Genomic DNA, 71,394 nt, shown 5'->3' with positions numbered 1-71,394 from the left:
TGAACCGTGAAGACTTCACCATGGCTTTTGGGACCCTTGGAGAACGCCTCCACCAAAACCTAGAGATGCTCAAAGCCAAACACGGTCACCATCAGGGTATGTATGTTCAGTTGACTTGGCCTACATTTGCAAATATCAGTAAATCATGTCCTTAACAAAGGATCCACAGATCCTTTTCGAGGCACAAAATAGCAGAGCAATAGAAATATGCATATCCGAATGTGAGGGCCGTCTCTCATTATTGGACTCTATCTACAGTAGATGATCTCACGGACCCACGTGACCTCACTGAGACTTATGACCTACTGAATGACTTCTTGCTTGGGCTGCCTCAGTCGCCTCTCCTGCATGACGGACAGTTTGGTGGACTTCTGGACACAGTTGTTGTGCAGCCCTCCCCTCCTCAAGGTATTCAGCCTTTCACTCTCAATCCAAAATTTCCATAAAACCTCCATGTAACCTGATGGTCAAAGCAGACACATGATGACTGCTATCATGGCCATATGATAAGTATGGAAACACTCACTGATGCTGAGCTAAATATTTACAATTTTGAAACTTACAGAGAGGAGAGACAGTGATTCCTACAACTTCTTAACTGCATATAAGACAGAAATTGACAACGGCTACGAATCCCTTCCCGAAAGCCTTCAGAGCTCCACAGGTAAAAGATTATGGGATTTCTTCAACACCCCTAAAACAGAGCTCTGTTGTAGTCTCCTGAGTCTATTAGATCTTCATTTATAAAAATCTTGAGATAACTCTGTTACTTAGTTATCCTGTCTTTTGTTTACAGGTAGTTTCCTGAATCCAAGCTCACCAGAATCCAATGGAAGTGACTCAGACCCAGAATTTCTTGACATGCGCTATCCTGTCAAAACAAGTAAGCGTTCCCACTCACACCCTCATTCTGAAATCCTGTAGAAATGTGTAATGGTTTGCAACCCTTTTTCAGATATCTTGGAACAGTTTTCTCACACTGATTGTTTTCACAGAGAGCTTTGAGAAGCAAGAGAGAGGAGAACAGAAGAAGAGGGGCAGAGGAAGGCCACCCAAACTCAGCCGCGGTTCAGACCAGTTCACCGACAGCAAAAAGAGCAAACATAGTAAGTAGACATGACCCAGTTATGGCCTACTTCTGTTTTCCTGTTCCTGACCGTGTAATGGCCATCAAAAGCAAGTAGAAACAAATGCAAATTGAGGATCATCTTGTTTAATTCCACAGCTGCTAATGAGTCAAAAACCTAAGGCTAAAACTTGCGGTTCTTGTTCTTTGCAGCACCCAGAGGAACACACCTTTGGGAGTTCATCCGTGACATCCTGATCCACCCTGAGCAGAACCAGGGCCTGATGAAATGGGAGGACCGCAGAGACGGAGTCTTCAAGTTCCTCAAGTCTGAGGCAGTCGCTCAACTCTGGGGCCAGAAGAAAAAGAACAGCAGCATGACCTATGAGAAGCTCAGTCGTGCTATGAGGTGAGTGTATACGGTTTACCTCATAAACACCCATTAACTTAAAACCACCCTTCTTTCACAACATTCCTCTGATAATAAAATACCACAATACACTCTCTTTAGTAATGTATCATGTTTAAGGAGACTGCATTGCTAAATTTTTTCTTTTTCAAATGAAAACTGGCTGTTATACTGACCCTCAGTGATTCTCTGACCCACAGGTACTATTACAAAAGGGACATTTTGGAGAGGGTTGATGGCCGACGGCTAGTGTACAAATTTGGGAAGAACTCAAGTGGATGGAAGCTGGAGGAACTGGGGATGTGAGGTGTGACATTTGAAAAGGGGATTGGGTGGAGAGTGTTTCTCACACTTGAAGGATAGGGGACTCTGACCCCATCAATGAAGGACAAAAGGCTGAGATCTGTCCACCTGAAGATCCTTGCACTAAGAAACAAACTTCCCACACGTGGGGAATATATTACAGAAACTGTAAGCCAATGTTCTTGGCTAAAGTAGGTTTTATGAACCAGTAATAATGTTGTTTTGCAATTCAAGTCACACCATTCTGTTCCTATCGGCATGCAGGCATGCCTACTTAAGACTTTGTTAAACTTTTTTTTTTTTTTAAACTGAGCAATCCTTCAGACTTCTGGCGTTTACACTAACAACAACCTTGGTGCCTTCATTATGAATGCAAATGGCTACAGCTACCTTTGTACATAAGAAATTTCAAAAACAGATGTCCTTATGGTGATTTTGTAATACTTTGCAATTTTCCGCAGAGTACATCAGACATGTAGGGAAACATTTTTCGTACACATTTGTTTCAAAATCATTTTGATATGCATAGAAAAACAGAAGGATATTTTTATGTAAGCAGGCTATATGGGCTCACAGGGGAGTATACAACATTCATGAAGAGGTGCATTTCGAAAACAATGCCTTACTGTCTATGGAGTAAACTATAGCTTAGCACCTGGAACTCTCTTTCCTGAAAAATAGTAACCTTCGTTTTCATATTATCTAATATACTTGTAGTAATCAGTTGCCAATCAAGTATGTATGTAAAAGATGATTCTTGTTATACTCAGCTGGTCTGATTAATTGAAATCAATATCTTGTATGAGAGTTACATCTCAGAATTTATCATTTAAGACACACTGACTGTTATGTATGGCATATTGTTTTTGGTACAGTTATTTTCTAAAATAAAGTTCATGGGGAAAAAAAGTCCTATTTATGCTCATTTATTCACAATTTACTCACTTTAATACCAATGATCAGTGAGCACATCTGTTGTATTGTAAGTCTGTTTAAGAAAGATGAACCTTAGTTTGAAAGCCTTTTGTGTTTTCTTCCCTCTTTCTTTTACATCCCTTTCCTCTCTTTTCCTTCTCTTTCCTTACCTATCCTGCCTTTTTTTTTGTCCTTTCCTCTCCTGCCCTACCTTGGGCGAGAACATTTTCACCATCCTTGGTCAAAATCTTACTTAAGTGAACGCAGTGACCGTTTCCTGTGACCCACTTTATCTGCAGTGATGATGTGAGCTGTCTCATGTGGACGTTATCACAGTATTTTATTGGGCATTGCAAACATACGCTGGTGTTTTTATTGTCTTTTATGGGTTGGTTTCCCGGACGTTACTCTCTTGGCACCCACGGAGAGTTCAGCAAGACCCACCCATTTGAAGTGTAAAAGATGAAAAAATCTTGAAGTGTCGTACTATTTTACGCCATTTTATATATTTAACTTCAAAAAAACTTGGTTCCACAAAATTAACTGAATGACTTGTGGTATACGGGGAACTTCTGCAAAAACGCACATTTCACATCCAAGGGGGCTTCACTCTAAAAACCTTTTGAATGGCAAATCTAAATAAAAATAGAGTCATAAGCTTTCACTGCATCTCCATTACTATATTATTATGAGATGCTACTTAAAAAAAAAAAACCCTGACATTCTGTGTCCTCAGCTGACAAGATCAGCTATTTACAACATACATACATACATACAGAAGTCACAGAGGTTCTATCGAAGACCTGCAAATCAGCACGTCTTTGTCCTCCGGGCTTCTTTGCCTAGCTCTTTTATGATTTAACCCTACACTAGCAGACGTCATTCAAATCAGCCATTGTCTGATAATTAGATGATCAACTGATTCAGTTGTGCCTGTGCAAAGCTGAAACTAAAAGACAGAGGGCAGGGAAACAGGGATTGGGGAGGGGGTGGGGCGAGGGTGGGGGGGGGGGGGCGTCGGTGGGCTTTAGGACTGGATTTAGAAACTCTGCTGTAAATTATACAACACACTGAAACTTGAGTGCGGTGAGAGGGTTGCTGGTCTTTGGCCTGTGGGATAGATAGAGTTTGCTGCTACGTCACTGTGGCTTTTTCTGTCTACTCGCTCAAAAGTGAGATACAGTTAAAGCTTTGACACTGGCCCTTCAAATGGTCTTCCTGAATCTTTGCTAATGAGTAATGACTTTAACCTGCTATCAGGTTCTAGGAATAAATAATACCCCTTGAAATACCCTGCTTTTCATAAATCTTTCTTCATCATCTTGTGTCTGTATGTTTTTGTCATCTGCCCTGCTGCATGCGTCGTTTTGGGACTTTTGCGTCAGTTAAAGAGTACCATTTGCAAACATTGATGACTATGGATATTTCAAAAGCACTCAAGAGATGTACTCACAAGTCAAGGTATTTCCATCTATTTTATGGACACCAACTGTCCACCAAAACAACCATATTTGCATTCCCTGAATCCACTGAATTACCACTAAATTAACTAGTGCACTTGGTTTCACACTCAGTGAAACCACACCTGATGGCACATTTCTAATCCTAAGCTTTTTGGCTACTAGCAAAGCAGAGGAAAGATTTACTCTTTGCAGCTTGAATGACTGAATGGCATTTGTCTTTGGAAAGTCAAATGAAAAAACAAACAAACAAACAAACAAACAGACAAACAAACAAACAAATAAATAAATAATAGAGGCATGAGCTTTCACTACATCAGAATGTAGCTATTAGTGATGTGAATGAGGAAACAATGCCTCCTTCTGCTTCAAGAGAAAGTCACTTATCTTTGTACTAACACGAGAACACAACATTCAAAAATCCCTAACAGTCTCTGTTTACGTGACTGAAGAGCACAGAGAGTGGCCAGAGAGGGGCCAAGCAGACAGAAATTTCAAGTGTTCTACCCGAAACATGTAAATCGAGGCGAAACAAGCATTGAAATTTGAGTTGTGTGTCTGGGCTGTCAGTCAATGGATGGTGAGACAGACTGCATCAGCTCCATTATTGTCACTTTTGTGGCCCTCTTGCCCAGAGCACAACACTTAGAACAATAGAGATGTAGTGAAAGCTAATGCTTTTAGCCTCTTTGTCTGTCACCGTTTCAGGATGAGAAGACATATCCCCCAGCTGGATGCACAATTAAAGTTTAGAAATGCATGACACACTCTTCTACATATTTGACTGACTCCTATTCAAGAAATGTTTTGATCTTACAACGCCCCCCCCCCCCCCCCCCCCCAAACCCCTGACACATCCCCACCCCAGGCAAACCGTAAAGGGAGAAAAAAAAATCCAGCTACTCCAGTCCTGCAATTATACGGTAACTGCTTTAAACACTGCATTCCTTTTAGAAGAGGTAACACAAGGCCTTTAATACACTATTAGTGGTTGCTCTTGGAGACAAAATGGTAATTACTGTGTATAGCATATCATCACCATAGAATTGTATGTAAATGTGTTTTATTCATGAACATCATTCAACATTTATTAAGTTTACAAACTGAAACATATCATTCTCGTGGAGAGCATTTTCAGTCTTCATTATGTATACATATAGCGGGAGTGAGAAAGCGAAGCTCAGAGCCACACAAAGAAGACAAAGAGAATTTACACCTCGACACAAGTTCAACATACCTGTTTAACAGGTGTATTTGGCAGACATCCAGAATGTTAGACAGGCACGTAGCTTACTGGAAACCATGTTACCTGCTGCCGGTAAAAGGAGGAGGAGCAAAGCTTCTCATTGGCCAAAGGTGATATCAGCGAGCTATTCTCGACACAGTCAGTAATACAAGCACGAGAAAGAGAACCAACTGGAGCACAGGACCAAGGTCTAAATTAGTCTCACCTTTTCCAAGTCATTTATTAAACATCATAATGAAAGTTTCGCTTTCTACATGGGTCATCAAAACCAAGTCATCCATTCAGTGTTTGACCCACAGCCTCCCAGCAGAAAAAAAAAACAAAATAAGGTGCTAGTCAAAGCCATAAGTTCATCTACACAACATATCTTTTAGATCTTCATGATTGTATAAAAGCATTTTCTTTAAAAAAAAAACCCAACTATAAAACATACTGTTAAACAACAACGCTTATGAATGCAATGCTTTAACACTGTTAAACAACAATGCTTGTTGAAAAAAGTAAAGTCCAAATGACTATTAGCTGAAGACATTGATAACAGTATCCTGTGTGAAATACTTGAGGCTCCTACGCATGCAATGCTTTAATACTGTTGCATTTTTCTTAATGAGTTTTACTTTCAGTTCGCCTCAGAGGTCTGCCAATTACTCTATTGCCAACCCTGAGACAAACAATCCTTTCAGTTATCCGTGGATGTCCTTTGTTGAGATCACATAGAGTGTGCACTAACATTTATGATCGTGAAAATCATCCATAATTTTCTAGCTGTGCTGATGATGACAAAACCATAATGTCAACATTCTAGTTTACTTTCGGGTGCACTGTATTTGTCTTTTTGCGCTTCATCAAGTCATGGAGACAGCATGCTTAGGGTGGTTTAATTTTTAAACAAAACATCATGAACCCAAATCAATATTTGAAATGCAATCACATAAAGGCTAACATAATATCTGCATTTCACTGCGTTCCTTTTACAAGAGGAAACACAAGGCATTTTGGCATTTCACTAGGCAGAGTGATTTAGCCTCTGGAGAGAGTTTCTACCTAAGAATGAACTTTCCTTGAGTTGACGATTTCACTTTTGAAAATGAGTTGTGAGCAAAGTGTTGTGTTATTTTGAGATATGATTCAGAGATAATCTTAGGAGCTCTTTGGTAATGTCATACATTTTGTATTGACATAAAGTGCGCCCAGGGTGAAAGACTCCACTGAGGGTTCAAATTTCATGTGGACAACTCATAAATGCTATTGATGGCTGTTTTTTTTTTACATTTAATGTAAATACGAGAACTCTCCCTTTTTTTGGCTACTGTGCTTAGCATGATGTGTCTCGAGTGTAGAATCAAAATACCATTATCTATGTTACATTTCATTCAATTCAAAATCATTTGGGCTCATTCTCATGTCTGTGTTTTGTCAACATGATGTTCACCATCTTGTTTTGAAATGATGATGTTTTTATTTGTGTAGTATAGCAAATAAATCCTGTCTTTGATCTTTATGACTGAATTTACCTATTAAAATGTATTTACTCTGACCACTGTCACCTGCACAGCATTATTGTGTCCATCTATGGTATTTCCTGTGTTGTGGGTGTGAATGGCTACATCACGTGTAGCCTTTTTATCTGAATCATAAAACAGACTTCCAGTAAGTTGCTGTTGACGAAACATAAATCATTAAACGTGATGGTCATTCTGGCACACTAGGATCATCACTCCCCCAGTGGCTTCAACTGCTTTGTCCAGCATTCATGACAACATCTCACTTCTTATCCAATGTCTGTGAGGTATTGCTTAAATGCTATGATGTGTATAGATAGTGGGTCATCCACTGAGAACCATTTTCTCTTGGTCTGGTCAAACTATTTTCTGCTACATTCGAAAAAGTAGTCAGTTATTATTCATATGAATATATATGTGTGTGTGTGTGTGTGTGTGTGTGTGTGTGTGTGTGTGTGTGTATGTATGTTTGCATGCTCTCCCTGTGTCTACGTGGGTTTCCTCCGTGAGCTCCGGTTCCCTGCCACAGTCCAAAGACCTTTAAGCCAGGTGAACTGGAGAATAAATAATGATTTTAGTTTTGCACAGTATACCGAAGGGCAGATCTATCTAACTGCCTGTTGCCTGTTGAGACACAGAGATGAGTTCAGAAAGCCTGGCCCTAATTGCTTAACAACCTTTTCTTCCCAAGCAAGGGCTCATCAGAATGAGGGCAGTGGTGCAAACATTGTTTCATGACCACACTTGGTTTGCACATGTCTGCTGATAAGCGGATCCTGCCTTCTCTCATTGCTGTAAAAACATTGCCCTGCATTAGACCTCACGTTTTGTTTGTCTTCTTTCCCAGCATCGTTTGAAATTCGGAACACACCCTTATTACTTTGCTTTTCGCGTTAGCCAGGATCCATAGAAGTACCATATTCTTTTCATTCCTGTTGTGTTGACTTTTTTTTTTTTTTTTTTTTTACGATGAGCCGTAAGCCTTATGACGATTCTGTTTCAGAGTATTGTTCTAACAATACCACACCCCAGTACCAATAACAGTGCATGCTTTACTTTGATGACATAGCGCTCAACATTAAGGTGATCCTGTGTATTCAAAACATATTCAAATAGTGAGCCGTGACAATGGTTACTGGTGTAGAATAAAAAGCAATACACTGTAACAGAGCTACACTTGAACAACATCTCAGGCAAGATTTACATTTATCGGTTTGTATTTATAGTTTGTTACCTGTGTAACTTATACTTGTATAATATCTATGTTTTGTTATTTTGTTCAGAGAAGGTCAATATATTATGCCAAGCAGACACCGGTGGCTTTCATTCTTTCTGTCTTTCCTTGCCTTTTATAAATGGATAAAGAGAACAGAGTGGAATAAGGAATGCATGAGAAGTGTTATCGGTTTGTCACAATTACTGTTAACTAGCTGTCTCAAAAAACAGAAAGGTCACATGTAAACAAGCAAGGAATAGGGCACTCATTCTACTATAACTACTAAATATGACTTTGTGAAACTTTGACTTATAGAACATTATATACTATTCCCTGATCCCTCAGTTAAGCTTTCCAGGTCATACCTTACTCTTATCTAGGTATATCATCACACTAAATGAACAGAATGATATACAACACAAACCGACTTCCAAAATTCTGGTCTATTGTAATTGTCATACCTTTTAATCAGGTTAAGTGACCAGATATTATAGATCATAGATTTTGACTTGATTTATTGAAAGATGTTGTGCTGTAATGTCTCATGTCTTGTTTCTTGCATATTTTGAACCCATGGTTATAATACAAGACATGGTGAGACAACATATGAGACAACAGCAAATATTATGCCCACATGAGTAACAACAGGTTCATATAAATACTGGGTCAATGAGCACAGTATCTGTATGATGCCTGGATTATAAAGTCTTTCATAAAAAACAATGGCAGACCTGCTAGTGTGTCAGAGTCATAAAACCAAGAGGCAGAAGCCCATGATTAATGTTTACTGTGGGTTATGAAAAGAGTTATCAACCAAGTGTACACGTGAGGGCGAGATCAAGTGCCATACAGCTCACAATGCTCTGATATTAAGAGTTTGTTTTTGCCTGATTGTTTTTCTTCACCATAACATTACGCATCAAGGCCAAACAAACACAGCAAGAAAAAATCAAGGTCAAAACTACTGATGACTAATGTTAATGCTATTTAAGTCTAAACAGCATAAGTAACATTCGCTGGAACAATAATTGAGAAAATCATCCTCAAGCAGCTTACTGGCTTTCTGTCCTCAAACAGAGCTCTAGAAAAAATTCAGTCAGGAAACTGGCCTAATCATAGAACTTAAACTGCTCTAATTAAGGTTATTAATGATATTCGCTTAAATACAAACTCTGGAAAATTATTTGCTCTACTACTGCTCAATCTCAGTGCTGCTTTTGACACCATTGACCATAAAATTGTCGGAGACAGACTTGAGAACTGGATTAGACTCTCAGGTACTGTCCTGAAATGGTTCAGTTCATACCTGCAAGGAAAGAACTACTTTGTTGAAATAGAGAATAATGTTTCTGAGAGAGTGCCAGTAACCTGTGGTGCCCCAGGGTTTGATTCTTAGGCCACACTTATGTAATTCATACATGCTTCCTCTTACTCAAATCCTGCAAGACTATGAGATATCTTACCACAGCTATGCAGATGATACTCAGATTTACTTGGCCCACTCTCCAAACAGCTATGATCCCCTTGACTCACTTTGTAAGTGCCTTGAGCACATCGCTAACTGGATGGGACAGAACTTTCTGCAGCTGAATAGAGATAAAACAGAGATTATTCTATTTGGGAATAGCAATGAGAGGCACAGACTAGCTGCTTATCTGGAGTCGGGGCCCTAAAATCTAAAGAATTAGCAAGTAACCTCTCTGGCAGTCATGTCAAAGCAGTCACTAAATCAGAATTTTATCACCTTAAGAACATCAACAAGATTTTGCCTTGCCCCTTGCCATGCCTCTTTCGTCGACTAAGAAGGACGTGAGAGCATCATGCTTTGGAGGGTGTATTAACATTCCTTTTCATCACAATACTAATGTGTATATTTTGTAATAATATACAGATGTGCATGATTCGTAATGGCTTCAGAATTTGTAATGGTTTCAGTTTTTGTTCCAACAACTGTAAGTTGATATCATATATCAGCAGAGATGAAAGACCTTTTCTTTGACACTGTTTTAAGACTGATTTAAAAAATGAGTGCTTTTGTCCAATCACAAACTTTCAATTCACTCACTCTCTCACTCATTTTCAAAGCCGCTTATCTTAATTAGAGTCGCAGTGCTCATAGGGCGAAAGGCAGGGAAACATCCTGGTTGCCAGTCCGTCACAGGGCAGACACACAGACACACATTGCACACAGGGATATACATGGCATAAATGCAAATAAAAAGGTAACACAAGAGTATCAATAAGAACACAAGAGTATCACGTATGTGCACATAAAGTGGCATTGTAAACATTTATGGCAGTAGTGCAAAAAGGAGGTCATTAAGGTGCAGTATAGAGTTGGGCAAGTAACATTGTAATCTTATGGGATTATAAACATATGGCAGTAGTTCATATGACAATAGTGCAAAAGCAGAGTCATTAAGGTGCAGAAACGGGGGAAGGAGGGGGCAGAGGGAGGGGATCGGAGTGGGAAGTGAGTGGTGAGTGGGTAGTGTTCAGTGGTTGCCAGGTTAAGATGAGTAACAGTTTAGGGGAAGAAGCTGTTTCTGAGCCTGGTAGTGCGGGCTCCAAGACACCGGTATCACCTCCCAGAGGGCAAGGGGTAGAACAGGCCATGGTTGGGATGGGTGGGATCTTTGCTGGTGCTGAGACCACTGCGCAAGCAGTGTTTATGGTAAATATATTCTTTGGCTGGGAGCTGGGCACCGGTGATATGCTGGGGCGTCTTGACAAACCGCTGCAGGGCTTTCTGATCTGCTGATGTGCAGTTACTGTGCCACACTGAGATGAAGCTGGTAAGGATGCTCTCAATGGTGCAGCGGTAGAAGTTGGTGAGTATTTTGGGAGATAAGCGGGCGCTCCTCAGCCTCCGCAGGAAATGCAGGCATTGTTGGCAGGCAGTAGTGGGTAAAGAAGGAGTCTAGGAAGGGGCTCAGGACATAGCCCTGAGGGGCATCTCGGCTGAGGGTCAGGGTGGAGGAGGTGTGGTTGCCTAACCTAACAGACTGAAGTCTGTTGGTCAGGAAGTCCAGGGTCAAGGTGCAAAGGGGCGGGTTAAGGCCAAGGGAGAAGAGTTTAATGGTTAGCTTGGAGGGGATGATGGTGTTGAAGGCGGAGCTGTAATCAATGAACAGCATCCGGATGCATGTGAGTTTATGTTCCAGATGGGTCAAGGCAGAGTGCAGGGCAGTGGCAATGGCGTCCTCTGTAGACTTTTGGGATGGAAAGCAAACTGATGTGGGTCAAGTGTGGGGGGGATAGTGTCTTTGATGTGGGCCAAGACCAGTCTCTCAAATCACTTCACGGCAACAGGGGTGAGTGCTATGGGTCAGTAGTCATTCAGACATGTGGGTGGTGATTTCTTGGGGACAGGGATAAAAGAGGTGGTCTTGAGGCATGTGGGGACTATGGACTGGGACAGTGAGAGGTTAAATATTGTGGTGAAGACCTCAGCCATCTGGTCGGAGCATTCCTAGAGGATTCGCCCTGGTATGCTATCCAGGCCAGCAACCTTCCGTGTGCTCACTCTGTGTAGTGATCCTCTGACCTCTGCGGTGGTCAGAGTGAGCACCTGAGGAATGTACTACGAAGCAAGGTAGCTGGTTTATCTAGGTAACTTCTGATTAATCTAACTCAGATTAAGTAGTAAACCTCCTATTGGAAGAGCCATATGGTTTCATTCTCCTGGCAAAACAAAGCTATATGACTCTTCTATTAGGAGGTTTACTACTTACTCTGAGTTAATTTAACCAGAAGTTACCTGGATAAGCCAGTTACCTTGCTTTGTAGTACAGCCCTCTGGTCTCCTGGATTGATGGGGGTTTTGGTGGTTGGGTCAGTATTGTCTTTGTCAAAGCAGACATAGAGGAGATTTAGTTCATCTGGGAGGGAAGCACTGTGGACAGATGAGCATTGTTGGAGCTTTTGTAGTCTGTGATGGACTGAATGCCTTGACACATACGCCAGGGATCGAAGTTGTTGTGAAAGGGCTCCAAAGTTCAGAGACAGCTCCCTCTGGCCAGATCACCACTGTTACTGGTAGAAAATTGTCATTTGTAAAGTCAAGATCACATTAAAATAAGATAATACCTATGGGTTAATGACATAATGGGTAAACAACTTACTTTACATGGCCTCTGATTGGGCTTTGTGGTTGTATGGCCCTTTAATGAAAAAAAATCAACATAACGTATGTCAAGTAAACATGTCAAGTATTTTAATCATGAAAACTAACTCTTCAAATACAGAGTTTCACCTCCCTGTGATCTGAGTCATCTTATGGTTGCGATGCTTTATCATCACCCCAGCCCAGAAGCCATTGCTGAGCTGAGGAAAGTTCATTCATATGGCTCATAGCTTGAGTCATAAAATCAAGGACTGCACAAACATGAGATTCACATGGTACTTTTTAATACATATTATTAAATCAATCCACCAGTGTAAAACTTAAGCAAAATCTTAAAAAGGGAAAAACTATGACATTAGATTTTGGGTTGTTGAACTGCAATCTTTTTTTTTTTCTTTTTTTTTTAAATTGAGACATTTGTAGTGGTAAATATGCTGTGTAATTATACTACTAAAACTGAAAATTTCATCAAGTATCAGTAACTACATTTGTGGAATGTAGGTAGTATGAGAGACACAAGGGCAAGTATAAACATTTGACTAAGGATGCCTGGAGAGGCCCACTGAAGTTTCGCAATAACAACAGTTAAACTGACACTGAGGTGTAGCGTCAGGTGTGTTTGGCAGGTATTCCTTTTTTGGAGATGTCTTCCTTTGCAGACGGAAGTGGAACCATGTATCACTCTCGGAGGTTGCTCAATTTTGGAAGAGCTGAAAGGCAAGAAACCAGTTGGGACAAAGGACACAGCTGTAAAACTGAGAGCCCAACAATGGCTGACGCACTGCGACGAGGCAAAGGGAAAGAAACGCAGTGACACACAGTCTCAGTGACAGGCACAGCCTTTTAAAATTGTCCCTTTTGATGCTGCCTGAACCTTGAAAACAAAAGCCAAGGCTGACAGCTGAGATCAGGGTGGTTTGATGATCAGGGTGGTTGGGACATAGGTGTTGTTCTTTGTGTGTGCTGAAGATGATGAGATGCTGATGTTGTCACTGACTACAGAGGTACTGTTTTCAGCAGTTTTGCTGAAGAAAATTTAATTAAGACGAAATACTGAAATGCTCCCATTTTTTTGCTTAATACTCTGAAAATCACATCAGTATGTTCTCATAAGATGTAACAGACTAAAAAGTGAGCTCAATGTGTGGCAGGCTTACATGCACACAACAAGACTTACCTTACTGATTGCATTGGTTTTTCTTCATATGCTCCAGTATGTATGTGCTGGTCCACTGTTGATTTCAGTTGACAAACTATTGATAAACTATTCCTTATCATTTAACACTGTAAACCACTTCATAATACTGATATAAGACTGGGCCCACAGGATTAAGCATAAGACCTACATAGCAATCATGGGCCTCTCTATTTATATGACCTGAACATGTTAACCTGTCCATACAGTTGTAACGTATAGTGAGTTGGAGAACAATATGGTTCCATATCAAAATACTGAAGGAAGTTCAGCTGGTCTCTGCATATCCCCTAGTTTTGTAATTACAGCAAATGCCCTCTCTCACTTTTCCTCTTAGCCAGGTCACGGTCAGCACTGGCAGTTATCAAGTAGTGTGGCTTAAAAATGAAATAGGTTGTTTATGCTCTTGTTTTCTACGGGTTTCTTGTAAATTTAATCTGTTGCAACAAACAAACAAACTGGGTTAGTTGCCAGAGAAGATCATTCTTGCTTTTAAAACATGCACAGTGCACTAAGCAAGTACATTGTTTGCTTAGCGTGTGTAGCAGTTGCCAGATTTTTCTTCTTTAAATATTGCAGGGGCAAAGTTATACCTATGTGAACTTTATACTTCATTTTAGCTTTAACTGGAATATACAAACAAACAATCCAGGCGCTCTGGAGACCCAGTCTATAAAAGCACTGCGCAGTTCTGATTAGGCAAAACATGTTTTTTTTTTAGGTATCTCATGATTCAACTCAGTTACTGTATATACTGACAATGATTACAATTGTCGTCAGGCGTCTAACCTACCTGAAAAAGCATGTTTTTTGCATGCTTCTTTATTTGACTTCGTCTGGCTGACAGTAATTCACAATGAATGCCATTATCATTGTGGTGACACAGACATTTGGATAGTATCAGTTGACTTCTCTTTAATAAAACTTAGAAAACCACAGACCAGGCCAGACCTGATCAACAAGTATGTGTGAGCAAACCATGGGACCTCAGTTATGCCACCCAGGTCATACCTTACTCTTATCCAGGCACATCATCACGCTAGATGAACAGAATAAGATATAACACAAACCGAATGCCAAAACTGTGGTCTATTGCAATTCTCATACCTTTTAATTAGCTTAAGCGACCAGATTTTAGAGGTCAGAATGCCAACAATTTTCATACCTTTTAATTAGGTCAAGCGACCAGATTTTATAGGTCAGAATGCCAAAACTGTGGTCTATTGCGGTTCTCATACCTTTTAATTAGGTTAAGCGACCAGATTCTATAGGTCAGAATGCCAAAACTGTGGTCTATTGCGGTTCTCATACCTTTTAATTAGGTTAAGCGACCAGATTTTACAGGTCATTGGTTTTGACTTGATTTACTGAAAGATGCTGTAATGTCTTATGTCTTGTTTCTCGCAGATTTCGAACCCATGGTTATAAAACAGAACATAGTGAGGTAGCATATGAGTCAACAGCAAGTATTATGCCCACACGAGTAGCTTTTTTTTTTTTTTAATGTATGAAAACAGTTCCATACAAATACTGGATGAATGAGTATAGTATCTGTATGATGCCTGGATTATAAAGTCTTTCATACAAAAACAATGGCAGAGCTGGTAGTGTGTCAGAATCATAAAACAGAGAGGTCATGGTTACAATGGCAGTTATTGAGTAGTGTGGCTCAAAAATGAAACAGGTTGTTTATACTCTTTTTTTCTACAGGTTTCTTGTAAATTTAATCTGCTGCAACAAACAAACAGGGATCATTTTTTGCATTCCTCTTTATTTGATTTCGTCTGGCTGTTAGACAATAATTCACAATGAATGCCATTATCATTGTGGCAACGCATGTGTTTGGATAGTATCAGTTGACTTCTCTTTATTAAAACTTAGAAAACCACAAACCAGGCCAGACCAGATCAACAAGTATGTGTGAGCAAACCATGGGACCTCAAAAAACCACAGTCTTTACTTCATCAAACATACCCACGGATCAGCACCTTCATATGAGAACACCAGTGGGGTAATTTTAACTCTGTTAATACCTGGGTGACTGGTATGTGAAAATAATAGGTTGATGCCTCGCAAATGGCACCGAAATGGAACCTTTCCAAGTGTGATAGTCTGTAAAACAGGTGAAACTTGGGCTCCAGGCTCAAACGATCCCTGGGGAAACTGTTCACAACAGTTGAATAAGCCCTTTCATATTAAAAGTGAAACTCCTAAACACTGCATATCCACCATTTCTAATAATCACAGAGATATTGTGATACCTCAAAATTTTTCTCTTTAAGTAAGAGTTGAAACTGGCTATGCAACTGATTCGTAAAGGCCTACAAAAATAAGCTCTCTTTTCAGCAATTTGTTCTAATAGGCCTTTTAACAGAAACCTTTGCGTTATGTGTATTTTTCACCCTCTGTCTTCCACTCTAACTCATTCAAAAAGAACTTGGAACATGTTCCTGACATACACTAACTAAAACATGGAAATGTTTGGTTATAAAGATGCTGAGTTCTAAAGGACCAATGTTACAAACACTGTTATTACCCACCTGCCAATTTATGATCATGGCAAACCACCAGTTTATTAACACTGATTCATTATTTCCAAATCAGTTGTTGTAGTACTAACCCATTATATATGAAATAACAGTGTTAAAATACCCACAATTCAGAAATGCACTGGATCTTTTTAAATTCCAAAAATAATTACAACAGCGACAAGGTCACAGATTTGCAGGTTTGAAATATTTTTTGTCAAAAGTACAAAAAGTTTGGGATTTGTCAAAAGGCATGTAAACAGCTGTTATACAACCATCATTTGTGTTAGATCATTTCCAGAACAGGCAAAACTTCCCGTTTCTGCGATGACCATCTTCTCCAAAAATAAAGCGATGAAAAACAACCCAGGTTGCCCTCTCTTTGGGAATCAGTGTATCAAAGGTATGATGCTATTGTCAACCCACTGTTCTCACCCTCTGCATGGGTTTGCTAAGGGTTTCGGGAACTGATCTCCTCTTTCAGTCCCCATTGCTCTTACTAGGAATAAGGTTACTGCAACTAAAGCACAGGGGGGAGCAGCCAATAATGATGATACAGCAACTGACTACAGGTAGTTACCGCCACATTGAAGAGTTGTTTCATAGCATTTTGACTTTAAAATATTTGCCAGACCTGTCCAGTGAATGTAGTAACTGTTGAGTTATCATAGTTTAAGCATGATTTCCACATCTCAACACTAGATTTCAATGTATTGAAAGTTATAGACAATGAAAGTCACAAACACACAGACACACACACACACACACACACACGCACGCACACACGCACACACACACTCACACACATGCACACATGCACACAAATTTGCACATGCGACCCAAAGAAATTCGACTATGCATAAATACATCTAGAACAATGAATACCTCAACTGTGTTTATAAAGCATGACAGTCCTGGCAGAAAGGATCAAAGGTAATCACCCCTATTTAGCTTAACACGTTTTTGTCAGGTATGTGTCATTATTATTACAGCTCTTCACAGCTTGACACACATGGTGAAAAATCTCCTATCTAGTATTGTTCATTGTTACAACATCTCCCATTGTGTTCAAACGTGTGCTTTCTTCATGGAACATCTTCAGAAGAGTTAATCAGTAAAAAGAACAAAGATAAGATCAAAACCAAGCTGAGAAAGGTCATTGGTAATATAGCCTTTTATATGTGATGGACTGTTGACATGTCTGACAGTGCGTGCACGTGTGGGGAATGTGTGGAGGGAAAGCAGGCACCAGACAAGTACATCAGTCATCAGTGTCCTGAACACTTCAGAGGAACAAACTTTACTGTTAATACAGATTGTTAATTCACAGATGACTGCAGTGTGGTGTAACCCTCTGGTCTTTCCTAATAAAGTAAAACATGTTATTTCTGTGATGATCCAGTCTCTCTTTTAAATTCCCAAACATAGTGAAATTAAATCAAATTGAAGTTGATAGTACTCACTCTCACTCACTCATTATCTAAGCCGCTTATCCCGATTAGGGTCGCGGGGGGTGCTGGAGCCTATCCCAGCGCTCATAGGGCGAAAGGACATCCTGGACAGGTCGCCAGTCCATCGCAGGGCAGACACACATTCATACCTAGGGGCAATTTAGTGTCTCCAGTTCACCTAACCTGCATGTCTTTGGACTGTGGGAGGAAACCGGAGCTTCCAGAGGAAACCCACGCAGACACGGGGAGAACATGCAAACTCCACACAGAAAGGACCCTGGCCGCCCGACTGGGAATCAAACCCGAGACCGTCTTGCTGTGAGGCGACAGTGCTACCCACTGCGTTACCGTGCCGCCCAAATTGAAATTAAAAAGTTAAAATGAAAAAAAAATTGAAGTTTTAGGCCTACCACAAAAATTCTTTTTGTATTAAAAATGCTAGTCAATAATCTGAAAAATGTGCCCAGTTATCGTTTTTAGCAGTTTGGAAGAACATGTCTGTCTCCTCTCTTGTTGTCTGCCTCTATGCTGCTCTTGCATAGCATTGCGGGCCAGTGTTTGCCTTTTCCTTGCACAAATGTTTATTTAGCTCATTCACTGAAGACAAGGTAAAGAAAAAAAAAACCCCCAAAAAAACGGTGGTTTGATATTTAAGTACTACAACTGTAATATTTTAATCCCTCACAATGGGTACAGATTAGCATCCAAGGCCAAGGTTGATCAATGGAAATGCCCCCTCCCCCTTGCCCATGTGCACACACACACACACACGCAACCACACACACACACACACACACACACACAAACACACACGCACACGCACACGCACACACACACACACACGCACACACACACACACACGCACACACACACACACACACACACACACACACACACACACGTTACAAAGTATGATATTTAACATGTTGGTAAATACCATAAATTTCCATAAGTGCTGTATTGCTGGTTCAGCCCACACCCTACAAAGAGATGTAAGAAACAATGCCGCCTACAAAATACCACACTTTGCATCACATAGGCCGACAGTAAATACCATCCTTTACACACATACCAAGACCATCATGTATGAAATCTGAATGTAACTTACATTCTCAATAGACTTAAGACATTATGTCAAATCCCGTTTCCACCACCTGCAAACACCTCAGTTAGGACTAAATGCCAAATTTGCCAGTTGCAGAGTTTGCAGAGTGCGTAACCATGTGATGAGAGCAATGTGAAAGCATAGTTTATTATTGGTTTGAAGTTGGGACACTGGTCAGAGACCTGTTACAAGTTTGGGGGGAGGGGCCTATATATCAGTCATTACTCTTTCTCTTTATTATCTTTATTACCAATAGTTGACCCGGCATGCATCCCCACCAGTGTACAAGACTTCCCCACCAGTGTACAAGACATCCCCACCAGTGTACAAGACGCTTGTGCCTTGTCTCTGCTGGCCAGGTTTCAGCCAGACCACAGCACGCCTGGCTGAATGTGTCTGTTCAGCCAGGTTTGGCTGCATCTCCACTAATAATACAAGCCATACACGAATGTTCGGAAGGTTGTGGGTTCTAGACCCCCAGGTGGTTCACTTAATCTCAGAATTGTTCTACAGTGATGTGACCTCTGAAGTTAATGACTTTTAACAAGTAACTCAAGATTAGCATGTCAGTTAAGGTAACAAATGTAACAAACGGCTAAAAAAACAAAACAAAACAGATTTACACCAAAAACACAATAGCAACAGCAACACGAACATGAGAAAAGAACATTACATAACCTGCATGTACAATCCTTTGTTGTTTAAGAGTGCATGTCTGTTTCAGTGTTTTCTTTTGTGCTGTGATGGAAGTGAGAGAAGTCAATAAAAACGGATCATCCTTCTCAAATATTTAACCGTTTGTTTTTCATTCTGGACTAAAAGGACGATACAAATCATTGCAACGGTGTTGAGTTTGTGAGGGATTGTGTAACTGGATCGATGTGAATTTTTGTGACTGACTGTAAAAAGTTCCTGGGAAACAGGGGACAGAAAGGGAAAATCCCTCGCCTACTTCATGCAAATCGCTGAGGATGAATCAGAGTACCGGGGGGAGGGCCAGGATGTTGGCTGTGCTATGACATCACCGAACTCCACCCCCTGCAACAGTGCATGGAAAAAGGGTTATACATATAATCTGTTTTCCATGAAATATGATGTGTGCTTCTAAGGTATAAATTAAGCTGTGATTTTTAACCAGTTTTAGGATCTGGTTTGATTAGGATCTGGTTTGATAAATAGCCTTTTTGTTCAGAGAGAATCTACTTTAGATTGATTCAAGTCAGTAAAACAAACCAGTTTTTATGACCAAACACATTGTTCAAACTTTAAACACATCATTTAAAAACACTGAAAAATACTTAATGTTTGCAGTGTAACTCCTACTTCAAACAAGCTAATTTTTTTTTTCAACATGAAACACTTTTAAATCATTGCATTCTTGGTCGGTGTCTTGCATCAGACAATGTCTGGTTTGTTTTCCATATTTGTTTGCTGTTCGTGGCCACGGCACGGCAATTCGTGGGCATGGCAATGTAGGCATGTTTACTCGTTAAACAGGTCACCAATTACAAGAAATAATTAAATGTGAGTAATTTTCTAACAGTCAGCTGACTGAATGAGTGCTAACTGAATCAAGGTTCACCCTGTTCTAAGGTACAATTAGTTTGTTTGTTTGGTTTTTTTTGTTTGTTTGTTTCATCCCAGCCCTAAACTAAAGCAACACACAGCAGGGAAAAAAAACACGTGATCTCGCTGCCTTGTTAATATCACATAGATAAAACATTGGTATAATCACAATTATAGTTCATGCCCATCACATGACATCATAACAGTCTAATGTTATACCCGAACATTTGTCAGTTTTTTCTCTCAGAGAGACTCCAGAAAAATGCTCTTACGTCTGACAGCTCAAATGACAAAGCGCTGAAGTTAAATGCCCAGATCATTTACAGAGGCTGTTGTTGACATTTTAGCCAAAGCCTTGTCCATCTCAGGACATTCCTTGACCTAGGGCCTTCATATATAATGTCCTCCCTGTGCCGTTGATGAGCTGTTAAACTGGGGTCTTGTTAATGGTGCTTTAATTGCAGTGTAATTTGCTGTGTTACAGCTTAAGTAGCTGTTGCCCTGGGCATAACTCTCACAATTCTTAGCAGACATTTTTCTTTGGAAAACTCACCGTGGTTCTCTGATAGCTGTCATTGGAAAACTGAATAATTTAACAGATAACGGCTATTAAATGTTCAGGCAGATCAGAACAAAAGTTGAGTGCCCCCCCCCCCAGATTGGGTTTATGTAAACTGTCGCCAAAAAATAAATCAGTACATAAATTCACAAAATTCACAAGCAGCATTTCAATTGTCATAGTTATCACAATGCTCCATAGCTGCACTTTGATTTACCTCTTGCATTTGTATGAAATATAAAAAAAAATACTGCAGCAAAATTCAACTCATCCCAGCAAAATATTAACACATACAAACTAATATCAGTGCTCCCCAACACTCAACAGGGTTCAAGTTAATTACATCATGATGATATGAGAATGTAATGTCGGGAAAGTCCGTCTTTTTCTCCAACCTTGTCCTTTAAGAGGAGATGACGTAGGGAGGGACACCTTTGTTACTTTGCTATGTGTCATGCTGGGGAAAAAAATGACATCTCTTTCGAGCTGAGAAAATGCTATGAAAAGAGACTTTGTGTAACTAAATGGTTTGAACTGCCCAGTTGAAAGGCCAGAGTGACAGCAAAGCAATGCTGAAAGAATTTCATGAACTATCATTTTGGATCAGTGGGGTTACCCACCGAATCTGAATGAAAGTACCAATCTCTCAAGTAAGGACTGATGTTCATACTTCTGTGTCATTTACTAGAGTCATTTATATTTGACCTCACGTTTTCCTGAACAGTTGTTTACTGTTTTCACCTCTTTTTTTACAACTAAAACGAAGAGTTGAATAACTGGTTAGTTTTGCTGCCCAAAGGTTTGGAGAGTTTCTCGGTGGAACATGAGTGGAGTCAGAGCATGTTTGCCTACACCCTTTTGTCTTTGTCAGTTTCTCTTTCGTAACAAACACTGACTGTTTGTGTTACGCTCCTGACCCACATCATCACAGCAATGTTGTCCCCGTACACTGCTGAATAATTAAATATGAAAAAATATACTAACATAGAAAAGATATAAAAGCATCTTTTAATGAGGTAATCATTTTAGAACTACGTGAATGTCAAACTCTTACATGTGTTTATAGGAGGCTGGTTGCAGAAGGTGGTTTCATAAGGTTATGGGAAATTTCAAGTAAGATGCAGTCAATTATTTGCCCTAACTCCTAACTCTAACCACTACCCTAACAGTGACAAATATCCTCATTAAAAATCTGTGTTTTCTCTGCAAGAAAGAAAAACTTTACAAAATGTTTAATGGGTCTTTAAGGTTCATGGAGCCATTCGAGAGCACTGCTACCCACTGTTTTAAGTTGTTCATGCCTCATTGAGCATAAGGTTATTCCCAACACAAGGACTGTCTGTGTTGCTACTGAATCTTACCTGAACTCAACCCCAAACCTATTTATGGTGATTTTTATTGTTTATTACACAGTGGCTTGGCCATACAGGCCTGATGTCGAATGTAATCTTCATACAGGATTCTTTGATCTTTCGGAGTGTGTGGCTGTGTGTGTGTATGTACGCACGCGTGTGTGCTGTTACATGTGTTATGTGTTGGTTTTGTGCTGCAGTATTTTTTGTGTAACAGTCCACATTTGCATTTAGATTGAAATGACTAGACCATATCAGATCAAACACCCTGAAAAAGATGCACATTCAACATTTGAATAGCAAATACATGAAGAATAGCCATCCTGTGCTACAGAGGTGTTCTCATTAGCAAATCATAAAGCTGGGTATCAGTGACACATATTTCGGCTTTTCAAGGCAATTAAACAAAACAAACAAAATATTCCAGTGAAAATGAATAGGTAATGAAGTAATGGAAAAATAAATTATTAATACATTTAGTAACATATAGTGATACATTTCTAAGCTTCAAATATTAGAAATATTGTTGTTGTGCACATTCATTTTACACTCTGATCATATAAATTGTAATGTTAGCTTTGTTTTATGCTGCTAAGCCATCAATATTTGTGAAGAAACACTTCATGATGTCACTTCACTTTCACGCCATTAGTTGCACTGTTCCTTTGTTTTAGTGCCATAAACTCAATGTAATGCCAACATCACGGTACACTGTGAACACATTTGAGACAACAGTTTTGCAGGGCTATTGTGAATCTTAGGCCCCATATTTAACACCTAAGAAGGAATGCAACTGTGTGGCAAGTCATGTGATGTCTTCTTGTGCCAAGCTCTTACTGACAGTTATGAAGAACTGAAAGTAATGTGAGTCAAGCCATGTTTATGCATGCCGGACGCTTTGGCATCTCATCTAACTGGCAATAATGACTGACTTTTTTCTCTCTCTGTAGATTAGAAATGAAACCATGTGAAACAATGATCAACTGATAAATTGGTCATTTGAAAAACCTTATATAGTCCATGTAAACCCCCTACACGTTCACATTTTTCTCACACATAACCCACATTATAGGGACTTTTTAGTGTCACATAGTGAGAGTTAATTTGGTAGGGAGAAAAAAGCAGTTCCAAACTGTTTGTTTGCAAAGTACAAAACATTTTTAGATCAGTTTGTTCAGCTGTGATGACAATGTAGATTTTGGATCCGCCATTTAAAACATAAATATCTGCTCAAAGCATCCTTGTTATACCAGCCTTTTCTTCATTTTCATCTATTATGTTGAATAATGCACAGAAAGGGTGAGTGACTGTGAACCTTTGGCAGTACTACTCAGGAATGCTTTTCACCAACTGACTGATGGCCACCATGCAACATGCAAGGCTTATAATTGTCTTACGGGTTTTGGAGCGTTAAGACACTGCAACCTGTTTTTTTCTTTATGTCCTGACATAAGATCTTCTCAGTTTGATTTCTAAGATGCATTACTGCCATAGATGACATCTCTCATGACATATCTGAAAATACCAGTCTACGTCTAACTGGCATTCAGTTCCTGATGAGCAAGTTGAGATAACAAGAGATATGAGGCTGCATGTTAAGTGAGTGGAGAGACAGATGATACTTATGCTTTAGAGTCTGTTTAGGCTAATCTGATAAGCTATGTAAAACCAGCTCATTCTCTTCATGAAAAGCCTGTCTGCCTGCAGCAGCTGTCATATAAGTTCATTTTCATCAGCAACAGGTCACGCTAGGCAAAGAGTAGCACAGAGGTGCATGACATAACTTAAACTACACTTGCATGCTCTATACGTCCACGCAATCACGTCCACTCAAGTACTCAAATGTGGTTGAGTTTTATTCCTTTAGTTCAGTTCATTCCTTTTCCTATGATGTGCACATTTAGCATAAAAATGTACTTTCTGTAGACATTTTATCTGGAATGAGTCACAAGCATAATTTGAATGTATTTGAGTTTGACATGATGCACTCTGACTCACTGATTTTTTCTGACACCAAGATTTTGTGCACTGAAACATTTCACTGACAGTTTTATTTATCAAACAGAATCCGTTTTTGAAAATAAAGGGCAAAAGAAAAGTATATCTTTTGCAAAACAGAAGCTCTTGAAAGCAAAAATTATAGCTACTTAAACTATCCCTCTAACTTTGGCAGCTTAGAGTCATTTTAATGTACCTTAAAAAAATACCTCTAAAAATGTGGGTCATTCATTGCATTGTGTGAGTGAAATAACACATTAGCTGTTGGATTAATAATAAGACTAAATGTGCGTCTATGCAACGGCAGTTACATAAAGACAGGGTGAAAAGCCAGTAGATCTGGTCAGACTGCTTTCAGGAGACATGACAAAGGGGGAATAGCATGCACTGGCAGGAGTCGATGAATAGTTGAAAGACCTTTGGTTGCCATAAGTCCGGCTCGCAGAGCTAGAAAATTGAGAGGCAACATTGTCTCGGCATCACTGTCCTTTCTGCAACAACTGGTCATGAAATGAGAGCTTTCCCAGGGTTATCAAGTTTACACAGATCTTAATCTGTCTTACAGAGAAAAGCAGACCAAATATTGAAATGAACTGAAAGTGTGACTGAGCTGATATCAGTGGGGTCATCTTCCATCACAGGATCTGCTGACCGCAGATATGCACATTTCTTAAAATAAGCTTAGCATCTTCCAATTTGTAATTAGGTTCTGGTGTATTAATTGCAATTTGTATGTAAGCACACTTGTTGTCATATTTATTTCCCTCACTGTTCTTGTTTTGTTTTTGGGTTTTTTGTCATTAATCCCCCCCCCCCCACACACACACACACACTTTCTCGCCACACTCACTTCCTACAACTTAGTTGCATCAGACGCTATTTAATTTGTCACAGCTGATGTTATTTATGCGTCTCTGGGTCTCTAACCCAACGCTGTGTAATTTATCAGTTCCACTGTACTATGATCCCAGATTGCCATGTTTTGTTGCCACATCATTTTAAAATACAGTTGACCAAAAATAAAGTGGGCTTGAGATATTAGGAGAATACTACATTGTTTCCACACATCATTTTGTGATTGTAAATACTGGTGCTGAGAGGAGAAAGGTGGCGGGAGCTCTCGAAACATCATGTCCTTGAGTGAACCGCCGCTTGCTGCTGCCTGAAACCCTGTCTCTTTGCTGCCCTCATCTGGGCGTCAAGCAGCACTGCTCTTTGTCTTCCAACTTTCACTTGTTACTTTTACAGACAAGTGTATTAACATGCTGCGCATATTTCTTTGAGTGACATGCTACTAATGGCTTTCGTTTACTTAATGTAACTTTACTTGATTACTTAACTAATTCAGCAAAGTAAATTAGAAAAACAAAAACATCAGAAAAAGAACATTCTTTCACCAGTTCGGACACTTGCATACTTCCATGATTAAGCACTGAATTCAAAACAGAGGCATAAAACTGTATCGATTTATGATTGCAACATCGGCACGTCACAGCATCAAACACCACAGGCACTTAGTTTTGTGTTTCACAAACCAATCAATAATGAAAGATGCATAGCTATTATCTAGCCAGTTTGTAACTGGCCGTTTCATTGCGTTCTCATGTTAGAGATTAGATTTGGACTAATGAACCTCCAGACGAGCTTAATATGGAATCCGGACAGTATGACATGAAACAGATAGAATGTAACCTGAATGTTCGAGGCTTAATTCCTGCATTTTATATCTTCCTGAAAGTGTTATGCAACCATCGCTTTCTGTAAATGAAAGAGCTTAAGAATGTTACAGAACACCTCAAGCCAAGCGCTCTACCTACAGCATCTTCAGACTTTTATGATCAAACAGTCTGAGTGACAAGATGTTGAACTGTCTTACAATTTGAAGTGTCCTGTATATTGTTCAGTAAACTGTTGACCTGCATGGCGACCAGACAGACGAATCTGAAATGTAGTGAAAATTGCTCAGTAAACTGTTGAACCGTGTATTAAACAGACAGGAGAATCTGACATAAGTTGTATATTACTTAGTGAACTGTCAACCCATGTATTAAACAGACAGGAGAATCAGAACTGTGTTGTATATTACTTAGTAAACTGTTGACCCATGTATTAAACAGACAGGACAATCAGAACTGTGTTGTATATTACTTAGTAAACTGTTGACCCATGTATTAAACAGACAGGAGAATCTGACATGTAGTATGTATTACTTAGTAAACTGTTGACCCATATATTAAACAGACAGAAGAATCCTTTTTTGTCATCTTTTTAAACATTCTGTCTGGCATGTTTCTGGGATATTTTCCTGACAATAATAACATTTTATGATTCTAATGACTAGCAGCATGCAAAAACTTAAGTGCTATGGTAATACAATTACTACAATTACTGCTAACATATAAACAGAATGACCATGAAAAAGGTGTCAAATGTAAAATGTAAACTTCAGTCATCCAGTGACTTTTTACAGTTCAATCCATGAGTCTCTGACATATATATACACACACACACACACACACACATATATACACACACACACACACACACACACACACACACACACACACACACACACACACACACATATATATATATATATATGCAAATACTTTAGGAGATTGGCTTCAATGCATTTTAGTGCAGTTCACGGACTATTGCTTTCTCACTTAAACCTGAGCCCTCCCGTGCACACATAGGGCATTTGGCGCATGCAGGGCCAGGGCATGGTCTACACACAAAGGGAAATCAGGGCAAGTGGGGGGTAAAAATAGCATAGATTCGATATGAAAAAATACTGGTAATATGCATGGAGAATTTGTTTTGATTTAGACTTGGACTCAGACTTAGACTGCTTTTACTGTCTTTCCTGTATATGTATGTCTCATACATACAGGGAATGAGACTGTGTTTCCCAAGGACCACAGTGCCACATAAAACAAATAACACACAATAGCTATTAAAAACGAAAAGCACCAAATAGTTAAAGAGATATCCTAAGTCCAAAGAAATATCTTAAGTGGTTAAAGAAATATATTGGGACTGTACAGTATACAAAAACCCTGCACATATTGTAAATATTAAAAACAAAAAGTACTAAGTAGTTAAAGAGATATCCTAAGTTCAAAGAAATATCCTTAGCAGTTGAGGAAATATATTGGCACTGTACAATGTACAAACTCCCTGTACAATATACACAGACCATGTACATACACACTGTACAACAAATACCACTTTACACATTAAACGTTATTTTCACAAACCTAAACATAACAAGCACACTTGACACGGACAGTGAGTCTCTAGCAGCAATAGTTGTGGAGGTAGGTGTATTGTTTAGGGTCACAGTACAGTTTATAGGGCAAAAGGATGAAGGTCGAAAAGTCATCGTGTGGAAGGTCTTTTTTGACTTGCAGTCTGAGAGTAACACTTGTGTACCTTCAACAAAATGGGCGTATGGTGTGTGCCCCCCCCCCCCCCCCCCCCCCCCATACATACTGTTTGACTTAGCCCGCTAGCAATAAGCAGTTCATCTTTTATGAAAGACTGTTGATGAGAGACAATGGTGTAACTCTCTTATCACTGCCACACAGCACAGGTACACAGAGACACATCTCCTGAAACACTGCATAATTTCATTGCACTCTGACCACGGTTGTTGATGTATTGCTGCGACAACATTCACCATATATTTTGAAACATTTCAGTGTTGTAACAGGTAAGCGGGAAAAAGTCTAGTCATATCTATGGTGCGTCATATATACGTCACAGCGCTGAAAGAATGTACAGACGAGTTAATTATAACTCAAGGTCTGAGACCCACGATACGCTATCTAAACACAATGGAAGACTGTACCGCCCTCTCACCTGTGCACAGGCCACAGAATATTCTAGAATAGAAACATGACTCTGCAGGGAACAACCCACTATTTCACCATCTCTTCAAACACAATGGACCATAAACTTGCTCCAAATGTTAAGGAGTGTTTGCGTTTTAGCGTTTTCGCTCATTTAGCAGTGTGTCACAACCGCCTCGATGACGTGCCGATAACAAAAGCAACTCTTTTTCTGTGGTTTCCAGTTTTTTACATTTTAATCCGTATCTTCTCCTCATACAATGATTTAATCAAACATTGACTAAGTATTAATGCACTGTCTTTTGTTAAACACAGAAGTAAACTCTTTTTTTTTTTTTCATAAAAAATAAAATTGATAAATGAGACATTGGGCACCAGGATCGCCAAAGAATGTAATCATTCAGCATGATAAGTTTAAAGCTGACATTTCTTGTATTGTCTGTCAAAAGAATGTAGTCACGAAAATCCCTAAACTATCAATCTAAAAATAGCTCAGATCCTTTTTTCGGAACCCAGATGAAGTAGTGCAAGTGTGTGCCAACATCAAGTTATTGCCAAAGCCATCAGTCAGGAACCTGTAGCTACCCACATGCTTCCCAGTGGGTTGCATTCAGGGAAAGTTCAGTAAATCTTGAATGGCAAGAATAATCATCAGGAAATCGAGGCTCAACTGCATAAGCCCAATTCCAGCACAGCATGGAATGTGGTGGGTAAGGGTGTATCCCGTATTATCATTTCTCACTGAGAAAAAGCTTTGTGATAAGTTAGGATTCAAACAAGTACTTCCCCATTCATTTGAAATAGGGCATACAAAGGCCAAAAAAAAAAAAAACTCCATAAGAGCTGTTTAGTAATGGTGATTATAGCAATGAGCCATCAAATGTTGAATAATTCAGGCCCAAGTGAGGAGTGAGGAAAAGGTCTTTCAGACAGAGAATTAAACTGAATTTGTCACGAACGTGTGTGTGTAAGGAAGCCAACAAGAAATATAGAACAGACCTCATCCCCACCGAGTTTCTAAAAAGCAGCGGAAAAAGTAATAGTCTTTTACACCCCTTTAAAATATTTCTGGAATGTTCTATACATAAATAAGATCACATGATGTCATAGGACCAACAGCTCATTAGATATGACAATTTAATATGACTGAGCAAACTACTCTCTCCACACTTGGTATTTTACTGTGAATCACAATCTATGTCTGAACAAACAGGGCAATGAATACATTATGTTGTCATGCATGCATCCCTCCTTCATATACACTGAAGGAACTAACGACAATTTAGCTAAGAAGACTTTATGCTGAAATTATGTTGGTGTGTGATTTTTTTGAAATGATGTTAGAGTTAGACTCACTCCAAATACGCTGTGTTACAGTAATACAATTGTGGAAAAGCAAGGAATTATTTTTCAACAATTTACACTGCTGACAGTATGAAGATCAGACACAAGATCAGACACAGTCAAATGCAGATAGCTGGAAGGGAAGAATTCTGAATGATGCATTTTGAAGACTTTTGAAGTTACAGATATTTTGTGTTCTGCTTGTTCTCAGAATTTTGAACTTGAAAGGAAAAGATGGGAAAATACATTGTCTTGCAAAATCGCTAACTGAGGAAAGAGCTATTTACCTATACGTAAATTAGTAAATGCATGGTATAGGCTGTGATTTAGAAATTGTGACCTATTGTGTCCACCAGAGGGCAGAAAAGTGCACGTTTTTCTTTATCCTACTTTTCTAACTGAAAAGCACGACTTGGTCACTCAAAAACATTACCTCGCATTTTGGTCAGGGGAGTTCAAACTTGCAAGGGATTTCTCGTGGTCTTGGGCTGCTGTTGGGGTCCTCTCATCATTTTTGCTTTTTGCAATTTGCACTAAATTTTTTACTGTCTCCTCGGGGCGCTGAAAGCGAGTGTAGCCTAATTTAGAGGAAAGATCGGTTGAGTTAGATATCTCAAATGATTCTTTTCGTTCTTTTTGCGATGCTCCTTTTAGGAGCTACTGAATCCCGTCACTTGATAACGAAGACCGCTGCACCGGGCATGAAGTCAGAGCTGGGTGAACTCTCAGATTTACCATCCACTGATGCAGGTGATTCCTCTTTGACACTGAAAAGTGGCCAGAGTGAAGCCGAAAGATTGGGAAGAGATTTATCTCATTCTGAGGGTAAACACAAGAGGGTTCCCCGTGGTTCCAAAGAGGGAAGATCACGGTATAAAGACCAACACTTTCACCATAATTTCAGACACCCGAGACCCTACGACCCAGATGGATATTTCACAACACCTAAATCCACCAAATGGTACAACAGCTCCTTCTGGGACACTGGAATCGCCAGAAACAGCACCTGGGGCAAGGGGTCGATTCGCATCCACAATCCGTTATACCCAGTTACAGACAGCTCCTACAGTGCATACGCGGTGATGCTGTTATCGCTGATCGTTTTTGCCGTGGGAATCGTAGGCAACCTGGCGGTGATGTGTATAGTATGGCACAATTACTATCTGAAAACCACGTGGAACTGTATTCTTGCAAGTCTAGCCATTTGGGATTTTATGGTTCTGTTTTTTTGCCTCCCTGTCATCATATTCAACGAATTAACCAAGAGAAGATTGCTGGGCGATATATCCTGTCGCATTGTGCCTTATATGGAGGTTAGTTCCACTACAGTATACCAGAAACAGCCTCAAACTCAGAGATGCGCATCGTTGACAGGTCGCACAGCACAGCCAAATATGCACAACAGTCATTCAAACTCATCGTGATTTGATCTTAAAACTGTCACCTTCAGTTTTATTCGATGATGTTTTTCAGTAAGATTTTATTGATATTCCTTGTATGGTTTTTAAGAATCATTTAAGGCAGTACTAACAAAACACAATTTATCAAAATTTAGTTAACATTTAATTTACAACCGAATGTTGCACTTAGTTACTCTGTGAACAATGATTTCATGGACATAATCACTGACAACGAGCTAAGTTGGCCAACCTCCTGTTTAAAACGGCTGTCGCTGCCTAATTGTCATGTAAATGACGGCTTCGCGTAATTTGTCTGAAGGGGTGTGCTTAACTAATTGAGGCCATTAGTGTGCTAAATGAGTCAAGATTTAGGTCAAACTGGCTTAAAATAAGACCACTTTGTTTGTTTAACCGTTTGTCCTCCTGATTTACAGGAACATATTATATATATATGTTCGTAACTAGTTGCTCTTACACTAGTTGTATGCTCAGGTTCATATTTCGTTTCTTAGAAAATATGTGTTTTAAAGTTTGTGTGAGGACAGAACTGGAATTCAAAAGATTGTCAGTTCTGTCATCCTCTAAAATTCATCTGAATGTTTGTACACATGAGTTGTTCTCTGTGTATTTTTAAAATAATAAACCCAAAGACCTTTCTCCTAAAACAGAGAAATCATTATTTGAGGCTAATTTGATTATGAAATATGATTACTCATTTGAATTCATAATCAAATATGTGCAGTTCTTAGTATGTGAGTATGCTTTTTGTGCTATAGGAGAGCCCCACAGTTCTGTTTGTGAACTGTTACCATGAACAAACTTCTAGTTCATATTCTTCTCCTTTTCTTCTCAGGTTACCTCCCTGGGCGTTACCACGTTCAGCCTGTGTGCTCTGAGCATTGACCGCTTCCATACCATTACCAGCATCCAGCCTAAGGTTCAGCTGGTGGAACCTTGCCAGTCTATCTTGGCCAAACTGGCCGTCATCTGGATTGGCTCTATGGTGCTAGCTGCTCCTGAACTTCTCCTGTGGCAACTAAACCAGGACATATCACCCATCACTGGACTCCCCGTAGATTCCTGTGTCCAAAGGCCCTCTCTCACCCTGCCTGAGTCCGTGTACTCGCTGGTGGTGACCTACCACGATGCCCGCATGTGGTGGTACTTTGGCTGTTTCTTCTGCTTGCCTATGGTCTTTACCCTGGCCTGTCAGCTTCTGACGCGACACGTCGTTGAAGACGTTGCCAACACCGCACGTAAGCAAACTGGCAGGCCTTTATCCTCCTCTACCTCATCGTCTTCCTCTTCCTCCTCCTCTTCCTCACCCAAGAAGCAGCGGTGGCGACGGAGGGAGAGGCAGCTGAGCAGTACGGTCGTGGCGCTGACCGCCGTGTATGGAATATGCAGCCTGCCGGAGAATATTTGTAACATTACTCTGGCCTACATGCTGCAGGAGGTTAGCGGAGACACGCTGGCCCTCCTTGCACTTATAAACCAGTTCCTGATGTTCGTGCGGGCGGCGGCCACGCCGGTTCTCTTGCTGTGCTTGTGCCGATCTTTGGGCCAGGCTTTCATGGACTGCTGCTGCTGCTGCTGTGAGGAGTGTCTCCCAGATGGAGCGTCTTCATCGTCCTCCTCTTCCTCCACTTCTGCCACGGTCATGTCCTCCTCTCCCTCCTCAGCCTCCTCACCCTCTGGCACCAAGGAGGACAAACTTAAAATCGTCTCCGGAACATCACCTGCTATCTTCTTTGACAAAGCCAAGGATGGTTCCTCCGTTCTGGCCATTGGTACTCCCTGCTGAAGTGCTGAAGTCTGTTTTCCACCAAGGACCTCCGCACCAGTATCTCTTTAAGATGACCTCTTAAATACCCAAGAAATTTTATTTTACTTTTATACTGAAACAGTTGCTGAAAATGTGTAGTACCTCTCAGTGAATCCAAGACAGCAGTGTTGAAGAGAGTGATGGCCCAGTGACTTTGAATTATATCTCTGGAATTTAGGGCTGTTGATAATGCAGGTGTCTTTCATGTCCACATCTTTCACAGCACTGAACCACCTTTTCATTTGTTACAAGTGACGAGAAATACGAAACCCTGTGCTCGTTGTAAATGGCAAAGCAACTGTTGTTGTTATTATAAGCTGTGAATGACTGATGTATTTGATAATTTATCCAATCTTCCAGTTGTTGTAGTGCGCATTAACAGAGAGAACCACAACTTCATTTTCAAATAAGTGTAACTTCTAGCTAATTCTTTGTGGATATTTTCTGTGTTCTGTGCTTATGAAATTCTGAAGAAAGGTGGGAGCGGGGGTATACATGGGCTACTGACTTCACTCGCACTCATACACTAGGAAGACTTACTAACAGTGTCAAGAATGCCAAGACATGTAACTAACCTGTCTGGTACATTTTGCCACAATTCATTATCATAGTTATGTCAGGGTTTTTTTGTTTAACATTTTACTTTTTACTTAGTTCTCTTTATGTGTATGCAGTGTTAAGAGTTAAAAAAGTCCTCTGCCAAGATAGAGCTTTCTGTGGACTTAGTGAGCACTAATCACTATGCTATACTAAATCTACATTCAGTTTATAGTTACACAGATAGATACAGTAGACCTGCAATCTACAGTCAATGTCATTTCACATTGTTCTGTATGTGCACTATAGGCATACTTGAATTTTTTTTAAATGTAACAACATATTTTTAGATACTCTGAATGGATTTTGTAAGTATTTTATAATCGATTTTGTAAATCATTTGTTCAAGTACATATAAACTGGTTTTAAAATTCCATGTTGGTAAAGAAATCAGCTCGCTGTCTGTGGCTACGGTATAAAAAGGTCATTATGAATTCATTATATGTTTGATGAAAAGATGATTGGCTGTTATTTTAAGGACAATCTCAATGCAGAATGTCAAAAGTACTGTAACTGCTAAGCCATCGGAGTTGGTCGAGTTGGAATCCAGCAATCCATTTCTTTAAGAAGACACACAGAGGGCATTAATGACACCTGAGTCTTATAAAGCGTGTTAAAATATTACAGCTGTGGTAAGTTAAGCTTAACAAGTCAGTTATACCATAAGGAAAAAATTGTATCCTGTTAAGCGTGTGCCAGTACTTATTAAAATATCGACAGTTATTATTATTTTTTTTTTTATCTTCAGTTTTATGTGTGTGGACCCAATAAAAATTCAAAATATGCAGTGTTTTTAAGATTTTGTAATCGTGAACATAGAAAAACTGTTACACAAGAATAAGCATTCTGTATGGCATGAAAACATCATTGTCACTGTCAGCTATGCCCTTACACTTTAGATACCATCCTTCCCCCACACACACTCACACACTCACACACACACACTCACACACACACACACACACACACACACACAAACAAAAGGGAAGATGCTGGGAAGTTTCTGCGGATGACTAGTCCTTGGCAGCTCGGCTCTGTGAGCCGACATATTTGTCCTCCCACTTAGTTACTCCACGGGCTATTGGGAAGAAACGGTCCCTCATAAGGACACCATTGTTCCTGTTCTCCCTGACTTGAGCCCCCTCACTGAATATCAATACGCTGCCACCGTGGGAGTTGCTAAGCTACTGTCACATGTAGGCCCTTCTTCCAGAGATATCAAAAAAGGAGGGGAACAGAGTGAATACAGCTGCTGCTTTTTTTTTTTTTTTTTCCCTTCCTCGATTCCTCAGCGGTTTCCATGGTGACGGTGGCCTTTTGTCCTGCGGCCTGGGGAGGAGGTCCGGGCCCCTGCTCTAGCACTTGTTGCACGTGAAGTCTGGCTCACAATTCTCCATCCAGAGTGGAGCCTAATCACAAAGTTCATTAATATGAGAGACCATATTCCCCTTTGTTGAATTCAACTGCTTGCTCCACAGGGTTGCTTTTAAAAACTATTAAGTCTGTGCTGTAATTAAGTGCCGCTAAACACAAACTGCTCAAATGTAGGCTGCTTAAACAGGTGTTAAGTATTGGATTTTTCTAAAGAGGAGAGTGTTCTCAGATGTGATGCTGACAATGAAGGGCGTGCGTGTGTGTGTGTGTGTGTGTGTGTCTGTGGTGAAAACATGGAATTGAGAAAATTCTCAAAGGCTACCCTTTGATTTATCAGACACAACGGTGCAAAGACTATCCAGTGACTGTAGAGAATCTGAGACAAGGACAAAACTCACAGTTTGCAAAATTCATAGATTGCCAGCTTCTAAGACTGGGAGAAACAGGCTCTTTTCTGTGTTTTTTTAACCATGCTCACAAACACACAGAGATGGCTCCTCTGTACCGTGGCCTGCTTTATTTACATCAGTCTATGAAGAGGAAGCTTGTATGAAGGCTACAGACCGTCTCAAAAGAGGAAAAAAAAATGAATAGCTAATTTTTCCTACCAGACAGTGGGCAACATACATATTAATGAATAGACTTGTGTGTATCTGGTCATATACTTATGCTGGTATTTGAAACACACAGCAACAAGTCTTGTTACAGAGATGCTTTAAGCGCTGTTCATTTAATATTGACAAAATTGCCTAGTAACAAACATATAGTATCTGTATTATTACATAAAGCTTAATTTTTGAATATAAACATTTTTGGGGGGGGAGGGGGGGTTGAGATGGCTCCACATGTTGATCTGAAGACCAGTCATCATCTGTGCTTCAATCTTTTCTTCAATATCTGATATCATGATAAGAAGAGATGTTCTCTGTCAGCTGGTTTAAATGTGAGAAGTGAGTAGTTTAGAGCTGATGGCACAGAGTGAAGTGAAGAGATGTCTTTTAACAGATCCAGAACCCTCTGTTCTTCCTCTCATCCCTTTCAGCCAATCAGCAGTGTCTTGCACGTTAGAGTCAGTGGTCTATACTGGTGAGACAACAGCTTGTAAGGGTTTTTTTTTATTATTATTATTATTGTCTTTCTTCCTCTCTGTATGTGTTCTATTGTTGCGTAATGTTCTCTGCTAAAAAGTTCATTGTGAAAGTGAGTGTCTGTTTCACATGAAACAGTGTTGAATGTGGTTTGGTATGTAAGCGTGTGGGTCTGTGTTCCACCTCCCCCTGTGTGGGCAGACAGCTCTGAGCCCGTATTTGTTTAGCTCCATCGGGGGACAGGAGGGAAGTGTTCAGAGCGTGAACACGTTTATGTCGTGTATGTATTTGTATGGCAGATGAGGGACATGCAGAAGAAGGATCCTCCACGTTTCCGCGGTAACAGCCCAGCAGTAAGCTGCGGTACAATGAAACACGTAAACAGAGCTTAAAATCGAATCCAGTTCGCTGCGGGCCTCGGTCCTGGAACTGGTCCCCTCTGGTCGTTGTGGAGACAGAACCCTCTTTTTCTCTGCTGTCTGAGTCTTGTCACAGACACAGGCAGGGGGTGAGCTAAGCAGGGGTTCTGTCTGCAGGGGAAGGATCATGGAGGTCATTCGCTTTTCAACACGTTCCGTCGGATGCATCCATTTCCTGTGTCATTTTTCATCTCGGCAGTCCCCGTGGTAACCATCAGTTCCTTCCCTCGACCCTTCTCATAATTCCAACAATATACACAACTCATCGGCTACCAGATCTCTGCACAGAAAATGTACTGACTCACACGGTCTAGCTGACTGGTCCAAAACCAACAACCGCAGGGGGCTCCTTTTGGGAGAGTCCAACTCTTGCTCCCTCTGCCAAGTGAAAGCTTTGAATAAAGTCTCTCAGACAAAACCTAAATTTACCCCCTCCTCTGTAAACCAGCAGCACTGTAAAGAATGAGAACTTAAACTTCTTCACATCTCTTCTTCTCTTTCATAGTCTAAAGGCATACACAGTGTTGAAAAGGTACTCAGTTAAAAGTTGAGTTTCAGTGCTGGGCATTCTGGCCTTTTTGTGTAAAACAGAACTCTTGAGTGGTGGTCTTGACCTGAACTCTGTGTCTAGACCAAGAAGTTTAAAGAAAGAATTTGGGTGGTAAGCTTTGAATGAGGGGCTGGCCCTAGACTCGCATGAAAAAAACCCAACAACAATCAGAACTCCATTCATCTATTTCCCACCATGTCATAAAAGCTAAAAGTAAAATAGCTCCTTTGTGTCTTGATATTTTTCCTCTGAGTAAAGAGCTAATGGTGACCTTTAAAATCACGTTTGACATCATATCGCTCCACTTCATTTATTGCGTGTTCCCAGTGGTGGAACTAACCATTAGAAATCCAAAACTTAATACTTGTGTTTTCCCAGATACACTATTCTCACTGTGTGAAAAAGAATCAAAAGAGAGATGGGGAGACAACTTCACCTCAATCTTGTGCCACAAGCAAGACAATTTTCCTTAATAAAATTCTGGTCTATACTGCCCTCTTGTGACAAAGTATTCAATTTGTTCAGTGCTGAGATTCCAATTTTACTACTGTATCTCTGTCTAGTGCGATGTTTCATATATTCAGACATGGGTATCCACAAAGCTGCAGCTTTGGGGTTCTACCCCTGCGCTACCGCAGCTGACGAACTAATTTTCAAGACATTTGGGTGAATCAAACATGCAAGATTAGATGTGGTATGACAAATCCTGAAAAAATACAAGAATCAATGCATAATACAAGAAGCAAACAAGTGAACAAAATTCTAAAGCAAAACTTTTTGCAGAAAAACTTTTTGAAGACTTTTGGTGATCTGCAGTGAGATAACTGGCCTTTATGCCCCAGTTTTTCTCTGCTCAACTGACACACATCACTGTTTTAAACTACTCCAAGGGATAAATGGTTGATACAGAAAATTTGAGTCTCCATTAGAAACCTTTTTTGTCTATCTTTTGATCTACTGGAGATGCATCTGAAGTTAGCCAGAGCTCAGAAACACACACACACACACATTTTCTTATAATATGGCCCTGATACCTGCCACATTCAAGAAATGGTTGACAGTCGGCTGAGTGGGAAATCATTTATTCTTTATTTTTAAATTATCTCAAGATAACAATAGCAACATGTACAGTTATCACCGGAAGGACGATAGATTATAAAGAAGAGTTAAAATAAATTCACCTGTCTCCATTTATTTGAGTTTTCTTCAAAGTAGTAACACAGAAACACATGTTATATCATAATTGACCATGTCAACAATTCTTAAAAAGTTATTTTCTGAAAAAAAAAAAGTTATAATAAAAGATAGCAAGGAACAGCCATTTTGTTGTTAATACATAGGATACATACATTTTGCTAGAGGAAACAAACTTTGTCATGTGGTTTTGAACGGTACAGCATGCTGCAGATCATGGTTTAAATGAGTACCACGATGCCAGCATGAGCTAGACAGGATCTTTAGTGTTGTCACCACTGTCTGAGACATAGCAATGCATGTCACATAAGCAAATCAGTAACAACCTTAAGGATGACCCCCGGCCCCACTGCAGACTGCATGCTGGGGATTTCTAAAAACCTTCATTTAAATTGTCAGATGGATGGGTTGTTCTTCAATAACAGCTGACTCAGTTGTCATATAAATGATCAATGACACAAAAAAGGGGGAAAAACCCCCCAAAAAACAATAAACATGATAAAAAAAAAAAACAGAATTCATTGCTAATGGCACAAGTAAAACAATACATCTACATAGACAAATGCAGGCCTGTTGAGATATGATTTCACTGTCCAAATTTAGTTCTTGGTCTCATAATATAAATACTATTCTATAGTAAAAACGTACAACTTTACGGAGATATATCTTAATGCACATTTTTAGTCAAATGCTGGCGAAGATTTCTGTCTAAAAGTTATGAGAGAAACGGTGTGCAGAACAGTTAAATATCCCAAATGTCAAGAATGATCCAACAATTCCTAAAGCCTTTACAGAAATAGTCATCATTCTGTCACAGAAATCAAGATCCCAACCGTAATTACACAGTAATCCAAGCTACGGGGAGCAGACAGCAGGATACGTACATATTGCAATGAAAAATGTGATAAAAACTAAAACGTTGTTGGATAAATAGTGAGTAGACGAATCACAAATGAGATTTTTTCTTCAGTTAGCTGACTTTATTATTTTGACTTTTATCAGAATTAAATGACCCGGTTGAACAAAAAAAAAAAGAAAAGAAAAAAAAAAGGGAAAAAAAAGAAAAAAAAAAAGGTTGTGTGTTGCATTTAAAATGGATGCCATTTCTGAAATGACCACGCCGAGACAGGGAAAGACAGTCCTCACCATGCACACCACTCAGCTCCCTCTCACACACATCTGACAAGCCTAGAGACAGTGAGCTCTTTACAATGACTAGATATGAGATTTTTCCTTTTTCTTTCTTTCTTTTTTTTTTTTACTTTGGAACACATTTATCACAATAATTCATATGACATAACACTTACGAGAGTCATTTTGGTTTTAAGTTGCTATATACAAATCCTATGAAAAAAAGCGCAGATAAAACTTAGTAAAAACATGCCAGAAAAAAAAGAAGAGAAAAAAAAAAACATTTAAATGTACACGTTAAGTTAAATGTAAAACGTACCAATCAAATTAATTTCAGCCATCCAGCAACACCCAGGAGCAAAAACAAAACACCCCCCCCCCCAAAAAAAACAAAAACCCATAAAAAGGCAAATCACCAAAAATAACACAGTTATGAATACCTAGATCTCTCACATCCAAAACTGAACCAAATGAAACCAGGCCTAACGCAAATAAAGGCAAACAGAAAGACAAAACACCAAGTCTTAGACCTGCATTAAGAGGACGCATTCAGGGATTAATAATCATTTAAGACCCTACAACACTCTATGAGTCATTCCAGAATCTATAACCCAACATTGCAGAGGACAACATCAGTCTTTTGTGTAGTCATCGTCAGCTAAAGTCATTATTTAGACGCGAGGGATTAAACAAAGGGATGAATTTCAAAACCCCCAAACTGGCAATAAATTACGCCGTCAGAACAAGGATGAGACTGTACTGGCCAAACTTTGAGAGATATGTCTGGATGGCACAAACCAGCAGAGATGAAGTCTACATGTTCATTTTAATACAGGTTAAGTCACAAAGAAACGGTGGAGGACAAAAGTCCATCTAAGACTACAAAAAAAAAATCCTTTGAAAAGAAAGGGTAAACCCAATAGGAATGTGTGAAACAGAAAAATGGTCAAAACTGTGCTTCAGAACCAGTCTGCCCCCTTGTGTGTGCACTGGGTATAGCTTTTGAAACGTTTATACACTAAAGAAAAACCCAAAATCATAAACCCAACCAACTCACAGGATATGCAATCAACACTAGTTGTTACATTACTGCTGATTGTTAATCCATTTTCTACTCACATGTAGTATTAAAGAGCACAAGATATATTACAGACCATTAAACTGTTAAAGATTTTGAATAGAGATACGCATGCTTACTATTATCATGCTGGTTCTGATGGTGCCTTCTATTAAAATCTACAATAAATGATCTGAACACTGCACATAAAAAAAACGCACAAAAAAAAAAAAACCCTAAACGAGGGGTATAGATTCAGATTATTTTGAAGATCATACAAGAGAGCGAAGACAAGAACAGATGAATGTGTGCTTTGTGTCGTTTGGAACAGAGCGCCTTTAATGCCATATTGCCTTGCTACATTTCTGGTCAAAATCAAAACCTGATACATGAAGGACAGCATGTTGAGTTTTTCGTTCTATTGAATCACATCAGACAAAGCCTGATCTGTCTGGACATGACAACTAGCGTCACTGTATCAAGTCTGAATCACACAGTTGAATCAAATGTTGGACAGCTGTGTAGAAGGACACGTAACCAAGACATACAAAGCACACTACCTCTCTCCGCTGTCTATGGATAAACGTATTATTTTGGCAATGGGAAACTGGTACTTGCACGTATCCCAGTAAATGCTAAAACACACATGAAAAGTAATCTAATGCAATATTTGCTGCAATTTTGTGATGCGTCCAGAGGAAACAGAATCAACTACTGAAAGAGTCTATAATATTTTGCATTCAGCCGTGAACTGTAGCCCTAAAAATGCCAGGGTATTGTCAAGACAACCCAATCTTCATTTAGCTGCATTAAGATACAACCACAGTCATGAAACAAGGTTAGGGTTGTTCACGTGTAGAAACTACTGTCTCACTTCCTAGATCTCAAAGGATGGAACTTCCTCCTTTTTGGCTCCAGAGGAGTAAAATTCTCAGCAAGTACAGCAGGCTGGGAAACAACCGAACTTTTCTGACCCATCACATGAATGACAATGTGACCAACACTAGCATTATCACTGCGTCATTTCTCAAAAAGACATCTTAACGCAGCCAACCACCACGGTGTCAAACCTGGTCTACGCTGTGGGACACAGTCACGTTCCTGTTTCCATTTAGCTGAATCCAAAGACACAATGCTGAAATTAATACTTGGTTTCCTCCTTCCAGTATGTGCTGTCACAAAAAATGGCAATAGTTAACAAAAAGAGTTATTTGATCAGTCAAATTCATCCAGTCTGAAGAATGTTTTGTTAAAAAAAAAAATGCACACAAATTAATCTAAAAAAAAAAAAAAAAAAATTCAAACGGTGCAAATCATATTTATCACACACTCTTTGCACGAACGGAACCTGGCTGGACTGGCGGGGACAGGGGTTGTACGGGTAGGGGGGGAATGGGAGGGGAGAGGTGGGATGTTTTTCCAGAATTCATTTGACAGGTCCTGGCATACAGGTGATCACAGAATGCTGCTCCTCCGTGTGGACTGGTCCTCTCTCAGCTCCGCCTGGTTCTGGAATGTTGGATCAACCACTGTAGCGTGATGTCTGAGACACACAGAAAGAGAACGGACGCACCGTCACAAATCTGTTGGTTACAGACAATATGGCTCACCGCTGAATAACGGATCTGTAGAATTTACAGCGTCAGCTGCGAGGAAAATCAGCACTGACTCGTTATTTTCCTAGGCTAGACGTTTGGCTGAATAACGCTGAGTTTATAGGTCCAAACGATGGCTGAAGTGCTTATCGCGACAGGGCAACGGGGGTAATTAACGTCTGGATTCTTACCAATATTGTCTTTTTCCTTGCAAGAGATGGAGTAACAGCAGATCTCTCGGTCTTGGATGGCAGACAGATTCCTAGAGGAAATAATCCTTGTCAGGTGGAAGTACAGCAGAAAAAAAAAGAAAAACAAATACACCAGCAAAACAAACAAACAGTTAAGGAACTTAGCAGAGCAGCCAAGCCCAACTCACATTCTTTCAATTAGCTCCTTCTCATCCAAGGCACCAGGAAGGTCTCTTTTGTTCCCCAAAACAAGTACCTGTAGGTTGACATATACTCATGTGAAACAACAATTTACATGTTTATACACATCCTGATGATATAATTGTTTATTGCATGACGCAGAATAATCTCTAGGTTATCGATAGCCTACTAATCCCAGATGTGTGGGTATGTATGATTTTATTCATCTAATGTTCACTTAACCCTCAACACAGAACAAAAACCGCCTCCACAGCATAGCAAAGATGTCCTCCAAACCTGTTTGGCCGTCAGTGACAATCCCTAATTTCAAACACTATTTTAGTCAACCCCTCTAATGTTTTGAACAGGGCTTGTGCACACCTCCCTCCTGTTGCTCTGGATGTTTTATGAACCCTAGGGGAGCGACCTTCACGTTTGAGATTGTTTGCCCTCTGAACCACAGCTTTCTACCTTCCAGCGCCCTCCTGGAATTCATCTCCAATGATTATGTGTTCAAGCTCTTTTTTTCTTTTTCGTTTTTTTTTTTTTTTACAAGATTCATGGTTCTTGTGGTTTTCATAATTAAGTTGTGGTTGAACACATTACGCAGGTGTATAATAACAAATAACAAAACACACGGTCACAATTAAAATTTACTGAACTGTACTGAAGTTGTCTCCAAGTTATGAAATATGAGCATTTTAAACTCAACCTGTCACTCATCCTTTCAAATAAGGTTTTGAACATAAGTGTATTTTCAATTAAAATTAGTTGAAAAAAAGTACAACACACATCCTAAAATGGTATTACCGTAAACACCTTGCTGTGCCTTACGCTGAGAGTTAGCACACTGTTAAGACCTGTAAGGAACCTCTAAACAATGCTGGATCAATAGAGCCCCATTATTTTCCTCCTTTATGGATCCCTCTACTGTCAGATTCCCCTAATGGCTTCCCTCTCAGGCATCAGACAGACATCTTTTAAGAGATGATGCATCTCCTGCATCACAGTGCACTGAGGCCGGTGAGCCCAGGGAGCGAAAAGCATCAACGCCATTAACCTGCAACACCCTCACCCCCACCCCACCCCCTTTCTCCAAAATCCTCAGAATCACTCTCTCACTATCCCTGTCTATTCCTCCAGCTGTTCTCTCTTTCTCTCTCTCTCTCTACCCATCCATCACTCCTCCGTCCCCTCTGTCTGCCCTCCCTCTCTAAATCAAGGATGCGACAGGCCTCGTCATTACGTATCAGACAAACATTCATTATTCATTGGAGGCTCTGAGATGTGACAGATGCTGCATTGCTCTCGCAGGCCTGACCAATGGGCACCATGTCTCAGATAGAGTTCCTCTGATCAGTCAAAGCCTTGTGTTGTCTGGACATGTTGGATTTGACACTTTAAGAAGGCACTTACCCTTTTTTAGAAAGTTAACTCTCGCAAAAGAATATTAAGACCGGCTCCCACAAGGGTATACGAAGCCACAGGAAAACCTAAAGTGCCACCACCTAACCCCAGTGCTAACATCACAAACCATCACATATAATACGTATGCAAGTACATTATGATTCTGAAACAGACAGAGAGGGTCTAGCCCACTGGCTCTAAACTCCAGTCCTGGGGGGGGGTGTCCTGTCCTGCACGTCTTTGTTTCAACTCTCCTGAGCTCAGGACTGACACACCTGATTCCACTGATCAATTAATCATCAAGCCCTTGATTAACTCAGTTAAGTGTGATGATGAAGAGTTAAAAACAAAGGCCGTGCAGGACAGGGGGCCCTCAGGACTGGAGTTGAGAACCACTGGTCTAGACCTAAGATGTGTGTAAACAGGACAGGCTGACTCACTGGGATACCCTGGAGTTGAGGCTTGTCTAATAAATTGTGCAGTTCATTCTTGGAGGCCTCGATTTTCTCTGGATCTGCAGCATCAACCATATACCTAAAACAGAGTGGAGGATATCGTTTAACTGTCATTCTTCACATGTACAATCAGATAGACAGAGGAGCAAAGGGAAATAAATGCTCTGATGTCATACCCCATAAACACAGCAGCCCAGTTCTGTTATGTGTGTATTCAGCTACAAAAACTATATTGTTCTACGTGAGGTACATTTGCCCTTCGGAGTCTATTTGATTGTACGGCCAAAGTGTTCATATGGATTAAAAACAGTGACAAGTATTGTACACAGGCAAAATGAGGGTTAGACACTTGTGCACGATGCCAAGGTAAGAAAAAAACGTAAGTTATTTACGAGTATAGTAATAGGTTACTACAGTACATTACTTTGATTGTGTTGGTGATCTTAAGTACAGCATTACCTAAGAAATAAGCCTGTTAATTACCTAAAACTGGGCTACAGTATAAAGTCTGTTCTTATATTATTGCTACATTATAAGGTTAATATGTTCTGCAGTGATGTAAATTTACAATGCCATATTAAAGTGTGAGCTAATGCTGTGTCTAAACACATTATCACATTATCGTGTAATTGTTCTAGAAGGTACCTTTCAGTAGTGTCTATTTGATTAAAGCAGGTTCTTCTAATTTGATTTCTTGTTTACGTGTGTTAAACGGCACTTTGTATTCACAGGTGCCTCTCATCCTGATGACACTCTCAGCTTGACACTTTCCAGAGTCAAAACACTCTGTGTTAGAAGATGTTGATGTATGTAATGCGTTACTGTTGTGAAGGTCCATCGTTTTCGAAGCAGCACTCACACAATAGCACTGACACCTCGGCAGTACCTCTCCCACATGCTCCGGAATCGAGGCTGGCCGCCAATGTCCCAGAGCTAAACACAAAGCACAAGATTACCAGGCCTCAGAGGAACGGCAGGTGTGTGGACGGAAAGCGAATGAGATCCGAGACTGAACGCCCGGAGAAATCTTTTCCCTCAGCTACTCGGGAAGCTTTTTATCACTTTGTCATTAGATCTGTCGCCGTTTACTCTAATCGAATCAAGCCAAAATCGTTACTGTCAGTCAGATAAAGAAAAAAAAAAGTGGCACACGTATAGTATGACACATATTTATGAGTACTCTTACATTGACTTAACATGCGCTTTGGGCACGAGAGATGTTGACATACTGACCTTGATGGTAACATTTCCCTTGGTGATCTTCCTCATATTGAAACCCACTGTTGGAATCATGTCTTCACTAAACTGACCTGACTGCAGAGCAAAGACACGGAGTAAAGGAATTATAAGTAGATGCTACACTTTACTAATTCACATTGCAAACTGGCAATTCATTCAATCCACTTCTGATAAGACTAATATGGTGGTAGTAATCTGCGGTCACAACGTCAGTTAATTGTGGTCAGAATGTGTGTGAATGCAGGAACAAACACAAGGGAATGCAAAGGGTTACATTTGAACTGTAAAACTTTCAACTAAAGGCAGATATTGGCAATTGGCAATTATAACCTGAAACGAGTACACTTTTGACATTAACTTTGCAAGCAGTAAATGGACAAAATATTTTCCTAATACAAATCAGTTTTTTCTACAAACAACAGTGAAACACTGGTCATGCATTTCAGAGGGAAGGACTATATGTATTCTCATTATATGTTTATTATATGATAAGAATGGGTGTCTCTTTCAAATTCCCTGTGCAGGAAATTTGAAATATCACACAAGACCACTTGACAAAACATCTACACAAGCAAACATTACATAACTGCACTAACTTCACACTGAAGTGTATAACAGCAATAAACAGTTTCTTTTCTCCCTTTTTAAAAAACATTTAAACTTTTATAAAAACCTATGGAGGCTAATGCAAAGCGTCAGGAATTTGAAAAGTTCCATGTCAAGCTTAAGGCCTGTAACTACAGTGTCATCTGTGACATCTAGATGAAGGACGGAAACAACCTGATTTGAATAGCTACACAAGCTTGGTTGAACGAGATGTTCATATGTGTTTACCCCTAAAAGTTTTCTAGGCCACGCACATTTCAGCGTGGGCCTAAGGTGGAGAGGTTCCTATTTCAAAAGTAGTAAAGAATGGCACACAGGCTCCTGAATCACAGTTAAAACGTATGGGGTTTTCCTGATTTTTGTTCTTTAGGGCAGAGGTTTCAATTCCTGTCACGCTTCCAGATTTAAAAAAATGTTCAAGTCTTCAAAAAATGTTCAAATCATCACCATCATCGATTAGCAACAGTAATTAGGCCAATACATGATCTTAACAATAAAATATATAATCGCAAAATCTCAGTGGTGTTATGAGAAAAAAAAAGGCAATTATACAAAATACCCAGATGGTAAGATGAGACAAACAACCATGAGTCATTTCCACAAAAAACCCCAATCTACTATTCAAACATTAACCAGTGAGATCAGTACACATCCTTCAACCAAGTGTGCCATCAAGCAATGATGGCCACCTGCAGCATATAAAATATAAATGATGCGAATGATTAAATTAACATGAAATAAACACTCATTTCCATATCCGTATTGGTAAACATCAAAATGACACACATGCCACTTGATCAGTGGATCATGCACCAGACTGAGAGCCAGTAACTACCATCAAAGCATTTAAAACTATATTCTGGCCAACAACGCATTAACTGTAGTTATCTCTTATTCAAAATATCTGTTGACTTATAATTGCAGACAGGATTCGACAGACCTTATAGTTGTACCACTTGGTGCAAAATTTAATAATACAGAGGTGTGGCGAGATGCAAGTTTAATTTATGTGCCATCCAAAGGTGTGAATTTATACACAGATGACCTTCTAGAGCGTCTGGGTTATACGTTTCCAGAGCTCAGGAGGAATACTCATCAGCTGCAATAGCAGAATAAAACATCCACATGGTCTAGAGCAAGGTCAGAAAGGACAGTTTTTCTACACCCACTCAACAGTGGGATGACTGAGGACAAACCCAAACGAGATGTATGAATACTGAATAGAAAAAAAAAATTCTGTAAATGACAGGTTTGATCAACTAAAAAGAAACAATCTGAATCATATAGTCAAAACAAACCTGCAAATCAACAAACTGTTTTTTTGCTGGACTGAAAAACGGGGATATTTTATAGATCAATAGGTGTAATAATTGTAGTTCAGCCACACAGTGGAGAACAGAAGAAACTTTTGTTGTTCAGACCTGTTTTTGACAATGTCATCAATCTTGGCACAGTAATTCATTATAAACACATTAACTGTAAGAGACGGTGTAAAGTGGAGCTTTAAGACCTTGCAGAACTATACAATGCAGACACGATCTTCTAAATTAGGTACTACATGCCAGGAGACATTAGATTTGAATCGCAGCACACTGGTTTTTGCTTACACAGTGATTTGACTCCAAAATCTGGGGGCAAGGACCTTTGGTGAAGCCAATGACAGTGTTTTTACAATGATTTGGGTTCATATAGGCACGATACTTTATCACCTACAGACTTTGTGACTAATTAAACCTTACTTAACCTCAACTCAACATGAGGATCTCCAAATTTTGACACCACAGAACAAGTAATTGGTAAAAGTGAGACATCTTTTTGCCACTGTTATACACAAAGTTTCTGTGTACTTGTTTTGCACTTTTTGAAGACACACTTTGTCTGTCTCCATTTCCTGCATGAATACAGGTAATGTTGATATTTGTCTGGTAGATGCTTTTATCTCCTGTCTCACTGACGTTTTAAGATACTGCCATGCAGAATTTAAAGACTTTACCTTCTAGTTAGGCAACATCAAAGGACGACCTGCTAGTCACTTTTGACGGGTCAATCTAACCACAAACGCTCCCAAATGGTGTGCAACTGATTTTCCAAATGGGCCTATATATTTTGTAAACATGTTAAAATATAGAATCTTTTTATCATGATGTCAGACTAATCCACTCTATTCATAAAGATACATTCTTCGACGACGTTTGACATAATGCCATATTAAAAATCAGTGGCCAAAACTAGAAAGGAAATATAAACAATGTTGCACTGTGACAAACTTCCTCTGTCAATAGACTTCCTCTATCTATAACTAAATTACGGAGATAATATCCTGTCATTCTTACGTGCGAAGCAGAGCGGAGTAAAATGCCTACCTTGTGTTTCTGTAGTACAATAAAAAGGGAATGATGACAAGACCAAAGAGACAAGGCCGTTAAGGTAGACTAACGCCTATCAAATGAAGCTAGACCATCACACTAGGCTAAATGAACATGTGAGCAGCGGTGGACTAGGCCTTCAGTCTGGGGCGGTTGTAAATCGCATGGACAAGCATTTGAAACAGGCTATGTAGGGCCAAAAATAAGCGCTTATTCGTTCGTAAACCATTGCACGCTTAAATTCACCGTAGTGTTCAAATTTTCGCCAAGTATAGTCGATTAGCGGCAGCTAAGCGTTGTCTGGGAAAGGCAAAACACATTCACTTTCGACCTAGATTCTTGTCAGAGTATGGCCAAACAACTGCTGGTGTACAAACGAGGAAACTGAATATTTAGTTAAATGTGCAGTTGTTTAGAATTATGCCAGCTACCATTCATGCACTATATCCAATGATGTCACTACGAGCCTAGCCTCGTCATATGACATGAGCTCGCTAAATGATCTACTTTAGTTGATTCTTGCTCACAAAGCCTGTTAACATCCCACTCGGATTTAGTATTTCTGTCCAACAAGACACAGGTGAAAACAGTTGGATGTGGGGAAGCAGCAAAACCTTTGCAAGAGAGGACATGTTACTGAGGTTAAGACTGTTGAGCTACGTTGAACGGCCTTGTCCGCGCGTTATGCGACGCTGTCGCTATCAAGGGGAGCGCAGCGTCAATCACGGGACCGCTACTCGCAGCCGTCTACTATCACAAATTCTGTTTGTATTTTCGACCAAATAAATCATTTATTACCGCAATCACGTTCACGAAGGTTGTCTTTCCAGAGTACTGCAAACCGACTAGAGTCAGTTCCATCTCCTCCTTCCAAAACAACGCTTTAAACCAGTCCAGTAGCTTGTTAAATAAGGCAATCATCTTGGAGCAGTTTGCTGGAAATCGGTAACAAAATATCAGCTGACAGTCTTCGGCGCGGCGCACAGTGGGAGAAGTGTGAGTACGTAACCTTCCTGTTTCTTAAAAGAATACCGTTTTGAAAACGACAGCACCCTTTTTGCAAAGACGTATAATGGCACACGTTTTGGGGGTTCCTTTAACCGCTCTTTTGCTGTCCGTATTTCTCCCTACGCCTTGTCCTTCCTTGTTGGGTGGGGTTTCAGATCCATACACAGCTGATCCTAAACAATGCAGGAGAAGGGCGCTTGGTTAAAGAAGGCACACCGGGTCGTCGTAGAATGAGTTTTAGTACGTGGCGCCCTCTGCCGTCTGATTGAACGAACTGTGTCTGAGCTGAATCCAAGAACCCATCATACAGCTGTCACTTTGTCGGTCTCGCAGTAAAAATATCAACACGAGCACTTCAATGCTCAGTTACAAATGTCCTTTATTTGTCTGACCCCAAGATGAGATGGACACCATATGATATTCTCTAGCCCAGTATTAATTTTAGTGCATGTCTGAGAAAAACAGTCCTTGCCAGTTAAGCTTGTAGCCCTGAAAGACTGAACCGATACGAGATTTGGCTCATTCCAATAAGTAGAGCTCGTTGATAATAATGAGATGATGGGAGCCAAACACAGTATGAAGCACGGACTGAGCACATGCAGCACCCCCAGACCAAAATTACATGCCTTACAGCATTGAGCGCTATAAAGGTATTACGGTATATCGGTGTAGAAATGCCGAAGGTACGATTTCCAATATCGTCAAAACACAGTAGTCGCTCCTCTCTATATTAAATTGATACGGAGATGCTGTATTGGGGTAAGGTGACCAGGCGTCCCTCTTTGCGTTGTACTGCATAGCATTTTGACCTTTGACTCGCATCCCTTATAGATAATGTCCCACATTTTCATGCGTCATTTGGTTTTTAATTGTCAGTTGCGGCATAGTTTCTACTCTATCTAGTGGCGCTACGTCAAAAGCAGTAAACTTCCTCATACAAACGCAACATAGCCAAGCTTTTTGAAAAGCCTGGCTTTCATCCAATGGCTAACAAGAGAGCAGTGAAGGCGGTCATCAAGAGGCTGTGACGGCCGTCAATTAAACTGCAGACGTGGGGCCGCTGAACTCCTCTGCTGCGTCACAAAAACCAAATTTACTCAAACTTTGCAGATATTTATGTAAAAGCTACTAGGCGACGTCATGGCCACAAAGAAAGGAAAAGGTTCTTTTAGTGAAGAATGGGCCACGACATATTCCTGAGCGTCCTACTTAACTTTTCCCAATTAAGGAATAGTAAAATTATATAAGCCTACTTGTCTCGGCATTCAATGCTCCCGAGCGATATCACATATGATAGCTCTAACATTGCGAACGACTTAGGTTCACTGATAGTGTCTGATATGCAATTAACCTACTTACAATAAACACCTATATTCTTTCCTCTTGTCGATTCTACTGCCCACCTGTTGGGCCATCAACATTCCCTCCCTCGTATACAACTATACAGAGTAAAAGAAAACGAAAGCAACCTGTACAGCATGAAAAAATAAATGCGCATATGGAATCAATATTCATCATATAGTCGTAAAATTACTAAGGCTTTTAGATGACCACTGGCAGACTAACCAATGGCTGATTCTTTTTATGTTTTTTTCCCCTATCGTCATATATCGTATGCCCCGGTGAAATGTCAGGAAGGTATGATGGTATAAAAAAACAGATAACGCCCAAGCCTTCATGCCTTACTAATATGAGTACTTCCAAAAATCTCAACAAGCTTCGCCCTAATACATGGTTATTTTTGCCACTATTACCGGAATCAAACCCTGTTCCCTAAATATTAAGCTAATATTAGGCTAAGCCATCCCTCAGATGAAAAGTTTTTATTTCCAGTACACAAGTCACTCACTGACAGCGACTGCTGTAAGACTGCACCCATGAAAACAGAATTAGAATAAGTGAAATATGCATCATGTGTGCAAACACCAGGTGTTCAACAGTAATGAGACCATAAGACAGGTCCTCCTCTTTAAAATTTGCTTCTATGGAAATTAGTTGTGGACATGGTATAATTTGATGCTCAGTCAAACATCAGCGCTCATCCATAGGTAAAACAGAGTAGGCCTCCTTCAGTGAGTAAAATGGGTTATACAATTTATTAATTCACTTGTGCACTTTCGCTACATTTTCTTTAAACACTCTAAAGAATAGTATTCCCCTTTTCCATGTATATTATGTATGTAAATAATAAAATAGGAAATACGATTAAACAATTTTATGGTATAAACAAACAAACAAAATAACAGTTACAAGAGAATCTGAGATTGCCTTTCTCGAAGTGGCTCCTGTCAGTTCCTCATAGGACTCAGGAAGTGCTGAAGTGTCATCGAGTAAGCAGTTAGCGATTGGAACTGACTAAAGCAAGTCGGAAACTAACTCTTTGTGAATCGATATCAGCGCGTGATTGTAAGTTCCCTAACCGTCCAAAGGTTTAATTCTTTTGAAGTTACTAGGTTTCATTGTTTACCTTAAAAATGAATTGGAACATAGCTAACTGGTCTTCCGTGTTGTATTTGGTTGTAGGTTAATATAGCTAGCTGACTAGCTTTGCTAACTTAGCACCCCTATCAGTAGCTAATGATTTTGCCTACGAATACATCTTTACATCAGTATAAACTGACAGCCTCAGACAAGTCAGGAAAAGCACATCATTTGTTTAATGACAAATTCGTTCTACTGTATTTCAGAATGGACAACGAACGCCTTTTGGTTGACTTGGAATAGGAACCTCTTTTACGCCTCTACAGCACCTGCGCATTTACTTAACCTGCTTTTGAATCGAGAAGGAAAATATCTGTTATAGAAAGACTCGTCATGTAATGGTGGGACGTCTCCCGATGATTTAAATCATTTTACATTCCAGTTTAATGAGAAAATGGGACATGTAAACGTTACACATTCACACGAGAGCAATGACGGTTTACTGAAACTCGGAATTTCACCTTAAATAAAGCTTGTAGCAACAGTGAAACGGACATGGGCACGACATTGAGTGAACCTTGCATCTATGACAAGCTGTCGGAAAGCATTGATATACTTCGCCAGTCTGGATACCGATATGGCATGTCGGAGAGAGAGATTGAGAAATTCATTAAACAAGTTTTGGAGACCAACGAGCCTCGGAGAGACCCCCCACAATTCCCTATCCTTCGGGCTACCATTAAAGTAAGAAGTCCTTTGATGTCAGTTCGGGAACTTAATCTAAGGCGATCGAAATATTTTTATTTAATTTTAACATGTATTTCGGTGCTTATTATATGGAACAGGTGATATTGGGCTACGTCTGCTTGTACATTTCTTTTTCATTGAATTGCGTTGGTCCATTCTGATGAAAATGTGTACTTCCTAGGTGTTGACATATAATGCTATGGTATTGTGATATGTTTTTGACTGCAGCTTATAGTTGCTGTTGGCTTCTTGCTGATTGCGGTGCTAGCCTTCACTTATCCTCAGAGTCCTTCCCACTTGGAATCTTTGAGCACAGGGGGCCACAACTGGTCTTCCCCCCTTAGTCATGTAAGACTGCTTTCCCTACCCATTGCCAAGAAGTACAACCTCCAAGGTGAGTGGTCAGGTTTTTGTTTATAAGGGTTAAAACAAATGGGTCCTTAACTGAATACACAATTCCTTGTTAGATTCAAATAGATTCCTACTGTGATGCTCAGACCTTTTCTTTAATACTGCTTTGGTTTCACTATTTAAGAAACTCAGCTGGTTGACAAAATGAGTGAAGACCACTTGAGTCTTAACAGGACAAAGATGTCATGAAGTTCTCTCTGTGTGGGATTAAATAGTGTGTACAGTCAATAAGAAACAGGCAGTCAGCACGGCGCAATGTAAACTTCTAAATGACTGTATGTCTGCAGGATTTCATGAATGGTGGAGTGCTGGAGCCCTGAGACAGGCTCTTGTCAACTGCTCCGGCTGCGCAGGCGTCACGTCTGTTCTCGAGCTCTCTGAGTCCCTAAGTGAGTCAGCACACCTACGCAGGGGACCACAGCCCATTTTGGTCAAGGTTAGTGTCGTAGCAGAACTAAATGAGTACATAAACACTCAAACCTACTCATTCTGTAGTTTAACACTTCATGGCCTAGTTTCTCGGTGTACCTTGAGTGCCGTCATGGTTTGTTTTGACACATCTGAGTTGTCTGTCTCAACTTCCTTTGCTCTAGGGTGGTGAGTCATTATCTCTGCAGTTACTGCAGTTGGAACAGCTCTACTCAGCCCATTCCAACAAAATAAGCATTTTATTAGAGGAGGAAAACAGCCTCGTCTCCCATGAAGACACTTTCCCACAGGCGCCCGCTAACTTCACCCTCCTGTGGTAAGTCATATCTACACTGCACTTACAGCCAATCTAACGGGCTTGGTCTTAATCTCTAAGATTATAGGCTACCATGACCTGCGCTGTGAAAGTGCACATATTCATGTCTTTTGTACTGAATATTAGAGGAATTCCAACTATGGTGTGGATCATGTAAATCCTGCACCCAAAAGAACTATACAGTGTCCAAATAAGCCAGTAATCTTATTAAAGTAAGGGTGACCAGGTTTTTTCCTGTTTCACCTCCCTGTTTTTTTGCCTTAGAATAATTATATGAATATGGATTTTATGCATTTCACTGATTGTGATGCTTAGTTTCATGAGTCAAACAGTTTGCATTCTTAACAGGATACAGTAAGAGTAAATGAAGCCAAGGTTTGGTTCATCTGTTTTTTCCCCACCCATTATTTAAAAACATAAGGAAACAGGTGATTATTTGGGTTGTTATTTGTAAGAACACGATGCAAAAAATAAAATACAGTCAAATCTGTCCACAGTGGTAATCATTCCCACGTACTTGTTGTAGCTGTGCTGTGTTGTGTAGCGTCCTAATATTGTTTTAGCAACAGTTCGCATTATAGTTATGATAGGATGCAAAGAGAAATTCTTCACTTAAAACTACTTTTAAAGGTTGTTTGAATTTGTGGCCTATTCTTATCAACAATCATTCTTCTAAACCACTGGATTTGAGAATTTTTAAAAATATCCCTTTTCTCTGGCATTTACAATAGTCAGATTTAGACCTGAGGCAAGTTGTTTTGAGTCCAAGTCTCTCTTAGCATTCAAGTGACGAAGCTTAACTGCTTTCTCGGAAACAGGAGATTTTCCTCGGATGCCAGGGAAACTGTGCTGAAGTGGCTATTCCCCAAAGCAGAGTTGTGTCCCCTGCTGGACAGTCCAGGAACTACTGTTCAGCGTTGCCAGGTGACCCATAGTACCAGCTCTCAAAGCAGGGTAAGCCCATCTGAATTCATGTCTACATAGCCTCATGACTGAGGTTAATGATGGCAAAGAAAACAGTGGCCATACTTTTATTGTTCTAGACAACAGGTGAAAGAAGGTGTTGGCAATGTGTGCTGACATTTATCATGTTTTAGGGTGTGAGAGTGCTCGGCTGGTTGGTTATAGGGGAAGGGTTACCCACGGTTCGAGTCCTCCCAGTTCACCGCTGTCAAAAACAGTGCAGTTCCTTCAATCTGTGGCTGGAGCCTGGAGATATGGGTAAGCACATACTTTCTTTCTAGAGAATGCATACCACATAATCTCCTCCTAAAAAAAGAAAAAAACTTGTCACCTTTATCCTTGTTTGTTTGTTTTGCTTATAATGCCAATGACCTCTATGTCTTTTACTTAACAGTGTATGCTGACCCTTGGTACTGGCAGATGGAGCTGTTCCCAGGCAAAGGGCAGAACATAGTTTGTGACGGATCTGTTTTCTGAGAGGAATGGGATCCTCTAAACACCCACTAAAATGAACTCTTGAGTCTTAAAAAAGGAGGAAAAAAAAGTCTTATGCCCTACTTAAAAATTGACTCCTGGATCTACAGTGGATAGATGGGTTTAGGATAATGTCCATTTGGTGTTCTGTTCCCCCCAGCCCCTCCCCTTGGATTCCGTTTAAGCAGACCGGCCTCAATTGCTGAGTGTCTGTCTAATTTCAGATTTTTCTGGCATTTTTGAAGGACAAGCTGTCAAGCCAACCGTACAGAAAGACTTTGATTTGACTCTGTTAGTTAAGATATGACAAGAAATTTTTAAAAGAGAACTGTAAAATCTTGGACGAACCCAAATGTCTGCTTGCCACAAACTCACTTTGAAATTGAGAATCCTAATATTTAGATTTTTGGGGAAATGAAGATGTTAAATTAACCTGCTGTTTAATTGTTATAATTGTTATATAAATGGGAGCATTATAAATTAAATTAGACTTTAAGAGATGTTTATACGTAAGGTATGTTTTTTTTTTTTTGTTTTTGTTTTTTGCCAGTTACATTTACCAAATGTAAAGCCTGAATGTTCGCTTGATTATGTAAAGTTGAGAATGTCATTGAGTGCCAATGTATAACGCGTGACTGCACATGGCCTCTGTGTAGAGAATGACTTTAACTTATGTTGAACTAATGACTTTACTCATGTTACCTTTAATGTCATATTTTACCGTGCCAGAGCTGTGACTTTATCTTATCATAGCTCAAACTGCCATAATACATGTTCAGCTTCATCCACATGGACTTTGTTTGTTTGCTGGGTTTTTTGTTTTGTTTTTTTTCTGCCTCCTGAAAAAATTGCCTAAGAAAGCACTTTAAATGGTTGGCATCTACTGTTGATGTCAGCAGACTGTATTTTTGATTTTCGCCTCCTGGAACTCGAATTCTGTCAAGGGCACCATTCCCACCTGTTGTCACTTTCTACATATTTCTATTGCTACAGTTTGGTCTTAAACTCAGAACAGTGAAACAATTAGTGGAACATTGTTATCTTTTCACCTCAGCTGTAAATTATGTTTTGGGTTTTTTTTGGGGGTGGGGGGGTGGGGCTTAATATTCTGCCCTAAATGTTTGTCCCTAGTTTTACGTGATCAGATTCAAAGGAACTTGAGGTCAGTTCCGCTTTCCGTTTTGCTTTCTCGCTTAATCTGTGATCATTGTCTGATCTGATGTCAGATTCTATATTTGGCTCAATATTTAAAGTTGAAAGATTTCTATGTGATTATGAAGTTTACTCTGATTTCTTCATCAGTAGAAGGATGTATTTACTGTAAAATGCTGAATGATGCTGGCAAGCTATTAAACTTCATGTTGATTTTTTTTTTTTTTTTATTTGATTTGAATATTTACCTTGAAATGAAAGCTGCTGTTCAATTTTTGTAATCTCCCAGTTTTTGTTTTAAGTTGTCATGGATGTAGCTTTCTCTGCCACTTTTATGAAAAATACTAAATATCAATACAAGTTGAAACAAGTTGTGCCATACCTCATCAATTATGTATCACTAATAGTATTTGGATTATATCAAACAGATTTCATGTGTAATTGTTATAAATGTTTTCCTCAACAATGCATTTATTTAATCCTCCGTGTTTTAAGGCAGATGGTTCACATTTTAAAATCATTTTTGTTTAATTTTAGAATATTAGTGAATAATAGGCTTTTCTCATGCGTCACATTGCAAGGGCTTGGGTAGGTAGAACAAAGCTGGCAAAGAATACAATGTAGACTTCTGTTTTGTAGCGCAAAGAAGTTTTGATTTCAGAAGTGCTGGAAAGTTGGCTGCATTTGTGACTCCAATTTAAGTACAGACGAACAATGCCACAGAAGTATTGCTCTATCCATAAATCAAAAATCATGCCTTTTGTCCTTCAAGACCTGTATCTAGACATTTTAACATGGAAAAGTATGAATATTGTGTTGTGGACAATATTCCACATTAATGTTGGTTCACAAGACAAGCTTTTTGTCCACCAACCACCCTTTCTGATTCAATCCTTCTTGAAAAATGTATTTTCTGTGAAAGCTCTGGCCTATTATTTTGGTTTTGACAATGATTCCAGTGCGGACTTCACATATTTATATCCCTGAGCTTTTGCTTAATGTTATGCTACACATGGGAAAATAACTACTGCATTTTTGTGAATTTAATTATTTTAATATATGTATTTAAAAGACATTTCCGTATATTTACAGTATAGTGTACAAGACAAGTGACATGATTTTAATAGATTTCACTGATATCTTGAGGTGTTTGAATAATTGTTTACTGATTTAAGTACCAGACTGAGTTACTCAATAAACTCAAATTCTCCCTTTCTATACAGGAATTCTTTTGTAAATTGTAAATAGATTTACTTTTTTTTGCAACCAAGCTATTAAGCGCATATGAACTATCTCAAATTCAAGCAGGCATTAAAATTTCAGACCATGGATTTGTAATACCAGTTTGTTAATACAAGCAATATTAAATACATGTATAACATCACATTTACTACATAAATACATCTTAATTAGTAAAGCTATCTTCACGTAATGTTCACTTAAATCCTCTCACTTGTCCTGCAGTGTCATAACAATTCCATTGTGTCATTCAGGTTCCGGGGCCCTGTTGTTGCCTGGTGCATGGCGGGCTGCTGGCGGTGGTGAGTATCCCAGTTTGCGCTGCAACTTCTCAAAACCAAGGGAGAGATGGGATAGAAAATGGGGGATAGAAGAAGGGAAAGTGAAAAATGCCTGTAAAACATGTACCTTTAAGTTGTTTTATAGGGCGAAAATGACCTAAAGATATGACAAGTGACGTGAACGATGTTAGGCGTTTTATAGCGAGCTAGCTAGGTCTTTCGTAGCTAGCCAAATGGATGATTCATGGTTGAAGTAACGTGGTGCGTAGAGAAATGAGGCCTGTGACTCGCAACAACATTGTTAGCGGTTTGTGTAAGAAGCAGCTCTCTAGTATTTTGTTTTCCCTGTTTCGTGCGCAGACATGTACTGAGTAGTTAGCTTATGTTTGTTCTGTCAGGTCTGAAAGAAATATATGGTTCATACCATAAGATTGATGTCATCTTTTTGGTTCCTGCTAATTTTAGTAGCTAGTGGCTAGCAACATTTACCAGGTCTGTCACACAGTTCAAGCTAAAGTAAGCTTAGCTATCGCTAGCTGGCAAGCACCCCCAAGTCTAGAGTCTAGGTATATTCGGTAGTTCATATACCCGAAAGTTCTTAATTCCTTCTGGTCATTTACTCATCAAACCGTCTTGTTTCAAAGCATAGTCATGTAGCCTTGCGAGAACAAGTTAGTGATTCCACTCAGTTGCACGAACGTCTTTCCGGCTTTGTCCAAGTCAAGAGAGAAGCCTAGTGTACATTTCGCCAGTTTGTGGTGAAACAATATCTGGTGTCTTATTAATTGATTTTTAGGGTTAGCACTGAAGTTAATGATGTTTTTCCTTATCCGAAAACAAAGGTGTCTCAGTGGAACTTTATTAATTCAATAAACGATCATGTGGCCTAAGGGCACTTGTGTTTTTTGTTTCACTCTGTTGTACGGTGACAACTACCACTAGACTGTTGGACGTTACATAACCTGCCCTGTTCGCACCCCATAGGCTTGTCTGACATTCTGTGTATCTATGAAAGCCTAAACTAATCAACGCAATTTTACTTCTTTATGAAATCAATCTTAACCTCGTCATCTCAGCAAACTGATAGGAAGAGACATAAATGTTCCTTTTTGCCAGAATATCTAACTATTGATAAAAATGACCATATAGACAAAAGTTTTTGTATTAGCATTTGTATTTGTTGAGTAGACACCTGTACATTTTAAAACAATATCCATTGAAAGTATTGAATTCAATAAAAAAAAAAAAAGGATTGTACGGATAGAGGATAGAGAATAAACAAAACAATAATTTATCTTTATTTTCAGGGCAGAACCATAAGCCTTTACCTTTACCTTGTGTGTCTTCTTTCATTATATATCCTGCTTCTTCTGTCAAGCTTCATTTCCCAGGGACTAGCAAATCAGAGTTCAGAAGCTATAGGGAAACATCTAGAAATTTATACAGACCATTCCACATTCTTCTTTAATTTATTTCTAACTGATAGCATGTATCTGTTGCTGACAGGATAAAGCTCTTGGCAGAAGAATGGAGAGTTTAGGGCTGCAGGCTGTTGCCCTGAGTGATGGCTCCACAGCCTATATCCAACAAGCCATCAGTGGTAAGACCCTGCACATGGAGAAACTTTTCATGGTGTTCTAGGTTATTGTCTTATCGTGACAATTTTTTTCTATTTCTCTCTCAGATGGTAATCTAGTCGAAGGAGACACCATCCAACTGGAAGATGGCACCACTGCGTACATCCAGCAGGTCACAGTGCAGCAAAAAGGTCAGTGAGAAAGGGAGTAACAAAGACTCTGTGTCTGTTTTCTTTAACCCTTGGTGGTTGTCTCTTAGGTTGAGCCCTTTCTTACAGGTTTTTTTTTTCCAACTCTAAAATGAACTGAAAACATGACATCTGTTCTTCTGTCTCCACATTAATGGCTGTTCTGTTTGTTACATATGTGGCACTCAGTTTGACTCGTTTGACTCTCCCTCTCCTCAGATCCTCTGCCCTTTGAGGACGGCCAGGCGGTTCAGCTGGAGGACGGCACTACGGCTTACATTCACCACACACCAAAAGGTAATTGTTTCCATTCTACTCTGTTTACCATAATGAAACGCACAAAACACAGGTCTACACATTTCAACGGATCTGCCTGTACGATTTTTAAATACAACGGACAAAACTGAATTCATAAAGTAAAATTTAGAGGACATTAGAAGAATTCAAACCTATGAATGTTCAGCGTACTTTTTGTGAATATATGATAAATATTTAACAATTGTTCCAGACGGATACGACCCTAGTGCTGTGGAGGCAGTGCAGCTGGAGGACGGCAGCACGGCATACATCCACCATCCCTCTGGTCTCCAAACAGGAGGCACTATCCTTACTGTGCAGGCAGGGGGCGCTCTGGAGGAGCTCACAGTAGAGGGCCATATGGACGCTGATACTATTGCTACACTGGAGACATACTCAGCTAAGGTCATCATGACATGAATATGTCATAGATATCTTTTGTGTCATGCAGATTTTTTTTTTTTTTTTTTAGTTAACAGCATCAGCATAGACAGATGTACTTGATAGTGACAGAAATAGTTGTGTGTGCAGTTGTAGTGGCTGTACAGTTTGATAGAGTGCTTACCTCTCTGTTTTACATGTCTCTACTCATAGATGACTGCCTCAGAAGTAGAGATAGAGGAGAATGGGGGCAACACCAATGGACTTCAGGAAGCCAGCATTGGTCAAACCACTGTTCAGGTGAAAAGGAACAAACATAATTTTTTTTTTTGTCTGAACCTGAAATGATGTTTATATGCGAATAAAATCACATTTACAGTTGTCATGTTTATGTAAGAACAGTGTATTTTGGACAGTCGTTGAATCATTTTTTCACGTAACTGAAATCTGTATTATCTCATGGTGGCGTTGTGCTAAAATCATAGTGTGTGTGTGGTAAATTGTAGGTGATGTTTGAGGGAAGAGCGTGGGGCTCCGGTAAAGTTCAGCAGACTGCGGAGAAAACGTTCCAGTGTGCCTACGAGGGCTGTGGCAGACTTTACACAACAGCCCACCACCTGAAGGTACATGCCCCACACACTCACCACAGCAGTGAATTCTCTACCTGAAGGTACATGCCCCATACACTCACCACAGCAGTGAATTCTCCACCTGAAGGTACATGCCCCATACACTCACCACAGCAGTGAATTCTCCACCTGAAGGTACATGCCGCATACACTCACCACAGCAGTGAATTCTCCACCTGAAGGTACATGCCCCATACACTCACCACAGCAGTGAATTCATGACTTCATTCACTCAGACCTCTACACTGATAACAAATGATCTGGGAGATCTTTGTTGTGCACAAAGTGGTACTAGGACTGTTTCGCACAATCCATCATTATGTGAGTTTTTTAAATGGATCATTTTCCTGGGATGGTTTCCTGGCGGTTTCACCCAAGGAGCGTTTGGGCGGATGGTGCCATGGAAGTTTTTTTTTGTTTGTTTGGTTTTTTTTTTAAATCAAAGCTGCACTGTGATTGCATGTTTTAAGCCTCAGTCGTAGTTACACTAATTCTCAAACCTTAAACATCCAAATCATGGAGACAACAGTCAGACTGAAACAACATCTTGCCTTCTGATTCGAGGTTCACGAGCGCTCTCACACGGGCGATCGGCCGTACAGATGCGAGGTGCTGACGTGTGGAAAGGCCTTTGCCACGGGCTACGGCCTGAAGAGTCACCTGCGGACACACACGGGAGAAAAACCGTACAAATGCCCAGAGGACATGTGTTATAAGGCTTTCAAGACCTCTGGAGACCTGCAGAAACACGTGCGCACCCACACAGGTACAGAACGTGTAGAACAAATGTCGCAGAGCTCTTCATCCAGTTCTGGGCTAGATCTTTCTTTTTATTTTCACAGTCTGGACGCGGTGAAACGGCGAAAAGCTAGAGGACCTCTCTGTATTCGTTATCTGAGTCATCCTCGTTTTCCCCTCTTTCCTCCAGGTGAGAAGCCCTTCAAGTGTCCGTTTGAGGGCTGTGGACGCTCCTTCACCACCTCCAACATCCGGAAGGTTCACATCCGCACACACACAGGCGAGAGGCCGTACATGTGTCCAGAGCCCAGTTGCGGACGAGGTTTTGCCAGCGCGACAAACTACAAAAACCACATGAGAATTCACACGGGTGTGTGTCCTCAGAGGAGTCATTCACCTTATAGAAAAATGCAGCAACTACAGATTAGACCAGCTGAAACAGCACTTTTGTTTTTATCCACTGTTACAGAGTTTTCAGATCATGCTTATTTGATTTTTATTTATTTATTTATTTTGTTCAGATGGTTAATCTGTTTATACCTATCCTCTTCTTTTGTCCTCCTTCTTCCCATCATCTGTCTCTCATGCAGGAGAGAAGCCCTACCTCTGCACTGTTCCCGGCTGTGGAAAGCGCTTCACTGAGTACTCTAGTCTGTACAAACATCACGTGGTGCACACACACTGCAAGCCCTACACGTGTAATCACTGTGGCAAGACATACCGCCAGACGTCCACTCTGGCCATGCACAAACGCACCACCCACGGAGACTTCGAGTCCACAGAGGAGGGTGAGATTCGACAGCAGTTTTTTTTTTTTTTTTAAATGGACGCTCTTGTATTGCCGCAGCAGCTGACTATCACTCATCGCTTAACTATTTATATGATGTGATTGAGTGGGTTCTGTTCCCTGTGTGCAAAGTCACGTGTTCCGTCGTTAATCGTGCTTGAGAATCCAGCTTTGATTAAAATGTTCTAAAGATGTGCATTAGTGTTTAACTGTGTGGAGCCTTTAAGTTTCTTATGTCTGAGGCTCGTCTGTTCTCATGTCTGAGCAGAAGTGGAAGCTGTAGAGGCATCTCAGCAGCAGAGTGCCTTTGTAGAGGGAGCTGTGCAGAAAGAGGAGGGGTCACAAATCACTATGGAGACAAAGGATATTACTGGCTCTCAGGTAATGCCCATCATGCACAACACGTGTGGGTAGACATGGAGGTCAAAGAAAGAGCAATGTGTATTTAGATAGAAGAGTCGTGAGGCCATTCATACACAGTCCTGTTGTGTATCATTCAAAGGTCGTTTGAATGTACAGTTTACTTGACTTGGTGGTCCTATCCTCATTCCCAGGTTGCCATTATTACTTCAGATGAAATCATGGCAGGTGGCTCAGAGGTATCTACTCCTCATTACCAGCAGGTGGCACTGTTGGCCACAGCTAATGGCACTCAGATCGCTGTTCAGGTAAACTTCAACTATAAATACAGATATGACATTGATCACGATGTTTACACGCGTACAGTTTAAAATCTGTACATGTTTTAACATCATGTGTTTATGTTTGCAATATTTGTTCTCTGTGTTTATGAAAGGGCAGAGGAGTGAGACTCTCTTCTCTATGTATTTTGGGGGTTTATTTTTTTTTTGCTTTTGTTTCTCAGCTGGAGGAGCAGCAGACTCTTGAGGAAGCGATCAGTATGGCGACCGCTGCCATTCAGCAGGGAGGACTGACCCAAGAAGGAGTGATCACTGAAAACGGGTGCTGAGAATCATGGTACAAAAAATCCACACTGTTGATCAGGGAGTCGCTCAGCTCCAACGCGAGGCACCCCTGCCTCTCAGAGGGGAGACGTTTGGACAAGATATCAGAAAGAGACAGAGAGTGAGACAGGGCATGTGTTTGTGACCGAGAGAGAAAGAGAGAGATACAGAGAGAAGCCAGATGGGAGATCGCTGCAGAGATGGGATTAACCTGTTTAGGTCGGACTGTTAGCAGGTCTGTCGAAAGGCTTATTTTTTTTCTTTCACTTTACGGTAATTAAAGTAACTGTCTTACTGCTTTTAGCTGAAGTTTTAAGAGCAGCAGAAACCTGCACCTTTTCTTTTTTTTTTTTTTTCTATCCCAGCTTATTTTGTGTGCGTGCGTGTGTGTGTGTGTGTGTGTGCGTGTGTGTGTGTGTGAGCGCGTGTACCGAGTGTGAATTCCAAGACTGTTAACAAGGGGCCTGGTGCCTTGACAAGTTTTTTTGAACATTTGTCAAGAAATTCATATATACTACATTAGTCATAACTCTCGGCTCACAGGGTAAGGGCGGGCCTGGTCTATCCATTTTGAGCTAAAATCAGTGAAACCATGTTCACATATTTTGTGTTGATATGAATAATATGTATATTTGCCAATAAATAAACTTTGCACTGTGGATGTGTTTCATTTTTACTTAGTTTCATGCATATAATTTTGGGAGTCTGCTTGAATTTTACCTATAAATACATCAAATTTATATGAAGCAGCTGTTTTCTTTTGACATTTTGCTGAAATCAGTATTAGTTATGTAGAGATATGCTCAAGACTGCTTGTGGTAGTATTTAAACTCAACACAAGGGGGCATATTAAATCTGCAGTAAGAAGATTTGTATGTTTGTATTGAGTGCCACTGGGGAATTTTATGGTCAGGCTTCTTCCGAGTGTTGTGAACCTTAAATTCAGCCAAGACAGCCTGGCCAGATCTTGTGATTTCACAAGATTATGTATGACTGGGTTTGAGTAGAATTTTAATGCTTGCTAGAATGGAATTGATTACTATACTAACAATGATAGGAGAACAATCAGACTTTTTTTCTTTTCCTTCTGCCAATGCTGAAAAAACAAACGAATGTGTTCAGTGCTGAGTACTGTAATCTTGTTCAATGCTAGAATCTGGGTATTGGAGGATTCCAGTTGTCTTCTAACTATATGCTTATGCTAACAAACAGATGGTGTTTTCTTTGTTGTCATGTTCTGGCTGGTTCGTTCTTTTTTTATTTGAAGTTGATGCCCCATTAACTGAAGATAAAACGGGTTCTTAATGGATTGTTTGTTTACGAGAGAGAGTGAAGATATGAACAAAGTGTTCAGTGTGCCTTTATGTGCACAAGGCCAAAGTATGCCGTTGCCTTGAAAACCTTTCTTTTTTTTACACTGATAACTTGGCGTTGATCCAGTTTTTGAGGGAGTTGATGACGCCTTCAGCAGACAGTAGTATGTTCATCATAACCAGTAACCACATCACAAACCCCATCCCTCTCTGTCTCCCTGTTCTTCCTCAACAACAGCCTCTGATTGGCTGAGCTTTAGTGACGTCGCTTCCCAGCACCACCAACAGCTGCAATGGGGAAGAGAAAGAGAGAGCGAGGGAGGAAAGAGAGGCAGGAAGCTTGCAGAGGTCTCAAGAACAAGGGGGTTTCCTCTGTGCTGCTATATGGTGGAAAGTACTTGGTATCACAACCTGCTCTCGATTGTTCAACTGTTTGAACGCACGAATGTTTGTGTGACTTTGACTACTTCCTGTCGGTGTGTGTGTGTGTGTGTGAGGAAGCCAAGCTTAAAGTCCACACCTAGTTTAATTCAATGTCAGAACACAACACACCCACAAGCCCTGCGATTCAAGACCTTTATCTCTCCTTCCTCGCTGATAGAGTGGGTGGTTGTAGTCATAACCATGTTTGTAGGGTACATACTTAACTGCTGTTTTGCATGTCTAATCTGATAAACTGCCCATGGTGTTGTCAGGGCCAGAAAAGCCATCGTGTTCCAACATGATCATGCTAGAGACTCGGTATAACTGCGGGAACAGATCTCCGTACGACCTGTAAAAAATGGATCCGTGTGTGAATTGGTGTCACAGCAACACAGAGACAGGCTCTTTCGCACGCAGGTTTTACCCACATAACACGAAACTACAACCCACACAAAACTGTACAGAGAAATAGCCATCCACGCAAACATAAATACTGAAACCTGTAGGTTTCATTTAAATGCACCTCTGGTTCCAGTGGAGAGTGTGTCTGGAACCTTTCATATAATTTCTGATTTGCTCTATCCCTCTTTCAGCAGACCTATGAATTCTATTTGAAAAAACAGTCTTGTTAAATAATAAAGACGTTTCGTAAATAGTTTGTGATCCGTTTCCAGAGTTGTCTGAGAGTAGAGAAGGATGTCACATTTTTCTTTCTTTCTGTCTTGCAATAGCTGAGGTCTCAACAGCTTTAAACATTGCTCCTGAAGATTTTTCGGAATTCTTATTACTGTAGCACGTTCTGTTTTGGCCCCTATTATTCAAAGTGTGTTTTGCCCAGCGGGTTTGTTTGTACTGTGTAGTACCTTCGGGGTCTATCTGTGTTTGTTTGTATCTGTTGGACCAATTAAGCAACCAAAAAAGAGCTGAGTAGTTAAAAACAGCTCTTTGGTCAAGGCCCCAAGGATCAGAGTCCCCCCTGAGAAACCTGAGTGTTTCTGACCCACATCCAACGTGCATTCTGTCCCCTTGTTATTGTTTGCAACAGGGCTAGCCAAGGCAACAACTTCAATAAGCTTTTTGTAAAGGGCTTATCAGTGTCATCTTGCGCAAAGCACCAGGGGTGTGTCTGCCTCTTTACAGCTCGGTTTAAACATGCCTCAGTGAAATTTTCTTTTTTTTTTTTTCTTTTTTTTTTTACCTTGAGGTGGGCCTTCCCTGTAAATTCACGTCAGCTTGATTGCAGCCATTGAAACTGTTTTTAGCTTCTTTTTCAAAGGGCTGCTCAGATATGCCCGGCTTGAAAGAAACTAAACATTCCCTAAGGGACCACCGAGCAGACAGCCACCATGATTACAGAACGACAACAAGGCAAAGGAAAAAAAAAAACAAAAAAAAACAGCAGAAGGCACAGTCGTGTAGGTTCAGACATTTGTGTTTGCTTCAAATGAGGAGAAATGGTTTCCACGTGTGTTTCTGACGATCATTCCCTCTTCACTTGTGAAAATAGACAGAAATGTCTGAACGCTTTACGTTATTCTCTGATCAATGTCACGTTACTGGAAAAATTGGGACAAAAATAAACACAGACTTTTGTAGTAATGCGGCTTTGTCTGGAAAGACCTCAGTAAGCTATGCGTCCCGTTTTTACCTTGGAAACTGCTAAACACGGGAACAGGATTTCTGCTATGTTTTTATTTTATTGTATTTTATTTTATTTTCTACTGAGTCTTATCGCGCTTCAAATTTTTCCGGCACTATAAAACATGCGAAGTAAAAATCACACACTGATGACAATAAAAATATACTGAAACCAGAGAGAGAGAGAGAGAGAGAGAGACTGGCAGTGGCTTGAACTGTCTAAGCAGGAAGGGGTTAACATGCCCAGGCTTGCAGAATGAGATCCAGCTGAGGGAGGGCGGAGGTGTAGTGTTTGGTTAGTCGGGCGGCGTGCTGAGGGGGGTGTTTTGGGAGCGGGGGCAAGGGCACGGGAGGTTGTGTTTTCAGAGAGGATGCAGGCAGGCAGGGACAGAGGGGGACTGGAGTTTGAGCCTTTTTTTTTTTTTTTTTTTAACACTTTTATGTCTGACCACCACCCCCTTTCCCAGCTCTAATGTATGAGGATTTATCCCAGCAGCTGCTTCAGGCTAGGGTTCCCGGAAGCCAAAGAGAACAATATAGACTTTGTGAGGGGGGGGGGGGGGGAAGGGGTGTGATTAAGGCAAAAGGAGACTTAGTAAACAGCTGCGAAACAGATCAGTTCTTACAAAATTCAGTAACTTCACTTTTCTCTCTTAAGTCAGTATTTTCAATCTCTCACCGCCAGTTTCGGCCGTTACTTGTTTGAAGGAACTAATTTTGCAGTGTTGCTTGATTTGCTCTTTGTAAAAGTTCCAAATGAAAGCCACAGGTGTTCCACCGCAAACATACTTCATGCATACAGAGGAAAACTTTAATAACACACTGAGAAGATGGAAAATAATATATACTCGATATAAAACTGTGAAACAGAAATTCAAAAATTCCACTGTTCCAATGATTTCAGAGGTTCACATAAGTTTACTGTGAGAGCACCAGAAAGTTCAGAAAGTCTGTATCCTGTACATGCAAATTGTCCAAGAAAACTTGCTGATACATATATGACTTGGCTGACATGTACCTATTATGGAAACGAAAAGTGATATCCCACTGATAGTGTTTAACTCTGTAGGACAGTACTCTAGAATTCAAACATTTCTCCTCAAACAGCCTTCATGGTGGGTAGCTAAGCACTTTAGATGTTACTGCATTGTGAAAAGAGAGTCATAAAGACAAGTGAGAAGCAGATTTCCTGTAAGTGTGGGAGAATGCGGACAGGAAGCTTAACTTGACATTTAAAAATCAAAAGGTGCGAGTACAGTTGTCAAACTTCTCTGTCACTTTTTCCACAAAACGGCCGCCTATTGAGCCTCAAATAAAAAAAAAAAAAAAAAAAAAAGTCTCGGAGAAGCCAGGAGAGAGCCATAAAGGCAACGTGAGAGACAGTGGGGCCTCCTTTTGTAAGGCAAGCTGAGAATAAATCACAAACTACGCATAGACTGAAAGACTAAAGGCGTAGAGGAAAGGGTCGTCGTTAACAATGGCACGATCGTCTGATGTCACAATAATGCTCCCAAGCAGCGTGACCAGTGACTTCCAAAACTGAAGTGTTTGTGAAATTCACAAAATCAAACATAGATGGACTTCAGTTTGAGCTAAGTGAGTCTTTGAACGTGTAAGTATGCCATCTTAAACGTTTTGTCTGTTCCCTACTATACACTATACGATACTATCCTATACCATACACACCGAATGCTAGTAAAGGTAACACAGACAAAAAAAAAAGTTAACAATTAAAAAGGGACATGAGTTTTTGCATAAAACATTTTTCAAAATCAGTTGTAAAAGATGACTGAAACTACTTCATCAGCATACAATTATCAGTTCTCTTAGTAAATTATACGGTAATATTTATGGAAATATGAATTTCCATAAATATGTCAATGACTCTGGAAGTAAGTTAGTCATGGTATAACACTAAACTATCACAGTGATAATGCACTAAAATCAGTGTGCTATGGTAATCCTGATCATCGGAGCTGACCTAGTACAAACCGATTATTAGGATGAGAACACAATAACAATTATAATCTGATTTTATGAAACTATTTCAAATGTATGTCTTTGTCAAAGGCCGCACAAATTAAATCAGAGACTGATAATCCTCTAGAACAATGCTGATTAATAGAGCATGGTGACGTGGGGAGGGGCACTGGGCCAGACTCTTGAGGTGATTTCCATCTTAATAGGGGTGAATGCACATAGTCTCAGCCCATACCCAGTTTCATGGATTAACCAAATGGCCATGAAGACGACCCACCCTCCACACCAACTGGTGACCGTCTATCACCCTCAGCTGCCCTACAGACGTAAGAATAAACTTGTAATGGCTTTTGTGTGTGTGTGTGTGTGTGTGTGTGTGTGTGTGTGTGTGTGTGTTTACGTGTGTATTTTCAGATGGAGGCATAGTAATTCTTAAATTAGTATGACAGAGGTGTGAGACAGACAGTGTGAGAATGTTGGTATGAAAAAGCCGACACTCCCAGTATGAGACAAGATTGTGCAAGTTGTATGGGGTTGTGTGTGTGTACGTGTGTGTACGTGAGAGTGTGAATGTGTCTAACTGGGAGAGAGCCACTGGTAGTACTTTTCACAGCAAGAGCTGTCGAGACACAAGAAGGGGCAGCCTCAGGGCAGGGTGGACCAGAGAAGAGAGGAAACACGGCCTCTGTGATTCACTGAGGAGAAGACTGATTATTCCTAATACCTGTGTTCTGTGGTTTCTCAACAAAGAGAGGAGAACATCTGATCTCTGACTGCAGCTGAGTCATTCTGTTGTTTCATTTCTCAGTCTTGTTTGCATGCACCAACTGTTTGTAACAGTTCAGATATACATCTGTCTGTCAGAAACATCTATTGGAAATTTAACAAGTTTATCCGTTTTCTTGATTTGATTTTTATAAACTTGCAGTTCTTGGAAAAAATAGATGAAATTCAGTGAGCATTCATGCTAAACAAAGATTGAATTACTCTGCACTGAATCCTCTATTACGCACACCCTATGAAACACCACTGAGGTGTGGGAAAATTACCAGCTCCACTGAGCCAAAACTTGCCTGGATACAACTTTCAACCAATCACGAGCCAGCCAAGTACACAAACAAAGTTAGACTGGCTTCAGCAGCTGTCGGGTCAAAGGGCACTCATTTGTTTTCAATGGTTCCTTAAAAACCTCAAGCAGAGTAGGAGAGAATGTTAGGAGGATGGTGGAGGAGGTGTCCCTTACATGCAATGCCAGCCATCCCAGTACAGCTGCCATCTCAAAAACATTATGCCATTTAAACCTAAGACAATGGCACCACTAAGCACATTTCCCAGTAAGTCCAGGAATCTTGGCTCTTTTCTCACCTCTTCGTACTCTCCCAGAGCCAAAGACAACAGACAACAGTCATTTTCAATGCATCCTTATGTTAGCATATTGGCACTGACGTATCACGTCAACAGTGTTGTTGAGTGGTCAAAAATAAATTGAAGTTCAGAAAAGGAATGAATTCCAAACTTTTTTGTTTTTTTTAATGTTCTCGTTAGCTTCCATGCAAATCAAATAAATGGATATGATTTTCATTCCATGAAAAAACACCTTCACATTTAAACAATCATTTTTCATTGTCAGAGTATGAGGTATGTGTTAAGAGGTACTGATAAGCATGTGTGTGAGTCTAATTTTATTGAAACTTTCCCGTGTGCAGACTTGACTCTGACAGAAGCTGGAACACCACTATAATTACTTATGCCCTTTCAGTGGACTTGAAGAGTTGGAAATTGCTTAGTTCAGTTACAAATATGGCTATGTGAAGCAAATGAAGTGTGCACTGTGCAGTAATGAAGAAAAGATGATTCATAACACATTCAGGTTAATCTCATGTCTAAGACTTGTAATTATCCATTGAGAAGAGTGAATTGTCAGACGGAAGTACAAACTATTCATCCACACGTTAAACCGCAAAATTTGATTTGAAAAATGTATTTCACGGATTTTGACCCACGGATTACTGGTCGACAATCAACAGTCAGGGGCAATGATCACAAAACAATGGTCTACGTTCCAGGGAAATTCTTGTAAAATTTCCCTGCTAACTCTCTATCTGAGTTAGATAACTGTCGGCCTTTCTTTGGAATCAGTATCACTTTGCTGGTTCTTAAAACAGTTTATCAGTTCAGGTTAAGAGCCTGTCCAATTAGCATGATAAAATAGTGACAGTGTATGGAAGCTGTCAGAGCTGACGTAGAAAATGTAACAGAAGCACTGCACAACCGGCCAAGAGTGAAGGAATGAGACAAGTGATGACTTCAACACAGTTTTTGCCGAAATACAAAACGCACAGAGAGGCAGCTAAGAAAACGTACAATGTATCTTCACGGACACATACTGATCTATGTTTCATCAGTTTGGTCCTTACAGAGTTTTACAGTTGTAACCCAGTATCAGAATTCTACAAGTTGTTCTTGGTTTGAGGTGAAATGTAACGGTGTTCGTCAATCCTCGGCGCCGTCTTCTGGTTTAGGACTCAAAAGTTTGGGCTTGTGGTCTTAACATCGTAAGCTGAATATGTGTCAAAACAACAGAACTATTCAGAGAAATGTTACGCCATCAGAACTGCGTATGTGCAACCCTAACAACAACACACTGGATAAGACTGAATGTGTCACTCTAGTTTGGTTAGTTTGGTTTGCCATTACTGTAAATTTTAAAATGTTGTCACTGAGAGACAATGAGATGTGTGAGGTCTGTTTATTTTTTTAGATTACATCTTTATGTTTTGAATTTGTTACGAATGTGTGCCTTCCCTTGTAAGCCCAGGGTCATGGGAGAAATGTGAACTGTGTGTGTGTGATGGGGGTTGGAATATGCAAGTGAGAGACACCCCCCCTCTCTCCTTTTAGAGTTTCCTTAACATCCACCTCATTGCCTTTGTCCCTGCCACACCATGGTAACATGCCGCTCCCGATCAGAAACACACACACACACACAAAAACCAGCCCCAACACGCATGCACACACACACACACACACAAACGCGAACACACGTGTACACACAGACAAAATGCTCCTAAAATCCTCTACCCCCTGCTGTTCCTTAACACCCACACCTTGTTTACAGACTCTCACCATTATATCCTTCTTCACACCAAGTTTATGATTAAATTACAC

At 40.1% G+C, this 71,394-nt stretch overlaps 5 protein-coding genes across 7 annotated transcripts in view; 4 read left to right on the top strand and 1 right to left on the bottom strand.

The window, feature by feature from the left end:
- The window catches only part of elf3 (E74-like factor 3 (ets domain transcription factor, epithelial-specific)), a 3,516-nt gene extending 1,422 nt beyond the window's left edge, over positions 1–2,094 (top strand). Inside the window, exons 3-9 of one of the 2 annotated variants that reach the window (XM_030777301.1) lie at positions 1–96; positions 262–408; positions 566–664; positions 797–883; positions 996–1,106; positions 1,280–1,475; positions 1,676–2,094. The exon at positions 1–96 is cut by the window's left edge and continues 144 nt beyond it. In XM_030777301.1, coding sequence (XP_030633161.1) covers positions 1–96; positions 262–408; positions 566–664; positions 797–883; positions 996–1,106; positions 1,280–1,475; positions 1,676–1,781 — 842 coding nt within the window. In that variant the 3' untranslated portion in view covers positions 1,782–2,094. Of the gene's footprint in view, positions 97–258; positions 409–565; positions 665–796; positions 884–995; positions 1,107–1,279; positions 1,476–1,675 lie in introns of both variants that reach the window. The other variant, XM_030777300.1, reaches the window with a different exon arrangement.
- A 27,718-nt stretch (positions 2,095–29,812) lies between these two features.
- On the top strand, positions 29,813–32,399 carry gpr37l1a (G protein-coupled receptor 37 like 1a). The gene is made up of 3 exons (XM_030778496.1): positions 29,813–30,508; positions 31,449–32,246; positions 32,301–32,399. The coding sequence occupies exons 1-3, from the start codon at positions 29,813–29,815 to the stop codon at positions 32,397–32,399; spliced, it is 1,593 nt and encodes a 530-aa protein (XP_030634356.1).
- An 8,838-nt stretch (positions 32,400–41,237) lies between these two features.
- On the bottom strand, positions 41,238–49,023 carry arl8a (ADP-ribosylation factor-like 8A). Its single transcript, XM_030776957.1, has 7 exons — positions 48,668–49,023; positions 44,892–44,972; positions 44,518–44,591; positions 43,644–43,737; positions 41,805–41,872; positions 41,617–41,687; positions 41,238–41,373 (listed from the first exon to the last, which is right to left on the bottom strand). Exons 1-7 carry the CDS (start codon positions 48,788–48,790, stop codon positions 41,324–41,326), a joined length of 561 nt encoding a protein of 186 aa, XP_030632817.1. The 5' UTR covers positions 48,791–49,023; the 3' UTR covers positions 41,238–41,323.
- c6h6orf89 (chromosome 6 C6orf89 homolog) lies at positions 48,841–56,157 on the top strand. Of its 2 annotated transcripts, none has more exons than XM_030776956.1 (8): positions 48,841–48,865; positions 51,565–52,042; positions 52,274–52,439; positions 52,744–52,892; positions 53,050–53,201; positions 54,020–54,155; positions 54,299–54,422; positions 54,559–56,157. In XM_030776956.1, exons 2-8 carry the CDS (start codon positions 51,854–51,856, stop codon positions 54,639–54,641), a joined length of 999 nt encoding a protein of 332 aa, XP_030632816.1. In that variant the 5' UTR covers positions 48,841–48,865; positions 51,565–51,853; the 3' UTR covers positions 54,642–56,157. The 2 variants fall into 2 exon arrangements, with proteins under 2 accessions (XP_030632816.1, XP_030632815.1); XM_030776955.1 differs by lacking the exon at positions 48,841–48,865 and adding an exon at positions 51,192–51,283.
- Positions 56,158–57,387: 1,230 nt separating this feature from the next.
- On the top strand, positions 57,388–63,214 carry znf76 (zinc finger protein 76). Its single transcript, XM_030776880.1, has 13 exons — positions 57,388–57,424; positions 58,817–58,910; positions 58,995–59,078; positions 59,295–59,372; positions 59,584–59,777; positions 59,967–60,053; positions 60,260–60,376; positions 60,947–61,148; positions 61,311–61,490; positions 61,711–61,908; positions 62,176–62,288; positions 62,462–62,575; positions 62,773–63,214. Exons 1-13 carry the CDS (start codon positions 57,419–57,421, stop codon positions 62,875–62,877), a joined length of 1,572 nt encoding a protein of 523 aa, XP_030632740.1. The 5' UTR covers positions 57,388–57,418; the 3' UTR covers positions 62,878–63,214.
- The last annotated feature ends 8,180 nt before the right edge of the window (positions 63,215–71,394 follow it).

This window comes from Chanos chanos, chromosome 6 (genome assembly GCF_902362185.1).
Source record: "Chanos chanos chromosome 6, fChaCha1.1, whole genome shotgun sequence".
Classification (NCBI taxonomy): domain Eukaryota; kingdom Metazoa; phylum Chordata; class Actinopteri; order Gonorynchiformes; family Chanidae; genus Chanos; species Chanos chanos.
The sequence above is the reverse complement of the archived record's forward strand: the minus strand, read 5'-3'. Positions and strand labels throughout refer to the sequence as shown.

What these genes read in the sequence shown, in the direction of transcription:
- arl8a (XM_030776957.1), bottom strand. Translation starts at nt 48,790, where the DNA reads ATGATTGCCTTATTTAACAAGCTACTGGACTGGTTTAAAGCGTTGTTT. An exon ending in CGAGGTGTCAGTGCTATTGT is followed by an intron (nt 43,738 to 44,517) that starts GTGAGTGCTGCT and finishes ACTCTGTTTTAG; the next exon opens with GTATATGGTTGATGCTGCAG. An exon ending in CAAGGAAAAAGACAATATTG is followed by an intron (nt 41,374 to 41,616) that starts GTAAGAATCCAG and finishes TGTGTGTCTCAG; the next exon opens with ACATCACGCTACAGTGGTTG.
- gpr37l1a (XM_030778496.1), top strand. Translation starts at nt 29,813, where the DNA reads ATGATTCTTTTCGTTCTTTTTGCGATGCTCCTTTTAGGAGCTACTGAA. An exon ending in GCATTGTGCCTTATATGGAG is followed by an intron (nt 30,509 to 31,448) that starts GTTAGTTCCACT and finishes TTTTCTTCTCAG; the next exon opens with GTTACCTCCCTGGGCGTTAC. An exon ending in CCTCCTCTTCCTCCACTTCT is followed by an intron (nt 32,247 to 32,300) that starts GCCACGGTCATG and finishes TCTGGCACCAAG; the next exon opens with GAGGACAAACTTAAAATCGT.
- znf76 (XM_030776880.1), top strand. An exon ending in CAACAGCCCACCACCTGAAG is followed by an intron (nt 60,377 to 60,946) that starts GTACATGCCCCA and finishes TTCTGATTCGAG; the next exon opens with GTTCACGAGCGCTCTCACAC. An exon ending in CCACATGAGAATTCACACGG is followed by an intron (nt 61,491 to 61,710) that starts GTGTGTGTCCTC and finishes TCTCTCATGCAG; the next exon opens with GAGAGAAGCCCTACCTCTGC.
- c6h6orf89 (XM_030776956.1), top strand. Translation starts at nt 51,854, where the DNA reads ATGGGCACGACATTGAGTGAACCTTGCATCTATGACAAGCTGTCGGAA. An exon ending in CACAGCCCATTTTGGTCAAG is followed by an intron (nt 52,893 to 53,049) that starts GTTAGTGTCGTA and finishes CCTTTGCTCTAG; the next exon opens with GGTGGTGAGTCATTATCTCT. An exon ending in GCTAACTTCACCCTCCTGTG is followed by an intron (nt 53,202 to 54,019) that starts GTAAGTCATATC and finishes TCTCGGAAACAG; the next exon opens with GAGATTTTCCTCGGATGCCA.